The sequence below is a fragment of the Neoarius graeffei genome, chromosome 15, assembly GCF_027579695.1.
Source record: "Neoarius graeffei isolate fNeoGra1 chromosome 15, fNeoGra1.pri, whole genome shotgun sequence".
NCBI classification, from domain to species: Eukaryota; Metazoa; Chordata; class Actinopteri; order Siluriformes; family Ariidae; genus Neoarius; species Neoarius graeffei.
Window position 1 is genome coordinate 41,148,668 of NC_083583.1, and position 72,089 is coordinate 41,220,756.

At 40.4% G+C, this 72,089-nt stretch overlaps 2 protein-coding genes across 2 annotated transcripts; one reads left to right on the plus strand and one right to left on the minus strand.

Moving 5' to 3' along the window:
* Positions 1 to 2,530: 2,530 nt before the first annotated feature.
* stx6 (syntaxin 6) lies at positions 2,531 to 30,067 on the minus strand. The gene is made up of 8 exons (XM_060941331.1): positions 29,738 to 30,067; positions 22,958 to 23,127; positions 22,762 to 22,856; positions 22,090 to 22,152; positions 21,823 to 21,951; positions 20,790 to 20,896; positions 17,490 to 17,584; positions 2,531 to 4,913 (listed from the first exon to the last, which is right to left on the minus strand). The coding sequence occupies exons 1-8, from the start codon at positions 29,770 to 29,772 to the stop codon at positions 4,837 to 4,839; spliced, it is 771 nt and encodes a 256-aa protein (XP_060797314.1). The 5' UTR covers positions 29,773 to 30,067; the 3' UTR covers positions 2,531 to 4,836.
* Positions 30,068 to 35,168: 5,101 nt separating this feature from the next.
* ier5 (immediate early response 5) lies at positions 35,169 to 37,013 on the plus strand. Its single transcript, XM_060940525.1, has one exon. The coding sequence runs from the start codon at positions 35,535 to 35,537 to the stop codon at positions 36,306 to 36,308; it is 774 nt and encodes a 257-aa protein (XP_060796508.1). The 5' UTR covers positions 35,169 to 35,534; the 3' UTR covers positions 36,309 to 37,013.
* The last annotated feature ends 35,076 nt before the right edge of the window (positions 37,014 to 72,089 follow it).

Below are 72,089 nucleotides of genomic sequence, written 5' to 3' on the forward strand. Positions count from 1 at the left end.
TTTATTTTTAGTCAAAATTCTCCTTTAACAGTTTGACTGGATGCTTTAACTGGATTCTGCCTCAAGCCAGATCATTACACACTGTTACAAATCACAGCGCCAAAGACATTCAACAGCAATCTGCATTTAATAAGATTTATAGGGAACTCAATTGCACACAGGAATGAGGAGACAGAATTTCTTAAATGGAAGTTGAAAGAGAAACAACAGGATATCAATTCATTCTCACACAGTAAACAAACATCAAACTAACAAATTAAACAAACTATAAGGATTAATAAAAGCCCATTCACTACCATACTCTCTCCACCCTGTCACCAGTCCACAGTGACATGATTGTGCAATTTTTACTTTACAGTAGGTGCTTTTGTTTTAATGGTGCTTTGTACAACAGCATGATAATCACTCTTTATGGTCATTAGGAACATTGAACATTTTTTTTTTTTTGTCTTGTTTGGGACTACAGACTTTCTTACTTGACTCAAAATTCCATCATAATTTCCTTAAAATTGGAGTGATGAAGAAAATAGCAGTGTGAAAACATAATAAACAAAGTCAACAATTCAGTAAGAACATGCTAAAAGTATTATATATCACTGCTTACACAAATGACAAAATCTGAAAATGGTTTGCGGAGGCCTTTTTGTAACAACACTAAATCTAATGCACACTTATGCAGCAGCAGATGAACTTCCCTCCTATGCTCTTAGAAAAAGGATTAGAAAAGGTTCTTGTACAGTTAAGCGTTCAAAGCATCCCGAATGGGTTCTATTTGGAACCCTTTCTGACGAGTAAACACACTGTTGTAGGCTTCTACATAGAACCTTTAAGAGTTAACCCTCAACCATACCACCTTAGATTTGACCTTTTTCTCTAAGCTGCTTTCACATGTGCAGTGTTTCATGTTTGACTGGACCACTGGTGTGTTCTCCCTCTCAGTGTGGTTCTTAAAGCAGGTGAGAACACAGTCATCACACTTGGGTGAAGAGCAAAAGATCTGGTCCGAGAGTGACTGAGGGAGGTAATCTCGGTCCAGTTTCAAGTGAGATCTAGTGTGGTTCTAGTTCAGTAAGAAAGCAATCTGACTCAGAACCAATCTGATTGAATCTACAAACAGTTAAATAAATAGCTATTTATATCATTATCTAATCACTTATTTAGCATGAGCATGGTGTTCTCTATGCTCAGGTAAGTTTTGTGATTTGTATGCACACTTAGCAAAGTTTTATTGACCTTTATTTCATATTTCTGATAAATAATTAACTTTCAGATGTTCCCACCCCTCAGCTAAAGTTGTTTTTGGTTCATTTACTTATGTGCAGTGTCAAACTAGACTGAACCTAATAGGAAATTAACCAATTACTCTGATGCAGACTCAGCAAATGTGACAGAGAAGATAGAGACGAATTCCATCACATAGGAAAATCCTTCTGAAATGGCAGATAACCTTTTTTTTTTGCCCTTCCTCCTATATGAGATACTAAGGCACTAGCTATGTAGTGTTCTGAACTTCACAGCCGCTTTTGGTCGATACTTTGATATGGTATTGTGCAAGTTGAAATCTAGCAAATAAAACATGCAAAAAAAAAAAAAAAGTGTCACTATATTCGATTCAGGTCATACAAAGAAGTATACATATGTTTCCTTTAAGGAGCTATAAGAAGCTTTTCCTGTTTCATTAGACAGCTTCATGGTCATAGCAGGTTATAGCAGGCCAGTCATAGCATGGCGTCGTTCCATCACTGATCATCTCAAGAGAGGAAAAGGAATGAACCTTCACACTGAGCAAGCACTGGAGAAATTAACTTTCCAAAATATACAATAATGGGTATTTTTCCACTGCATATTTAGGGAAACAAGACCTGGCCCAATCAGGAGCTACTGAAACTTTGGGTTCTGCAGCCAGTTGTACCAGAAGAATGGAAGCTTGATTATAGCCTAATGTGAATGCAAATGGACACTACTACTAAAAGTTGCCCCAAGTAGCACAGTTTTAATGTAGGCTTATTTATAACTTTCTATAACATACATCCTTGCAGGTGCTACAGTACATCTGCTGTAAACAACACTACTCTTCGATTCTGTTCAAAGAGCACCTTGTGCAAAATAAAAAGTGAAATGTTTACTAGCTACGTACAAACGTGGCTTTACTTTTTTTTTTCTTGTGAGAAATATTTCTTTATGAGGGAAATAATCTTGGGGTCTATGATCACCATACATAACCCCTTCACTAAAATACACTGTATCGGCACATATAAACCGAAGCAAATGTAGGATTAACTATAAACAGGCTGTTTTTGTTTTGTTTTTTTAAATTGGGCAGCATAATGCGCATTTACTCAGCTAGTGCAAAATGTCATAGGTCGAGTTTTAATTATTGGCAAAATACATAAAATACTTCAAACAATTTAGAGTTAGAGATGTTACACTTAATTTATTAACATTTAGAGTATCTAAATGCAAATTGATTGACAGATTATTTGAGTCACCACTTTATTCTAAAGCACAGTCTCGCTGGCTTTTGTTAAAAAAAAAAAAAAAATTACTAGCTCAAGAAATAAACCTTATTTGAAAAATATTACACTGAGGTCTAATCCTGCATCTCAGTCATGGACGTAGTGATTTGTTTATGTCAGATTATGTTCCTGCTTGGTTTGTGATGGTAAAATACACCACTCTGTGTACCAATAGTTTACTCTATGATCAAAATACACACTTCTATTTACAAATGTACCTTAAAAATGTCAGTAGGGAAAGTGAAACTCTCTACCATGCTAAGTTTAGGATCGACTTTAAACGAGGACCTAAGAAAGAAATTACACCTGGTTGCCAGTTTAATTTCCACCGACTTAAGAAAGAACTGGAATTCTACCAGTGAAGGTAGTAAAAGGAATGACATCATAGTCCACAGTGTGTTTTAATGCTTTGAACATGAAGGGAAAAAACTTCATTAACTTTGATCAAGTGCTCAACATAAACTGACCAGGTTAGAAGACACATTGTTAAAAATGGCCAATCTGAGTTAGTGTGTGTAAACGGTGTTACATGCTCATCCTCAGCAGACATCCAAAATCTGGAACCTTTGTTACTGAACTGGAGGCCAATTAAAGAAAAAAAAAAAAAAAAAGGCACAGTTTCAGTTTTCAAAATGTTTGGTAGCTGCAGTGGAAAAAGGCGCAGTGTATTTATTTTGTCATTTATTTGTAGTAGGAATAGCTCCTTATTTCTCCTTAAAAAGTAATCCTATACATTTGAGGTGTTTATATCAGCTTTTTTTAAATACATTGTACAAAGTCAGAAAGACAGAACTGAAATGAGCACTCCGATGTGCTTTTTAAAAATTTAAGCTGAATAGTTTGAAGAATAAAAATGAATTTAATTCATCTTACCATGTAGAATAAACAGCTGAATTACGCCAGTTTTCAGTTTTACCCGCAAACGGTTTCTTTTTTCCTCACATTTGACTTTGTCAGAACTGCACTGCTGCGCTTGCTAAAATGAGGAACATAAAGTGATGAACATAAAGTAGTGTTTTAACCCATAAAGTTGTCATCGATGTGTGATTATAGTTCCTGAACTGTCTGAACCTCACTTAATGTTTTGTTTGTAATGTTCCTCCTGCTGTTCCACTATTAGGTCCAAGTGCTCTAGAAGGACAACGATCAGGGGAAGATGCCCAGCGGGTGTGTTTTTAAATCAAAAAGCTACATCTCTTCAGCATCGCTTGAAGCAAATTGATATTTATGCAGTAGGACCACTAATCTTCTGCTAACTGTTCGGTACTATATTCGTTACAACTGACCTCACAAGCAAAGATGCTCAAAGTATGTCATAAATAGTTTGCAGGCAAGATCGTTCAATCAATTTCATTCAGCCTGAACTAAATCATCTACTATAAACTGAGACAGGACCAAAAGAAATCATAAGCACTTGGAAAGTGATGATATAAGAAAATGGTTAACTTCATCATTAGTGCTGTTAATCAAACACCCGCTTCGAAAATAAATCTTATTCCAAATAAAGAAACCCCAGTGTTAAGTATGGTTAGTGTCATTAGTTATTAATAATAACCGTTAGAATCATAACGGAGCTGTTAGTTTATTAGGTACGTCTAAGCTGTACCTACGGTACACTTACTGGCCCTTTCATCAGGTAGATCCACCATACAGGTCACTCTGTAGGTACATAACTGCTAACTGTAATTCATCTGTTGATGTGTACACTGTCAGCCCCCTTTTCTCTGTCCATCATTAGAAAAGAATCAGTGCTGATATTTTGGTGATGGAAAATGGTCAGCACCTATATAGCAGGTGTACATGATAAACCAGTTAACAAACAGGACAGGAAGCAAAAGATTCTATATTATCCCTATCGAATTTTCATATGGAAAACTAAGCCCATTATTACTTCAATAAATCATTCTGAAGCATTAATGAGACAAAGTTAAAAGTAGCAAGATGAAGTTTTACCCTGACCCAGGACACTAATTTCAAGATTTCCTTTTTCCTCTTGTACTAACACACTTACAGAAAATGTAAGTGATGCAGACTGCACAACTAGAAGCCACTTGAGCTTTCACCAAAACACTTGGTTTAAAAAAGAAAAAAAAAAAAAAAAAGAGACCAAACAAAATCTACACATATTTACAGATAAACAAGCTAAAGTACCACACAGGTAGTATTTTGGAGTGGCAGAAGAAAATGCAATACTCAGCAGGTAAGAGTATGACTGAATGAGTGGAGACAAAGGTGATTTCCTTTCCATAAAACACCTTTGTTTTAGTCAATCCTTCGGTTGGAATGAGGAAAGCTGTAGTGGCTGGGAACGGAGTGCTGTTCACAGAACAATGAGGAGGAGGATCACAACGAACAGGATGGCCAACAAAACGCCAATAGCACACCACTGTCGCCGATCTGCGAGAGTAAAGAGGTCAGATGTGAGATAACACAGTCATAAGCATTCAGACCATGTTCCTATATGGGTATTTATATCATCTTAGGAATTATTTCTCAATATTCAACTTGAAAACACAAATTTCCCCATTTACCCCAAATGTAGTTAAATGATCAGGGGACAAATGATAGATTTATTAGCTAGCCCATCGGATAAATAAAAGCTCAAGTTCCAGGGGCCACCAGAGGCTCCCAGAAGCTCTGTAGTTTTTAAATGCCCAGAGATGCCTTCTGAGCTGTCAGAGACATGTTGTAAATTAAATCTCAAAGAAAATTACCATATCAAAAATGTTTTAAATGTAGGAACTTTCAAAACCATTTTATTAAATCACTGAAAATGATCTCATCTCATCATCTCTAGCTGCTTTATCCTGTTCTACAGGGTTGCAGGCAAGCTGGAGCCTATCCCAGCTGACTACGGGCGAAAGGCGGGGTACACCCTGGACAAGTCGCCAGGTCATCACAGGGCTGACACAGACACAGACAACCATTCACACTCACATTCACACCTACGCTCAATTTAGAGCCACCAGTTAACCTAACCTGCATGTCTTTGGACTGTGGGGGAAACCGGAGCACCCGGAGGAAACCCACGCGGACACGGGGAGAACATGCAAACTCCACACAGAAAGGCCCTCGCCAGCCACGGGGCTCGAACCCGGACCTTCTTGCTGTGAGGCGACAGCGCTAACCACTACACCACCATGCCGCCCCACTGAAAATGATACCATCAGAATTGCAGGTACAACCCCGAGTCCAAAAAAGTTGGGACAAAGTACAAATTGTAAATAAAAACGGAATGCAGTGATGTGGAAGTTTCAAAATTCCATATTTTATTCAGAATAGAACATAGATGACATATCAAATGTTTAAACTGAGAAAATGTATCATTTAAAGAGAAAAATTAGGTGATTTTAAATTTCATGACAACACATCTCAAAAAAGTTGGGACAAGGCCATGTTTACCACTGTGAGACATCCCCTTTTCTCTTTACAACAGTCTGTAAACGTCTGGGGACTGAGGAGACAAGTTGCTCAAGTTTAGGGATAGGAATGTTAACCCATTCTTGTCTAATGTAGGATTCTAGTTGCTCAACTGTCTTAGGTCTTTTTTGTCGTATCTTCCGTTTTATGATGCGCCAAATGTTTTTCTATGGGTGAAAGATCTGGACTGCAGGCCGGCCAGTTCAGTGCCCGGACCCTTCTTCTACGCAGCCATGATGTTGTAATTGATGCAGTATGTGGTTTGGCATTGTCATGTTGGAAAATGCAAGGTCTTCCCTGAAAGAGACGTCGTCTGGATGGGCGCATATGTTGCTCTAGAACAGGGGTATTCAATTAAAAGTCACTGAGGTCCAGTTATTAAATTTTGTCCAAGTAGAAGGTCCGACCCGAAGTCCAGCTTGTGTCTTATAGTCTTCCCCTATGTCCACATTTTCATATGGTTTCAACAATATTTATTGTTAATTTCCAATGCAGGAAATGAACTGAGTGCACAACTATCTCTTTTACCATAAATAAAAGTAGTCCCAGGAAAATAAATTCAAGGCCTTTATTTCAGATTAAAGAAAACAGGAACCTCAGAATAAAATAAATAAAAAAGTGCAAACAGAGTGGAATGACTCCTTTTTCTCTTAAATTAAAAAAAAAAGTCCACATTTTCAGAAAACAAGTGGCTTTTTGGGGGGGAAATGCAAACAGAACATTTTTCTTTGAACTTTTCTCTTTTAATTCTTCTTCTTTTACTTTTCTTAATGAGAAAAATGGGCATGTGGCTGACCTGCCAGTAATTTAAATCTTGGTTGGAATGGAGTTAGTGCCATTCTCATGCAGATATGTAGGTGTTCATTGTTGAGCCTAGAATGGTGCTTGGTTTTGACAATGTTCATAGTGGAAAAAGCTGACTCACAGCTGTAAGTCGATCCAAACATAGTCAAGGTGTGCAGTGCTCCTTTGGTTAGACCAGGGAACACACTCTCAGGCTACATCCACACGACAACGGCAACGAGATGTTATTTAAAAATATATCGCGTCCAAATGGGCAACAATCAGTAAAATATCAGGTCCATATGGCAACGCAACGCTTGCTGAAAACGATGCAATACACATGCCACACCTCTACGTGTGCTGTAAGACGGTCCCTTCAGAGACACCAGAACAATAGAAGAAGTAAGGACGCATGCGCATAAACTATTATGCGCGAGACTTCATATTAGCCACAAAGTCAGGAAAATCTTTTTGTAAAATTACATTATAATGACCAAATACAATGAAAAGTATTTTTCCAGTCTCACCTGTGAAAGGTAATCCCATATGATCTCGTTTGGACGGCAAACCTGTTGGTACAGTTAAACGCAGCACATGAATCTTTATTCTCCGCTTTGACCTATCCAATATGGCGACGAGGATGACGTATGATTCTACGTGGAAGGCGGCGTCTTTAATGGTCCGGAATAAATTGAATGATACACGTTGATGGATTAATTTCTTCGATGCCCTTTTTGAGGAATGTATTGTAGGACTTAAACCCACATCTGAAGAGGTGAGATCGCTCCTTTTTTCCCCTATTTTTGCTGGCAGGATCCCCTTAGGGCAGAGTCTCTCTCTCTCTCTCTCTCTCTCTCTCTCTCACTTTGCACCATTACACAATAAATATTCACAGTGAAAATATTTTGTAAGCGCGTTTCATGAACCAAGTTATAGGATTTGTTGACAACTCGCATCGCATCGCAATGAGAAGATCATTGGCACTACTGGTGTTAAGAATCAGACCATTTCATAAATGAATATTTTGCTGTAGAGCTGCAGTGTTTGTACAATTGCATGTTTTTGCTTCACTATTACTGTCACTATTCTGCTTCTTGCATTACTACTGTGAACTAACACTGAACATAATAATAATAATAATAATATCCAAGCTCGTGTTTCACTCTCACTAGTGCTCTGTAAGGCTTTATCCTGGTGATATTCGTTACACTTCTACCCGGCGTGAAGCACTCACAGTCATGTGGTTGTGACGTCATCGTAAACAAATCCGTTCTACTCATCCAGACGACTTCACAACGGCAACGTTGCCAGATCTTTCCACTCTGGAACCCGTTCTCAAAAAGATTGCGTTTTGGGCACCCAAAACGCCAGTGCCGTGTGGACGCCAGGCCTAGACGATAAGCAATTGTATCGGAGTCACCTGAATCCGTTGCCGTGTGGACAGGGCCTCAGTAACAGTCTGTAACCAGAAAGTAGCAGGGTCAGTTGTCTCAAAATGCTCTCTTAATGCAGCATTTCCTTGCAGATCAATGAGCAGATCAATGTCTCAGCAACGGCGTTTAAGCATTCCTTCACAACTGTCCCATCACTAAATGCTTTTTTTATGTTGCCCCAAAATCCACGCTACTTTTAAGGAACATTCGTTTGCACGTTGCTGGGCTGTAAATGTATGTGTGATGAGTCGGGTAGACCTGTCATACTGTGCTTGCAGTTGGGTTATTTTGCGGCCCTCAGCTCGGACTTCAGGGGATAACTTTGCTCAAAAGAGCTGTGCTTCGTTTTGTAGTGGCGCTTCACGTTGCCGCTTTTAATTAATGCCACGTTTTCGGAGCATATGAGGCACACTGGTTTTGAACTGCTTGCCGGAAGAATGAACATATATTTCTCTGTCCATTCATCTTCAAAACAACAATTTTCCTTGTCTACTTTCCGCCGCCTTTTGGAGCAAGCCATGTTGTCTCGGTCAGTTGTCTCTGAACTTAACTCTCTTCCTCTCTGCTTGTTGCTCTGTTGTGGTGCGCTGGGTAAACTAACGATTTTACTGGCTTAACTGAGTGAAGCTATTGTTGTATTAACTGGAGTAGCAGTGCCTGCTGTTAATAACCACGACCATCCAAAATAATGCTCCATGGAAATTACTTAATCTTGTGAATTTACCATTGGTCACGGGTCCAGACAGAACCATCACTGGGTCTGGATCCGGACCGAGGTCCGCCATTTGGTGATGCCTGCTCTAGAACCTGGATATACCTTTCAGCATTGATGGTGTCTTTCCAGATGTGTAAGCTGCCCATGCCACACGCACAAATGCAGCCCCATACCATCAGAGATGCAGGCTTCTGAACTGAGCGCTGATAACTTGGGTCGTCCTTCTCCTCTTTAGTCCGAATGACACGGCGTCCCTGATTTCCATAAAGAACTTCAAATTTTGATTCGTCTGACCACAGAACAGTTTTCCACTTTGCCACAGTCCATTTTAAATGAGCCTTGGCCCAGAGAAGACGTCTGCGCTTCTGGATCATGTTTAGATACGGCTTCTTCTTTGAACTATAACGTTTTAGCTGGCAACGGCGGATGGCACGGTGAATTGTGTTCACAGATAATGTTCTCTGGAAATATTCCTGAGCCCATTTTGTGATTTCCAATACAGATGCATGCCTGTATGTGATGCAGTGCTGTCTAAGGGCCCGAAGATCACGGGCACCCAGTATGGTTTTCCGGCCTTGACCCTTACGCACAGAGATTCTTCCAGATTCTCTGAATCTTTTGATGATATTATGCACTGTAGATGATGATATGTTCAAACTCTTTGCAATTTTACGCACTCCTTTCTGATATTGCTCCGCTTGTCAGTGCAGAATTAGGGGGATTGGTGATCCTCTTCCCATCTTTACTTCTGAGAGCTGCTGCCACTCCAAGATGCTCTTTTTATACCCAGTCATGTTAATGACCTATTGCCAATTGACCTAATGAGTTGCAATTTGGTCCTCCAGCTGTTCCTTTTTTTGTACCTTTAACTTTTCCAGCCTCTTATTGCCCCTGTCCCAACTTTTTTGAGATGTGTTGCTGTCATGAAATTTCAAATGAGCCAATATTTGGCATGAAATTTCAAAATGCCTCACTTTCGACATTTGATATGTTGTCGATGTTCTATTGTGAATACAATATCAGTTTTTGAGATTTGTAAATTATTGCATTCCGTTTTTATTTACAATTTGTACTTTGTCCCAACTTTTTTGGAATCGGGGTTGTACGTGTAGAACATAATTACAACTGATATATGGTAATGTTGATGAAAGTTGCACTGTCATATAATGCATTACCACATGACACACTACAGTGTAGTACGCTGACCATAAAACACCTTATATCAAATTATTACTATTTTAGCGACTGCAATCTGAGCTCCTGCTCAGGACATTCATTGTACATATAAGACAGTGAATATACCCAGGGAAACTGAGGGAATGTCAGTGGCCACTTAAGACAGAGCTTAATACCAAGATAACTAAACAAAGACTGCAAGAGTTACAGGTTGATAATACAAAGTCAGTAACTGAGCAATTCCAGTGTTATGGACGTGACACTTGAACTCAAAATGGCAACAAATGACCCAGTGCATGTTTTATTGTCTCCCAGTATTTAAACAGGTGTTGCATATTTTAAGGCTGTACCATACTGGAGAAGTGATAGAACAAGAACAGTTCCCATAGTACATCTAGGGCATGCCAGAAAATGCCAATAAAAGATGCGTTATGGATGTGACAGAAAAAGTATCACTTTTCTTGGGTGACTGTACATTTTTATCAAACTCTGTGAAATTGTAAACCTAATGTTGAAATGGAGATATCCGTTTGATAGAGGGGTCCAAGGTGAATATTAAAAAATCTTTGTTTAAAATATTTTGTATTTCATGCAGAGTTTCGGAAGGAAAAGTCAGCGTTATGGATGTGACGAAATTCCGTTATGGATGTGACGCGTCTGAAATAGACATGGTGTATGTTTAGAAAATCAGCAATTTAACCACCATAACCATTTGAAAAACTCTCTAAATATCAGCTAAAACTATCAAAGTTCTTAAATAATATTTAGGATGGCTATTGTTTTGCTGTTTTGTGGATTTTAGCATACATTTCTGTGGCTTGTGGCAATAATATAGAATTGTACATGATCAAAGTTGATTTTAGCTTGGGGTTTACATTATAAGAAAGAAAGACTGACAGTGACATATTAGGTTGGTTACAAATTGGTTCAACTTATTCACATCTGTAAAATACAGGCCTAGGTGATATCTCTGGGAGTGGTTTTGATGTATTACATGTTGCTTTATTTTTGCATGGTGAGGTTGACATTTACATGGAATTGCCCAACTGCAATCTGAGCTTCCGAGTCTAATAAACTGAGATAACTATACAATGGTTGTGTGAGTTGCATGTGAACAAGTCCTATAATGAGTCTTAGTTCCCAAGACTCAGGGGATTTCAAGCAGATTTTCTTCAGAGCCACTGCAAATATCAACATCTCTCACAGACCTGTCCAGCCACTGTCGTAAAAATCAAAGTGAGGTGCACCCCCAAAACGGCACGTGTACCAAGGTGTAGTGAGTACAGGGATACCCTATTAATGAACACGAGCAGTAGCAGGACAGCCGACACAGTGAGCCTGCTGCAGCATCTTATCATTTTGGCTTGTGAACATGCGCGTTAACAATATCATAAACATAAGAGGATGATGCACACCCTTTATATGTAGTCTACAGTGCAGTCTGGGAATATATATATGTTATTTACCAGCTGGGAGGTCCATATGGTGAAATATTGTGGCCGAGGTCTTGAAAGTACTGAGCGAGGCCCTCTGGGCCGAGGTCAGTATTCAAGGCTGAGGTCACGGTATTTCACGATACGGACCGACCTTAAGCTGGTAAATAATATATTTATTTTTTTCTTTACTAAATTCTAACAGAAAACGAGAGCGCCTGAAAGGGAAAACCGAGCTGAGCCGCCATTTTGAATCCTCATTCACGGCTATAATGCAAATTGCTTTCTCCTCAGTATACAAATGCACTTCCATAGCAGGAAAAAAAAAAACTACATTTTGTCGCCTATGTAGTCCCCTATGGAGCACTTGCATGTGACGTCACAGCCGATCCAAATTGTGACAGACGCCATCGTGTCGGTCAAACGCCATATTCCGCCTTCTACTTCTGCTTTTAATTCTACCTTTTCTTCTGGAAAACCCTACTATATACAATTCTACTACAACGGCTGCGGCTACAAGCTCTCCCTACCTGTGCACGTTTTTTATGTTTTTTGTGTGTATTTTTGCGTGTTGTTCGTCTGTACCGGACTTCAATATCTACTACAACCGTATGGACTTACTGGACATTGGTTTCCAGCAGAAAATGACGGTTTGTAGCGATTTCCATTGCATGCACAACATTCCGGACGAGAAAAAAAAAAAAAAAAAAAAAAACATTCCGGGCGAGACCAGCGGGGTCTCCATGGATTGTTATAGGAAGCAAAGCGAAGGAGGCGGTGCCGGGAGCAAAAGCGAGGCTACAGGCAGAGCCGGCCTGTTGACTAAGCTCAGAAAACAGCTACTCAAACCTCCACTGCTAAGCCTCTACCTCTCCAACACCAGATCCATGTAAACAAGACGGACGATTTGGAATTACCTTATTCTATTCTATAATCGGCTGGTCAGTGCTATACTCAATACTTAAGTGACTTACCCATCCAGTGAGGATTGTTATTTTCTTGTTTACAAGATGCCACATCTGAGTCGCTGACAAATCATGAATTTCTGTAAAGAAAACTGTCCAGAGATTTATAGGCACGCAGTGCTTCACCACTGAACAGCGAGGGAAAGTTGATGAGGTAATCATACACGTCCGGGTATTCCGCTGGCAGTTCAAAATCCGGTCGTGAAAACTCCGTCCGGAAAGCCATAAGGGTCACAAATCTGTAGATCGTTTATTTTAGACATGTATCTAGTTATCTGTTCATTAGAAAAATGAGCCGTGTAGTCCGTCGGTTGAAATTGATCCATTCTGTACACGAGTGCAGCAGTATTCAGCGGTGTTTTTGACCGACAAGATGGGGGTTGTGTACTTTCCGGTCACGTGACTGCAAGATCTCTATTTATACAAAATTCAATCATTCAGGATTCAGCCATGTTTTTGCTCGACCAAAGTTATACAGTATTATGACCTTTATATTGCATAAATAAAGCCATTTGGTGAAACTTTGAAGAAGAGATTGTACTGGTTTAAAGTTTTTACCTAATGTAATATTATGTATTAGGATAACATGGTCCAAAATGGGCCTCATTAACTAAGGAGATCAAACTGTTAGCAAGTTAGAGGTTTTTAGCTTTCTCCTGAAATGTTTTATTTTGTCTTCCTCAGGGTAGTAAAACTCACTTTCGCTGTGAACACTGTCGTTATCGCTATCCATGATGTAAAATTAATGTTATTTTGAATCCTCATTCACGGCTGTAATGCAAATTGCTTTCTCCTCGGTATACAACTGCACTTCCATGGCAGGAAAAAAACCACATTTTGCCGCCTATGTAGTCCCCTATTTATACAAAAAGGAGTCATTCAGGATTCAGCCATGTTTTTGCTCGGCATTAGCAAATTACAGGTTTTAGCTTTCTCCTTAAATGTTTTATTTTATTTCTTCTTCAGGGTAGTAAAACTCACTTTCACTGTGAAGACTGTCGTTATCACTATCCATGCTGTAAAATTAATGCTATTATGCTGAGAAATGCTGGCAAAAATTTATAAGATTTTTGATAAAAATCTTATAAATAAATCTTATTTAAAAAATGTTGACAAAAATTGCTACGTTTGTTGTTGTTGTGAACGAGCGAGTCACCAGAGGTCTGTAACTGGGGTCCGTACCATAGGATACGGACCCGCTCGCCAGCCAATCAGAGCGCAGGATTTGGACCATGAAAAAAAAAAATATATATATATGTTATTTACCAGCTGGGAGGTCCGTATCATGAAATACCGTGACCGAGGTCTTGAAAGTACTGAGCGAGGCCCTCTGGGCCGAGGTCAGTATTCAAGGCCAAGGTCACGATATTTCACCATATGGACCGACCTTAAGCTGGTAAATAATATATTTATTTTTCCTTTACCAAATTCTAACAGAAAACGAGAGCGCCCGAAAGGGAAAACCGAGGCGAGCCGAGCCACCATTTTGAATCCTCATTCACGGCTGTAATGCAAATGGCTTCCTCCTCGGTATACAAGTGCACTTCCATGGCAGGAAAAAAACTACATTTTGCCGCCTATGTAGTCCCCTATTTATACAAAATTGAGTCATTCAGGATTCAGCCATGTTTTTGCTCGGCATTAGCAACAGTTACAGGTTTTTAGCTTTCTCCTGAAATGTTTTATTTTATTTCTTCTTCCTCAGGGTAGTAAAACTCGCTTTCACTGTGAAGACTGTCGTTATCACGATCCATGCTGTAAAATTAATGCTATTATGCTGAGAAATGACGGCAAAAATTTATAAGCTTTTTGATAAAAATCTTATTAAAAAGATAAATGTTGACAAAAATTGCTACTATGTTTGTTGTTGTTGTAAACAAGCGAGTCGCCAGAGGTCCGTAACTGGGGTCCGTAACCGGGGTCCGTACTGTAGGATACAGACCCGCTCGCCAGCCAATCAAAGTGCAGGATTTGATGGAAACCATCTCATTCTCATTCTCATTACCTCAAGCCGCTTTATCCTTCTACAGGGTCGCAGGCAAGCTGGAGCCTATCCCAGCTGACTACGGGCGAAAGTCGGTAACACCCTGGACAAGTCGCCAGGTCATCACAGGGCTGACACATAGACACAGACAACCATTCACACTCACATTCACACCTACGGTCAATTTAGAGTCACCAGTTAACCTAACCTGCATGTCTTTGGACTGTGGGGGAAACCGGAGCACCCGGAGGAAACCCACGCGGACACGGGGAGAACATGCAAACTCCACACAGAAAGGCCCTCGCCGGCCCCGGGGCTCGAACCCAGGACCTTCTTGCTGTGAGGCGACAGCGCTAACCACTACACCACCGTGCCGCCCTGATGGAAACCAGATCACGAAAAAAATAAAGTATGTTATGTCGATGCACGGAGTTCTCGCACCCTGTTAAAATCCAACAGGACTCGCCCAGGTTGCTTTTCACTGCATTCATGTCACGAATGAAAAAAAACCTAAACTATAGGACCTATTATTAAATATAAATGTATATCATAACCTCTTCAGCTCAATCCCACATAACGATTTATTTTCTTAATTTTTTTTAACCTTATTAATTAAAAAAAAAAAAACAGGGCATACCTCAGTATCTGCAATACAAACAGGTCACAATTCCAAGTAGCCATGTACTAAAATTTTTTTGGGGGGACGACACACACAGCCCTACAGGATGCCTCTACAACCCATGTGACCTCAATGACTCTCCTTAGGGTTGCTCTTGGTCCACTAGAGGATAAATACCTGGAACTCCCCACTAGTCAGACAGAACTGAAGAAGCCTTTCGGATGAGAGGTGAAACGTCTTCAAGAATTTCAAGCAAGACCAGTTGCCTTCTTTAGCACCTACGGTTGCATATTCATCTTTTGATCTAAAACCCGAATATCTTTAGTGTACAGCAAAAACCAAAGAATTGGCCTTGCTTTAAAAATAATTTTGAAGACTGCATATTTTCACTTGATCTTTAATTTTATCCTTTGCATTCTATTGCATGATGTTCACAATTACATTTTACTATTTACAGTAATGCTTGAAAGTTTGTGAATCCTTTAGAATTTTCTATATTTCTGCATAAATATGACCTAAAACAACATCAGATTTTCACACAAGTTCTAAAAGTAGATACAGAGAACCCAGTTACACAAATGAGACAAAAATATTACACTTGGTCATTTATTTATTGAGGAAAATGATCCAATATTACGTATCTGTGAGTGGCAAAAGTATGTGAACCTCTAGGATTAGCAGTTAATTTGAAGGTGAAATTAGAGTCAGGTGTTTTCAATCAGTGGGATGACAATCAGGTGTGAGTGGGCACCCTGTTTTATTTAAAGAACAGGGATCTATCAAAGTCTGGTCTTCACAACACATCTTTGTGGAAGTGTATCATGGCACGAACAAAGGAGATTTCTGAGGACCTCAGAAAAAGCGTTGTTGATGCTCATCAGGCTGGAAAAGACCCTCCCCAGGAGTGGTTGACCAACAAAGATCACTCCAAGTGCAAGGTGTGTAATAGTTGGCAAGGTCACAAAGGACCCAAAGTAACTTCTAAACAACTGAAGGCCTCTCTCACATTGGCTAATGTTAATGTTCATGAGTCCACCATCAGGAGAACACTGAACAACAATGGTGTGCATGGCAGGGCTGCAAGGAGAAAGGCACTGCTCTCCAAAAAGAACATTGCTGCTCATCTGCAGTTTGTTAAAGATCACGCGGACAAGCCAGAAGGCTATTGGAAAAATGTTTTGTGGAAGGATGAGACCAAAATAGAACTTTTTGGTTTAAATGAGAAGCGTTATGTTTGGAGAAAGGAAAACACTGCATTCCAGCATAAGAACCTTATCCCATCTGTGAAACATTGTAGCAGTAGTATCATGGTTTGGGCCTGTTTTGCTGCATCTGGGCCAAGACGGCTTGCCATCATTGATGGAACAATAAATTCTGAATTATACCAGCGAATTCTAAAGGAAAATGTCAGGACATCTGTCCATGAACTGAATCTCAAGAGAAGGTGGGTCATGCAGCAAGACAACGACCCTAAGCACACAAGTCATTCTACCAAAGAATGGTTAAAGAAGAATAAAGTTAATGTTTTGGAATGCCCAAGTCAAAGTCCTGACCTTAATCCAATCGAAATGTTGTGGAAGGACCTGAAGCGAGCAGTTCATGTGAGGAAACCCACCAACATCCCAGAGTTGAAGCTGTTCTGTACGGAGGAATGGGCTAAAATTCCTCCAAGCCGGTGTGCAGGACTGATCAACAGTTACCGGAAACGTTTAGTTGCAGTTATTGCTGCACAAGGGGGTCACACCAGATACTGAAAGCAAAGGTTCACATACTTTTGCCACTTACAGATATGTAATATTGGGTCATTTTCCATAGTAAATAAATGACCAAGTATAATATTTTTGTCTCATTTGTGTAACTGGGTTCTCTTTATCTACTTTTAGGACTTGTGTGAAAACCTGATGTTTTAGGTCATATTTATACAGAAGTATAGAAAATTCTAAAGGGTTCACAAACTTTCAAGCATCACTGTAAATTCTGTATAAAATATACAGAATTTTATACTACTGCATAAAGGAAAAGTGCGCTATAATTTTTTTTAACTTCAACATTAAACAGCTTTTTTTTTGTTATTTTCTGATATTATGTGACAGGTCTCATGAATTGTGAAAATTTGTCACTTTTTATTCTTTAGTTTCCTTTGAGAGGCCCCAAGGTCAGGCTTCCTGTTCTCATTATGTAAACCCTTTTAAGAGGTGCCATCATAACCAAGCCCTCGGTTTCCTTCCGCTAAAGTTTGTAACCTTCTTGACCTCAGGAAGCATGGGGTGGTTTTGAACAGGAAGTGAATTCATGGCTGAGTTCTCTCAGACATTTTCTGTCAGTCAACCCATACATCATGGTCAGCTTAGTAAATCAAAGTCCATCTAATTTTTAAGCTTGATGATTTTCTTTTTGGGAGGTGCACATGGTGTGAAGAGGCCTAAAAGTTGTTCTGTTACTCACCACTAGTCATGTGTGAAACTTTAGCCAGCTTCTTCATCACATTATCCAACCTGGACTGGGTGTTGTCCATCTCATGGCCAAAATCATCCAGCATTCTGCAAATCAGCGAGAGAGACATTTATCGCAAAGTAAGCATACTGTACAGAGATTAAAACAGGATACCAACCTAATAAAACTCTATAATAATATTATAAAATTACATAAGAAATTGCTTTTAGTTTTTTAATTACATGAAGTTTTCTTTTCTATGGAGCCCTAAAAGGACATACATAAAAATAAACAAATAAATATATTTTTTAAAAAGGGTGTGAAAGTTTCTGGTGTGCACAAGAAAATATTTGATGCGCACATTGTCTGTTAGTTTATTTATGATATCTATTGATACAATTCATATTCTTAGATATATCCCTCAGTACAGCCACTGTCCTGTCAGAAACGCTTCATCACATGTATGGAGTTCAGGCTTCTCTCAGATGTATCAGTTTCTTGTGTTAGAGATGAAAGTGGAGCAAAGAAAAAAAAATCCTGAACTTTTGAAAGTCAAACTAAGATTGGGGGGCAACGTCCCCCGAAAAAATTTTAATAACATAACATGAAAAACCCTGCATTCTAGTGCATTTTAGTACTTATTTTCACTAAAACAAGTTATAACTTTTAAGCCTTTTTCTTTCATGTACATTCATGAATAAATTACTTTGAAAAAAATCAGACAGTTGAAGGTAAACTCAGCAAAATCCCAAAACAGTGCTGTTAAAAAGTAAAGGTCTGTTAGTTTCTAAAGCTTTCAGGGTTCAATGTTGGGGACATTGAGCCTCGTTTATCAATCTTGTAGAGTTGTGCGTTTGCATAAGCTAAAGTGAACTAAAAATTTCCAATTCATATTTATTCGAGTTGAAGCCAATTAGTTCGTATTGTCTGTAAATTTAAACACACCAATGAATACCAAATTTCTCATGTAAATCAGGGGCGTAGCTAGGATTTTTCGGGGGGGGGGGGGGTCGCACACTGACTGGCAGCATGAGTACATTATGTAACAAAAAATAATTACCATTGTTAGTTTTAGGTAGCTTAGAAACCGGCTCTTCCATTATTGCTGTTTCTTCCACGTTTTCTTGATGTTGTGTTCTAGAAACAGCACTAAAACTTAGCTTCAAAGCCACAAAATGCAACTTTGATGGAAAAAATATATAATAAATTGCTTACCTCTCTTCACGTCGAAAGGAGGAGGAAAGTTTTGCCTGTTTTGACATGGTGAATTATTAACACGAGAAAATACTTGTAATTCGCAACTAAAAAGACTGCAGCTACACTGGCAGCTTGAACATGCTTTGTAGTGCGATTGTGTTGCGCTTGCGCAGAACAGTGTCAGTCCTGCGCGCTTTAGCCCGTGCACCTGCAGGTGCACCTTGGGCGCGCGCGCCTAACAAGCTCCAGCACGCACGCCGTTAACAAAGAACACCTGTCTTTAAATCAATGAACTATGTTTGGGCTATTTAAGGACTGCGCCCATGCAAGGATGATGCGAAATATTACGCTGCGTCTAGGAACGTGAAAAATCCGAAAAATAAATTTCTCCATTCGGAAAACCGGAGATTTTCAAGAGTTTTGTCAAATATCCGGATTTCCGCGGTAAATCCGGAAGACTTTCATCTATACTTGTGTGCACCAGATACTTTCTAATAATTGTTTTTTTTTTAAACATGTCCCTGTAGTTTTTAAATGGATTTTGCCAAAAGGATACTTTTATAAAATACCTAATTTTTTTTTTAACTGATTATGACTTTATACCAGCAAGTAAATACAGTGACAGACTATTCGTTTCCTGTATAAACGGAAACATGGATCAGAAATTTCAACACCAAAAGCAAGCAACATGTCAATAGAGTAACGAATGATTACACATTTATGCAAATAATCATGACGCTGTAAAGAAACAAAGAAATCAAATGACTGGCTCTAGTACTTTCTTTGGACCAGTCTTTTGGCTTATCTGAGGTTAGCCAAAATCTTTACTCTCAGTTTCTAGCTGTCATGAACACCCATTACAAAATCCAAATTAATTTTGTTAAAATAAAAGTAAAACATAATGTCTTATTAGAAATGTTTAAAAATAAATAAATAAATAAATAAATAACCCTTTTATAGACCATGCCCACAAGAGATAACCCATGAGTAGGATCATTAAAACTAATTTAAGACTTAACTCTTGACCCCTTAAAGCAGTTGCTACAGCCACCCTTGTATATGTATATACTGTTCACCCTTAGAACATATTTACAAGAAATAAAAGTCGTCAAATGTCGTCATTATGGTGCATAGACGCCAGCGTCATATGTCGTTATTATGGGGTATACACGGGGTCGTCATATGTCATCATTAAGGGGTAAAGAGTTAAAGCTAGACTGCCTTTCAGATTTTTCAAGTGGAGGTCATAAAAAGAATTTTCCCTGACACCCAGTTATTTTTGTTTAGTGGACCGAAAGCTACTGAAATTGAATCACAGGCTTCCAATTTTATTAGGTTTTTTAAATAGAACAATTAATGAATTTAAGCCACGTGGCCCTAAATTCTCCACTATTTTTTCCTGCTTCACCATGACCCAATTCAAGATACTACATCATGCATCACATGGTGGGCTTTCCCCATTCGTGTAAGGCACTGTGGGATACAAATTTGAAACAGGAGAGGAAAATGGAGGATGCAAATGAAATATCAAAGACCGACTACAGTAACAGAAAGCGAGAAGAAAAGACGTTATGTTGCAAAGGAAAGGAAACGCAGGACCAAACTAATAAATATCGGCGGTTAGCGAGCGCCTCGGTGTGATCAGCTGTTTGTTTAGTGACGGAATGATGTAACTGTCAGTGCACGCTCAAAGTAAACCTGTAGATGGCAGTAATGCAACACTGTGGATGCCAGCTGCCATAAAACCCAAAAGAAGAAGAAAAAGAAGCAGGTAAACCGGCACATGCGCACACGGACTTCCTCTGTCTGCTTGACTGTGCAAAGTGAGCGATTTCATGCACATTATTTGCTAGGGAATCCCCTCAAATTAAATAACTTCCCAGCCACAGAATGGCCTGTTTTTTTTAGATACTACAGAAATAAACAGATATCACAATGACCAAATTTCAGAGGGAACTAAATTTCACCGATTTTATGAAACCAAAAGGACATCGAGCTTTAAGTATTTTAAGATTACTACTAGTTATACTGTAGCAGATGTCCCCCCCCACCACCAAAAAAAAAAAAAGTTAATACAACTTGTTAGTGTGAACAGGGATTAGTGCTATGGCTTACACGGCCTGTTCATCCAACTCCTGTCCAATACGTTCAGACATGTTCTTTAATACACCAATGGTCCCCGACACCAGTTCCAACTGCTCGTCCTGCTGCTCCGCTATGAGCTACACAAACAACATACACAAGGTCACAATGATATGAAGCAAACAGTTGTGCAACAAAGTGACAGTTACTTATGCGATACTTGATTTGTTTATACGAGGGGTATTCAAATAATATTTGTAAAATGTCCAGTCACACAAGTCCTCACTTTTAAAGGTACAGACAAGCAGCTAACATGACTGAACAGTGACAACAGCTTCCTTTTAAGGATTAACCATTTACAATTAGTTCAGGATTATAAATAACACCGTTTTAAGTGGTTGATTTATGTCTTAGTGGCACTTCACATTACCATTATTGACTAGTGCCACTGACTCTGAACTGAGGACACTCCTCTGTTTTCATTTTGACAGAGGAAGAATAAAGGCACTTCTCTGTCCGATCATCTTTAGTTCTCTGTCCATGTCATCAGTTCGCTTATCAGACCGGAGAGGGTAAATAAAACAAAAATTTTGAAAGCCTGTGATAACTGTCTCCTTCCTGAGCTAACGCATCTCGCCCTGTAGCTAGTCTCCCAATGAGCTGCCTTCCACTAAATAATTTATATAAATGCATGTGACTGGCTGCAACAGAGGACCTGCTACAGAAGTCAATCTGGTTCATTTTTGAAAACTGTACTCACTAAGGTTTCTTTCAGCTTCATTAAAAAGTACTTATTTCAAGTACTTTATTCTGTCAGCTGAAATACTAAGCTAGGTCCACATCTGGATGACGATCCAACTAGTGGACAACCTCTGGTTTGTTTCCATGCAGTTTAGGGTTTAATGCATACGCAAGCAATTAATAACTTGTATAGACTGCTCGTGTACCTACATTTTACAAAAATTCTTCATTCTCCAATAAAGAATTAGTGAGGTTAAACATTGATCAAGTACAAAGCAACAAACCATCACCTCTCAAACGGTCTCCAAACTATAGGCTTTATTACCTGTTGCTGAGTTTGTTGCTCCTCAATAAACTGCGAGTTGGCTGACTGCAGTTCTCGGTCCAGACGTGTGTATTTATCTCCTCCTGGTTGCCAGATTGGCCCACGAGACCCTCCATCTCCCATCAGAGTCTAACACAGAAAGCAGACCTTACAGCCATCTGATTTACACACAAAACCTTGTAATAATGAGGAAGAAATATTACGTCGACTATAATCCACAGAATCGGAGAACAATTTGATTATCTTGGAACTGAGATCAGTACGAACCTGTCTGTTTTTCTTGTCTGACAGGGACATAGCCATTGGACTTGCCATTTGATCTTTCATCTCCTGAAAAATAAAATCGATAATGACATTTAGCAGGCTGTAAATGGTTCCCAATTCAGACACTTTATACCCAACAGAGCTGGGTAAAAAAAAATCCTTTAAAAGATGCACAAATTTTTATTCTTTTAAATATTTAGTTTTCAATACATAATTACACAGAAATTTACACTGCAGGAAAAAAACATTATCACATACCTAACTATTTGTATCACAGACTACACAAACTTAAAAATTTATTTCTTTATTATAAACTACAATATTTCATATAAACTGTTGTATACTGTAATAAGATTTTCATCTATTTATTTACCAACATATTTAGGCGTATTTTGCATTTCTTAAGCCGCAACCCAATGCACAAATTCACCATCTTCAACTTGTCTTATGCCAATCTCTAGTTTCTATTTAAGCTCTTCCAATAAACACTGAGACTGAATCTCAAATGGAGTATACCCATTTGGAGCACATCATAACCTGATATACTTAACAGAACACCACTTGAGAGCTAACTACTTACATATAAAATCACTTAAGACATGCACTTTTATTTTTTTTGATATTCAGTTAAAATGCTGATGCAAACAAGGAAGTCTGAATAGATCTGAAGTACACCTTGACAGTCTGTCTTGTGCTGGTGATGAAAGCTTTCCGCTTGTTCAGCTCCACAGAATCAAGATTGAACTTCCGTGGATTTGCTTCCACAATACGTGAAAGTCACTGTTAAGGTACTGCATGAGCATAGCATGTAAAAGCAGCATGATCATTAACAACATGACAAACATTACATGGAAAAGAATTGTAAGGATATTAATGGTCTCATCCAAGTCCTCCAAATCCCACTCAATAGACCTTAAGCTGTTCCTCAGTTCATTGGTGGTCCAGTCGATCTCCTCCTTCGTGGCACTGCCAGGATCCTGCAGTAGCTCAGTCCATCTCTGATACAGACCCTGGGCAGTGTTCACAGCCTTCTGGACCTCCCTAAAGCATAATGAACATTATTCAGTACAAGGAAGAAGTGTTCAAAAAGCGGGGAAAAAAAGTACTCTAAAGAAAGCAGGAACTAGTATCCGTTTACATATTTTCAGTTCTGACCTAATGACATATTTTATCCTGTATATTGCATGAATGAACTTTCACAAGAACATAGGACTATACTTGTCAAAAATTGTGCTGCCATTAGGCCGCTGATGTTCTGCAGAGAAGCTACTTTACTGTGAGATGGCCCATGCAATTCACAGTGCCCTCCACAATCATTGCTCTCCCTAGTAAAGATTAGTAAAAAATGTTAGGCAAAAATCTTCTGCCATGACCATGTCAGTCCCCTGACCTGACCCCCACTGAAAACCTGTGCGGTGAGCTGAAGAGGAGAGAGAGCACAAGAGAAGGCCTCGGACCCTGGATGATCTGGAGAGATTGTGTAAAGAGGAAAAGTCTCAGGCTACGTTTACATTACGTCGAATCAGCGGATCATCAGATTAATGTTCTTAAAACGATTCGCGTTTACACTAAAACCATTAACCGTGCACACAGCAACACCAATACGCGGATACGCTCGGCTCCGCAGGCATCCTGCGCTCCAAATCACTCCGCCCTGAACAGTGAGTGCCCTCTGGAGGGTGCGCACTCCGGCCCTGCGCAGCTCACACAGCGCGCGAGTGAAGTGAACAAGCAGTGATTCGGGACTGAGCCGCTGTGTGTGTGATCCCAGCGCACATCACTTCCTACTTGCAAGTGGAAGGATGGCAAGCCTAAAGACAATCATAACTACACAATGGGCAGTATTTGCATCAGTATTTGCAGTATTTTCATACTTTTATACTCTTTAATGAAAGGTGATACAAGGCGGAAGTCCGCGCCGTTTTTCAGCAGTCGCGTCACATGACCAACGCCAGCGAATCAGGAAGGTGGATGTCACAGTGACGTTGTCCAATGAGACGCCAGCTAGAGCTCAGCACAGCGTATTCGCGTATTCTGAATGTTTACACAGCACCGGAGCTGACACGATCTGGATTGAATACGTGGACGCTGGCGGATTCCCGTTTCCTGGCTTTTCCAGGGGGTTTAATGTAAACGGACAGTGCGTCCGCGAAGAAAACGAGACAGATACGGTCTAATGTAAACGTAGCCTCAGAGACCCTGTTCTGTATCTCCAACCTTATAAAATGTTACAGGAGAGACTCGGTGCTGTTTTACTGGCAAAGGGAGGTTGAACAAAGTATTAAATGCAGGGGTGTCAATAATTGTGGCACATGTGTTTTTGTTGAAAATAATTATTTCTTGATGATGGATCTGTTTTTCTCTGAATAAACTTCTCAATTAAAGGTTGGGTTTTTCCTCACTGTTTCAGTGTGAAATGAAGCGACTTCACCAAAGGTGGATTTTTCTAACCCTTTTCACTAATCTTTACAAAGGGGGCCAATAATTATGGTGGGCATTCTAAACATCTACTGATCTGATACTTGCTTAATACACTGGTCTGGCATCAGCTTGTATGTGAAATATTTTCTAATCAGATCCACTGTATTTTGGCAAACTACACAACGCAAATCTTACATATAAATAAGGGACACAAAACCTGATGTTTGGTAGAACATGGGATTTCAGAGAGATTTTAAGGGGAGGCTTGGTTACTAGAAAGATTTTAGTGTCATTTCAATATCTTATACCATCATCTGAAGGTGGTGACTTATTTTCTATAACAGCTGCCATGACAGTAACACAGCTGCAAGGCAAATTGCAGGGTTTTATTAATTATCAACTTCAGAGTGGTAACGGTACCCTTAAAGCATTGCACTGGGCCATAGACAATCATTGATTATTTTCCTATAACCACATACCATCATATTTTATTCATTACATATTATGGTGTTTTGTTTTGTTTTTTACCTCTGCCAAGGAGGTTATGTTTTCAGTAGTGTTGGTTTGTTTGTTTGTTGGTTTGTCTGTTAGCAAGGCCACACCAATTCAATTAGTTGGTTCTCGGAATCACCACTTGAAGAAAATGCAAAATGAAAAAAAAAATCGAAATCAAACTCCCGCCAACAGAAAAGGTCACATGACGTGAGGTCACGTGACGTCGAAAACCAATCAAATCGCCCCTTTCACTTTCGATAAAGACTTGTGGAAGAAACATGCCTGTGGAGGGGAGTCCTGCAAAGCCTGTGTTTGTGATCGTTAGGATATTCAGCGAACAGAAGCGTAAAATCTTTGACAGGTGTGTTGAAATTCTGTTTACTGGTTTGCCTGTATTGTTTGGTCTATTTCCACTGCTAATTTTACCATCAGAGCATTTTTTTAATTTTATTTTTATTTCGCCCGCCGGCACGGTGGTGTAGTGGTTAGCGCTGTCGCCTCACAGCAAGAAGGTCCGGGTTCGAGCCCCGTGGCCGGCGAGGGCCTTTCTGTGTGGAGTTTGCATGTTCTCCCCGTGTCCGCGTGGGTTTCCTCCGTGTGCTCCGGTTTCCCCCACAGTCCAAAGACATGCAGGTTAGGTTAACTGGTGACTCTAAATTGACCGTAGGTGTGAATGTGAGTGTGAATGGTTGTCTGTGTCTATGTGTCAGCCCTGTGATGACCTGGCGACTTGTCCAGGGTGTACCCCGCCTTTCGCCCGTAGTCAGCTGGGATAGGCTCCAGCTTGCCTGCGACCTTGTAGAACAGGATAAAGCGGCTAAAGATAATGAGATGAGATTTCGCCCGCTCGCTTCATATTTTTCCTGAAAAAATCCGAGAACCAACTAATTAAATTGGTGTGGCCCAACATTACGGAAAAAGTTATGAACGGATTGCTCTGAAATTTTTTCCAGAGGTGTGACTGAGCACAAGTAACAATCCATTAAATTTTGGCGGTGATCCGGATCACTTTCTGGATCCCGGAATTTTTTAAAGGATTCTTTTTATTTTTTAAAGGAGTGCTTTTCTATTTTTTTACATGCAACCACATACAGAATCACACTGATTTATCATTCACATTAAACAAAACGATGTTGTTGATCGTACTGAAGTTGATGTTATTAAAGTAATAATAATTCAATGTATTAATGATTATACTTAGTATTATACTCTGTCCACTACCTACCCCCTGCCCCTGGTCTGTAACACATTCATTTACACAAGAAACTCTCTCTCATCTGTTTGCACATCACACTACAATTATTTACATTACTGTTGTATCTGCTGCTATTGCTCATTTGCACCACTGTTCATATACACCTCATAAGCTGCTCTTCTAAGCACCTTCTCCGTTATAGTTATTGTACTGTATTTGCACTACTGCTATTTTGTACATTGTTTTAGATTAGATAAAACTTTATTGATCCCTTTGGGAGGGTTCCCTCAGGGAAATTAAGATTCCAGCAGAATCATTACAGATAAACAGAGAACAGAAATAGAGGAAAACTCATCTCATCTCATTATCTCTAGCCGCTTTATCCTTCTACAGGGTCGCAGGCAAGCTGGAGCCTATCCCAGCTGACTACGGGCGAAAGGCGGGGTACACCCTGGACAAGTCGCCAGGTCATCACAGGGCTGACACATAGACACAGACAACCATTCACACTCACATTCACACCTACAGTCAATTTAGAGTCACCAGTTAACCTAACCTGCATGTCTTTGGACTATGGGGGAAACCGGAGCACCCGGAGGAAACCCACGCGGACACGGGGAGAACATGCAAACTCCGCACAGAAAGGCCCTCGCCGGCCACGGGGCTCGAACCCGGACCTTCTTGCTGTGAGGCGACAGCGCTAACCACTACACCACTGTGCCGCCCCTAGAGGAAAACTTCTAGATAAATTTAAATAAATTAAGTATTTACATATACAAATATAAAAAGAATAAGATATGGGGAAGAGAGGAAGGGGGACAGGGAGGGAGGGAGAAAAAAGAAGGGGGGAGGCAGGAGAGATATTGCACTTTATATTGCACATTGTCCGGTATTGCTTATTGTTAGGCTAGGCTACTGCTCCTTCCCATCCTCTGTCCTCCTGTTACCCCTCAGAATGTATTTTTACCCCTCCCTCTCTCTAATATATAATTTTATATTTTCTTTAATATAAATATTTTTATCTGATTTTACAAGTAAGGAGAGAGAGAAACAGCATTTCGATTCTCCTATATGTCCTGGATATATACTGAATTGACAATAAGAATCTTTGAATCTTAAAATAAACAAGTAAAGAAATTGAGATTGATTTAACTGAAAGGTTGTTATTGCCAAATATTATTTTTGCAAAGTCATTCTGAATCATGGTTTGTTTGTTTTTTAAAACACGTTGTTGAGGGTTTAGAAGTATTGATGGAAATATGATATGAATGGTATGAGATATATTGTTTAGGGAAAAATACTGGTGGAAACTGGTGAGAGATGTAGATGTCAGCCAATGAGCTTATTAGAAAGATAAAAAAAGTGTGAACTGTGATGTTTTAGAAGTGTATAAAATGAGAGGCACTGTGATCGATGAACTGGATTGCTCTGTAGACTGACTCGACTTTTATTAATTAGTTGAATAAAAGTCTTATTTTTTCTGGAAATCCTTGTCCTTTGCCTTTCTTTGGTGAGTGAGTTTTCACGACAATGTCAGTATCAGCTGATAGTCAGGGTCTAATATCCTTACTGAAAACAGGAAAAAGTGGCATCAGTAAAGAAAAACTGTTCATTTCACATTTGCCCAGACCAGGGGTCGCCAGATCCGGCCCGCCACCCCCCTTTGACCGGCCCCCCAGCCCCCTGCCCCCCATCACTTGAACCGCCCCTATGAGGCAATCCCCAAAAGTGGTCATGGCCTATTTTTTTAAATTGCTTTTTGGCAAATAATAACATGTCTGCATCTTGTATTTTGTTGATTTTATCAATTAAAATTGATATTTAGTTATAAAATGAACTATTCATATTTTCCGAATTTTCGTCATATGCTCGCGATCAAGCAGTGACAGGCAGCGCACGCGCAGAGAACTGTCAGTGTTCAGGACAGCAAAATGGCTAGCGGTAAGCGAAAAGCTGACAGAGAGTGTAGAGTTTTTAAAGAACAGTGGACCACCGATTATTTTTTCGTTCAGTGTAAGGACCGTGCAGTTTATCTTGTATGTAAAGAAAGTGTGCCGGTTTTCAAAGAATATAATCTGCGTCGTCACTACGAAACCCGCCACAAAGAGTATGCTAGTTTGCGAGGGAAAACAAGAGAAGACAGGATTCAGAGGATGAAATGCGGACTGGCTGCACAACAGAATGTATTCCTTCACCAAACCCAGATCAACCAGGCTGCTGTCTGAGCTCGCTATAAGGTAGCTCACCTACTAGCTACCCATGGAAAGCCGTTTACTGATGGGGACTTTGTTAAAGTATGCATGCTTGCTGTGGCCGAGGAGGTGTGTCCCGACAAGAAGGATGAGCTCAACGCGGCGAGTCTCTCCGCACCTACTATGACCAGGCGAACCGAAGATTTGGGGGACAACGTGTATGACCAGCTGAATGAGAAAGCGTCAGAATTTGAGTTTTTTTGCTTTGGCCATGGATGAGAGCAATGACGTGCAGGACACAGCACAACTGCTGTGATCTATTGCTCATATTATTATAATTTCACTGTTTTTTAAAATGTATTTATTTTATAGGCCTATTTATTTGACCTTTATTAAGTGCTGCATACAATTATTATTTATATTATTAATAATATCAACAGGCCTACCTACAATTTATAATTTTCCACTCACCTTTGCCAGTGTCAATCACCTCAAATAGGCAGATGTTTCTTACCTTGACAGCTTTGATATTATTTTTATTAGAAAATAAATAAATGGAATATCAGTGGTATTTCAAATTAAAACAAAGTGTGAAGACTTGATTACTACTTTTGCAAACCACTAGTAAAGATAAACAAATATGTGCCAGGAATCAAGTGTTGATATAGTAGTGGGGATATAGTAGTGGGGATGGCTGTGCCAGGCTAGTAATCTCTACTACACAATGAGGCCTGCTGGTGGTCATATTTGTCTGGGTCATACAATTCTATGTGATATAGCTGACCCGACCCCGGCCCCCATCACAGTCAGGAACGACAATGTGGCCCCCAGAGAAAAAAAGTTTGGTGACCCCTGGCCCAGACTATAAGTTGAACAGGTGCCAGGTGGTTTTAATGTGCAAACATGAACGTGTTTCTTATTTCCCTTCAGACAGAGTTCATCATGATCCTGGATTAATTAGTGATGTGCTAAACCTCTTTCTGTCAGCTTGCAATCAAACTTCACGACCAAATAAACAAAGACAGAGTTTGGACGTTAACATACAGCTGTACATAATACACTAATGACACAAGAAACATGATCACCTAGAATAGTTCAAGTGTTAGATCACTCTAAATTCAAGTGTTCCTCCGTTTGTTTTTATTTCATGTCTGTATAATTTTAGTCCACGGAGGAATAGTAGGTAGATCCATCTATACAGGCAGCACATGTAGTTAATGTTAGTATTTGATGGTTTTACGTTTCGGAAGCGAGCTAGCCACACCAAGACATTTAAGTCTTATTAGCGACTGCTACAGCTAGCCTGCTAACGCTATTGTTCTATGACACAGTCAGAGGAAATACTCACCCTTTCACAACAAAAAACGGGTCTTCCATCGACATGACGCTGTTCACACACAAAAAAACCCGTTTATATGAAAAAAAACATGCCCTGAAATTCAGCTGTTCTTCTCGTGTGTCCTGTCAAGATCATGAACAAGCGAGTGGATGTGTGTGTTATTTACATGAGAAACAGAAACCCACTCCACTACAACGCCATTACTCTCACACATTCTACATCCGGGTCAAAGGTTAGACCGTATTCTTTCCTTCTGTATGCGAAGGCTTAGAAAATGGAACATTAAAAAAAAAAAGGTTTTGTTGATGTTCTGTGGTCAAAGCAAGAAACTAATGTTCTAGAAAACCGAATTTATATCTTTGTCTCGCTATCTCTCAGTCTATGTGTCTGCCTGTATTTTTTTTGTTTTAGTTTTTCCTGCTTCGACAAGTCGTGACATGTCTTGCTCATTCACATTCTATATTCAGGTCTATTTCCACGACACATCCTACAATATATTCTATAACACACAATACACTATATTCCACACATTGTATAGGTCGACCAAGAAAAAAACCTGTCCTCTAATTAATGAGCTGACAGAAGTTTGTAGCTGCCACCTCACAGATCCAGTGTCCTGAATATACTAGCGAATATAACCAGTGAATACAGTATACAATGCATATGGAATATCTCATCTCATCTCATTATCTTTAGCCGCTTTATCCTGTTCTACAGGGTCGCAGGCAAGCTGGAGCCTATCCCAGCTGACTACGGGCGAAAGGCGGGGTACACCCTGGACAAGTCGCCAGGTCATCGCAGGGCTGACACATAGACACAGACAACCATTCACAATCACATTCACACCTACGGTCAATTTAGAGTCACCAGTTAACCTAACCTGCATGTCTTTGGACTGTGGGGGAAACCGGAGCACCCGGAGGAAACCCATGCGGACACGGGGAAAACATGCAAATTCCGCACAGAAAGGCCCTCGCCGGCCACGGGGCTCGAACCCGGACCTTCTTGCTGTGAGGCAACAGCGCTAACCATTACACCACCGTGCCGCCCCCATATGGAATATAGTGTAGAATATTTTACAAAATATAGTGTAGCGTGGGCGGCACGGTGGTGTAGTGGTTAGCACTGTCGCCTCACAGCAAGAAGGTCCTGGGTTCGAGCCCAGCGGCTCTGTGTGGAGTTTGCATGTTCTCCCCATGTCTGCGTGGGTTTCCTCTGGGTGCTCCAGTTTCCCCCACAGTCCAAAGACATGCAGGTTAGGCTAATTGGTGGCTCTAAATTGACCATTGGAGTGAATGTGAGTGTGAATGGTTGTTTGTCTCTGTGTCAGCAGAGACAAACAAGAATGCAGCCCTGTGCATTCTTGTGCAGCCCTGCGATAACCTGGCGACTTGTCCAGGGTGTACCCTGCCTCTCACCCATCCTGTGACCCTGTAGAACAGGATAAGCAACTACAGATAATGAATGGGTGTAGAGTGTGCTATAGAACAATGTTAAATGTGTTACAGAATATACTGTAGAATGTGTATGGAATATAGAGAAGGTGTTATAGAACATACTGTAGAACATGTATGGAATATAGTGTAGAATGTGTTACAGAACATTCTGTAGAATGCATATGGAATTAGGGCAGTGGGCATGTGCCCTCCTTGACCGCCATGTAATGGAAGTAGTAAGGCATCTCCTTCCCTCCACTAGCCTGGGGTGGTGCCTTGAGCAAGCACTAGCTCCCCTTGGTCAGGGTTATGATCAAAAACTGGACTCGGCAGACTACACGGAGGAGACCACCAACTGGTGGTTCAACGAGCAGGAAGGTGGACCTAGCAAAGCATTTGTGGAGCATGATCAGTTGATCAACAGTGATCAACACTGTTGGCCATCCACTGCATCCCGACCTAGCTCCAGCTGTCTTGATTCTGTCTTGACCCTGGACCCAGTTAGGTCGGGATGAGAGAGTGAGGCTGAGGGCTGCACAACTCTCCCTCACTCGAATCCTACTTTGTAGGTATTCTGTTGACAAAGGAGGATCCTCAACACCAATGTTTGATTGAATGAATAACCAACCAACCTATATCAAATTTGATGTCTGTCTGTCAGTCTGTCTTGCTAACTATAGGGTGTTTGGGGAGGCTTGAACAAATGGGAAATGGAATTAAATTTTAGAAATGCTATGTAAATATTATTATGTTAAATTAACAATCCACTGTACTGCATGGTGTTGAAGTGGTTAACACTGTTGTCTCCTCGAAAGAAGATTGTGTGTTCGAACCTCACAGCGGCCCAGGGCCTTTCTGTGGGGGTTTGCATGTTCTACTTGGGTTTCCCAATCTTTTCAAATAAGTCATGAAATGACACATTTAACTCCATTACTGAAAGTCACTGTCATCACGTATGTCCTAGTGCATTATTATCTGCAGTGCTTAAAATAATTTAATTATTCATATTTCTCACTGATACCACTAACCAGCAGCAGTTACTGACTACTGTGTCTTATTCACTTAATTGAAAAGCCAAATAAAGCATCCATCAGACATAAATAATTTATCCTTACGCAAAGTTTAGCGCTGAAGTATTCTGATACTGTATTTTATATGAGCTTAATATTACGCTTTGACAGTTGACATTCGTAATGAAAGCAGAAGGAAAGGATTACACAGAGGTTAGGCACAAAGAACATTCTAGACTGGATCATTTTCAAATGAATGATGCAACATCAAGTAATACTTACTTGGTGTTTCAGTTAGAAATCATTGGCATAAATACATGAACAAAGAACTTGCACTCATGTTCATGCTACTCCATATTGGCACCAGAATAACTGTTTCTTATAAATACCAATCATTAGCTTATAATGCAGCTACAGAAATGCTGACAGTCTAGTTTTTTTAATTGTATATACACACGAATAACAAATTAAAGAAACCCCCCCCCCCCCCCAACTTTGTGTCAATAAAAGCCACCAGGACAGCTTCCATGCATTGATTCTACAAGTCTCTGGAACTGTACTGGACTGATGAATCCTGTTCTTCCAAAAGACTTTCCCTTAGTTGGTGTTTTAATCATACTGGTGCAGAACACTGTTTCACATGTCACTCCAGAATCTCTCACAGGTGTTCGGTTTGATTGAGATCTGGTGACCATGAAGATTTGTGATGATTTACATCATTTTCAGGCTCATCAAAACATTCAGTAAGCTCTTGTGCCCTGTATATCAGTATGGAGTCATCCTGGGAGCAACCCCACCCATCAGAATAGAAATGCTTCATCATGGTGATCAGTCAGAAGAATTCTCGACTGATATGTACTGACTCTTCTGTGTAAGGGGAAAAGCAGAGCCAAACAATCAAAGCTGAATGAATAAATAAATAAATGCCCCCCAAAGCATAAGCCACTGGACTCCTTCATCCTAGGATTCATGCAACTAGTCCTGTAAAGACCAGTCAGAAGAACTTTTGATTGATTTGTAGTGACACATCCCATGAAGGGGAAAAGTGATCACAAGCCATGCCAGCTTCCCACATCATAACAGCACCACCAGTTTTTCCTTTGTCACCAGTCTATATTTTAACCATACACATCACTGATAAATATTATGTTCATGTAAATGACATCCATAGACCTATCCTTTGTATTGTAGGCCATAGTTATACACTGTATTTGGCAGCATGGTCACACAGAAGGGAGCGTTGCTTTCTCGCAGCTTGAGGGTCCTTAGTATGATCCTGAGCTGTGTGGTGTATCACATGCTCTCACTGTGTACACATAGGTTTCTTTTGAGTTTTCCAATTTTCTCCCACGGGGGCGGCACGGTGATGTAGTGGTTAGCACTGTCGCCTCACAGCAAGAAGGTTCTGGGTTCGAGCCCAGTGGCCAGCGAGGGCCTTTCTGTGTGGAGTTTGCATGTTCTCCCCGTGTCTGTGTGGGTTTCCTCCAGGTGCTCCGGTTTCCCCCACATGCAGGTTAGGTTAATTGGTGGCTCTAAATTGACCGTAGGTGTGAATGTGAGTGTGAATCGTTGTTTGTCTCTGTGTCAGTCCTGCGATGACCTGGCGACTTGTCCAGGGTGTACCCCGCCTTTCGCCCGTAGTCAGCTGGGATAGGCTCCAGCTTGCCTGCAACCCTGTAGAACAGGATAAGCGGCTACTGGACTATAATTACTCCAAGGTGCGAATATATATATATATATATATATATATATATATATATATATATATATATATGACAGAGAGAGAGAGATGTTCCAAAGACCTTGGATCCACTTACACCCTGACCAGGATAAAGCATTTTAGTGAACATGAATAAGTGGATCTATTTATATGTGTGAGCTGCTTATGTGCTATTTTGCTCCACATCCTTACTGAAGTTTACTTTAACGCATAGAAAAAAGGGAAACTTTGTACGCCATATACTTGGAGTAAAGGTGAAAAGTCTGACTATAATCCATGACGTATGTAAACAAACATTGCGCTTCAAAGCCTATTACGTCATTCAGTCTGTTTCTATTTATGAGCCTTGTCTGATCCGAGCTGAAATATCCTCTACTTATCAGTAATAACTTTGCCGCATGCTTTCATTTGGCCTAAACTCGTATCCGCGAATCTTGTTTCGCCTTTATTCGTTTAGTGATTGTGACATTGGGCTAACTGTCTCTGAAAAACAGAGCCCCATGTCTCCCCTCCCCCCTACACTACTAACGGCTCCATTCACATTTCCACCGTCGGGGTTTGCACAATAGCGGTCATGTGACTGTGCTCCAGCAGACACACAAACCATTACATCAGTCCAGGAAGTTAGAGGGGAAAATTTTAAAGGAGAAGAGAGAATTTTTAATCTCGACCCCTACCTAAATAAAACAAGATACAACTGACCACAAATAATGTATAACATCTTCAAGATGTCAACATGTCAAAAGCTACATAACGTTTGTTGGATATTTCTAAATGTATTAACTTCAAATACGACCTTATAAACTAAATATATTTGGCGTGAGTAATAACATAAATAAATAATACATTACAGTTTTATTATCATTGCTGTCCTGAAATCATCATAAACATATTGGTTAGTATTTTAAATGGATAAGATAGGTAATCTCCATAACGCTTCCCTAAAATCATTGTCTGAGATCGTGAGATGAGTAATAAAGCAGTATTAATCCATAGGTGGCGGTTTTTTAGTCTATCACTTTCGCTGTAGTTTTTATTTCATATTCGAATTATTTCAGTTCCACGTCCGAAAAACATTTCTGTCTCTTTAAATAATTTTCCACGCTCGTATTCAAATATTTTGCTTTGCATATCGCGTTCCTATTGGTTCGTGGCGATTTGGCGGGGCGGAAATCCGAACGTTTATTTCGTGATGCGATTGGCTGGCGGCCGCAGTTACGTCTGAGTATAAAGTGGGGCTAAAAATAGAAACGGTCTCATTTCTTTCTAGGCTGTTGTTGGGTGGTGAGGCAATACGTGCGGCAATCTCAAATTATCACCCAAAATAACAACATTAAAAGGTTTAGCGATGCGATCCTTCTGTTGTTGTATATTTATTGTCGCTACGGTCTGAAAATCGAATGCGACAACAATCGGAATCTAAATTTGCCGAATAGAAGAACGAGTAGTTCTGAAGCAGTTGGTTCTGTTGTAACGGTCTCTCGGGATTTGTGTGTCTTTCTGCGCTGTCAAGGTTTCTAAGTGTTTTTGAAGTTGGATTATATTCAGAGAAGACTTGGAGTCAGTCACGAATAAAGCGGATCGAGTCTGAGCCGAACTGTGAGACATTTTAACACCTTTTTTTGTTCTTCGAACCCATCATGGAGTACAAAGTGGAAGCGCACCGGATCATGAGCATCTCCTTGGGGAAGATTTACAACTCCCGAGTCCAGCGCGGAGGCATCAAGCTGCACAAAAACCTGCTGGTGTCTCTGGTCCTCCGAAGCGCCCGGCAGGTTTACCTGAGTGATTACTACGGCGGAGTGTGTCTGAGCGCCCAGCACGGAGAAAGCAGGGAGTGGGAGCTCCAGGAGACCGAGCGGGGGAAGGAGTCCGGCCCGACCTCCGCGGAGTGTGAGCGGCTCGAGCAGATGCAGAGAGGCGGATGTGCTGAAAGCCAGCCACAGGCCGATTCTCTCTCGGACCCTAATGGTAATATCACGCTCGATGCTTCTCCGTCATCGACAGAGTCTGCTGTGGTCAGTAGTGACACTCGGTGTGAATCTAAAGCGGCCCAGGTGGGCTCTGTGGAGCGTGAAATGGAGGTGTTACTGGGAGCGGAAGGACTTTCGGTGGAGTCTCAGAAACCCGCCGCCTGTTCAAACAGGAAACGGAGCGCCGAGCAGTCAGCAGGCACCGCGGACTCTCCCTGCAAACGGACTAAAACATCCTCAGATCAGGAGGAAAGCGACGAGATGGACACGAGCAACGTGTCGAACCTCATCACCATTTTCGGCTCTAGTTTTACCGGACTTTTGAGCAAAGACAGCGCGAAAGAGGACCCCCAGGAGGACACCGGGGACTCGGGCCAAATCTGCTGCGACCAAATGCTAAAGAATCTCAACCCATGGAACACAGCCATCGTTGCGTTTTAAGGGGGGAAAAAACCCGTTTGGAACTTTAAAGTGTTTGTGCTTTGTGCCGTATTTCTGCGCTGGGTTACTCTAAAACACGTGGTTACGGGACTTCCCCACCACACGCGCGGTGCTACCGGGTACAAGCCCAGCATGCAGCTCTTCACCACGGCCCAGTCCCAAATCACCTTCTGTCTAGTGCACTATATGTTCAATATGCCACCAATCTACGTATGTGGTGTGCTCATAAGGGGACTCGGGAGCCGTTTGGAACACAGCCCATGTTGTAAAACTGAGGAATGTTAACGTGTTGGTGCTACTACAGACACTTGCAACGTCAACGGAAATGACGTCATTGAACGGAACTGAAACTTTTTCCCCCCTCCCCCTGACACTTGTGCACTTGGTTGAGTTTCACCAGCAATCAGAAGATCACGATGGAGGGTGACTTTTATTAGTGTGAAGTGTTGTGCTAATGACATTTGTACAAATGAAAATTACACTGATTGATGTAAGAACTGCCTACAAACCAAGAGTCTACAAGACTGAGGCCACTGGTTTTTCTCCCCAGGTGTCTTTGTTTTATAAAGACTTGTACATTTTGTAGCATTTTTTTTTTTTTTTTTGTTCCTGTACATATTTTCAATGTTGCATTATGAATATGTATTTTGGTATTTACTATTCTGACTATTACGTGATGGTCACGTATTAAAAAATGTGAAATTATCTTGTTTCTTTCTCACTTTATTTTCAAATCACACACTTGCTGAACAACCCATTAATAAGGGTTATTAGGAAATTTGCTGGTGGTGAACTTTAATGACTTTCTAATGTCAAAGACTGCTAGTTTGGTTATTTGTTCATTAGGACTATACTATATGACTCATCAGACAGACATGAGCATTTCCCTTCTTATCTTCAGAAAAATCTGATGTTCCACATAAAGGGTACTAAACTGAAACCTCCAGCTATTAAATACGACCTTACATGTACTTTAGACTCCCACGCTTCCTTTAAAACAAGCAGAACTAACCATAAGAGGAAGACAGCGATGAGATAACAACCAGACTGTTTTAAGTGCTCAGTCTCTGTCTTACTGAAACATTTTCCGTCTTCAGTCCATTTTTACTAATCGTAAAATGAGCCATTGTGTCCTGAAGAATTCAGGGTATGCAGGACGGTATCAGTCTAGGCTCCAACGCACATATTTTACTCAGCCTGTTTAGTGTGAAAGAAAACACGAGACCATTCCTCAGAAGTCAGTGTGTAGGTCAAGTTTTAGGAATTTATATACAGCAGTAGTTAGATTTATGATCGTTTACTACTGTAATAACAATGGTGATGGCTCAAGTATAGTACCACTTCATGTCTTAAAGTAATGATGGATCTTGTTTCCCTTTACTCGAGTGGTTCTTGACATAATATGGATTACTGAAGTTGTGGAATTAGGGCTATTTACTGTTTGATCTCAAACACATTAAGAAGGCAAGAAATTCCACAAATTAACTTTTAACAAGGCAGAGCTGTTAACTGAAAAGCATTCCAGGTGACTACCTCATAATGCCAATCGTGTACAAAGCATCATCGATGCTACTTTGAAGACCTTAAAATATGAAACTTTAAACACTTTTTTGCTTGCCGTGTAATTTCCTCGGTGCTGGATATGTTGTTTCGTAGTTTTGATGTCTTCAGTATTATTGTACAATGTAGAAAATAGTCAAAATACAGAGAAACCTATGATTGAGTAGGGGTATACAAATTTTTGACTGGTATTGTAAATGTAGACATAACCTCTGGAATTATATATCACTCTTAATATATAATTCCCAATATAGTGGGTAAATACTTACAAACACTATTTTTCAAACACAGCCTTATGTTGTGTTGATCACATTCTTTCACATGGACATGGGCGTCTCCCTTTGGGAAAAACCCAGAATCATGATTAATTTGCTGTTGTTTTGCCTCTGTGCAAAATATGGGTCAGTCAAATCCCAAAGTCAGCTGACCACAACTCATCAGCACTGTACTTTCAGAGGCTGAGATCATGTAGGAATGACTGCGTCATTCTTCTTTGGGAACTTATAAACTAATCTGATACTAACCATCTATTTATTTATTTGCGGTGTCTTGTAGCACTTTAGGCCCAGAACGGCTAGCTTCCACCAGCCACAGTGTCAGTCAGGTTGGACAAGATTGCCCCTGCCCTTTAGGATGTATAATTTATGATGGATCTTGATGTAGTTGCAGCGGTTTGCTTGATGCACACACTGAAACACTGGAAAGAAGCAGCATGTGAGTACATGCCTGAGCCAGGCTAAACACATGCAGCTGTCCCTCTCCTTCATCAGACGTTCTCCCTCCTCCTCTTTCTACTCCTGCGTTCCTCATTCCTGGAAGGAAGAGAGGGAGAAAAAAAATGTGATTGCAAAAGTGTTTCCTGGCGATATCCACAGCAGGAGCACATGTGTGTCTGGAATGTTGGGTGGAAGTGGAGAAATGTTGGAGTAAGTTTCACATGATATAAACCACATTTGTACAACACTTTTCTGAAAACAACCCAAGATATGTAGCAAATGAGTCATTCAATTTTGGGTTACAATACGTATTAGGATGTATATACTACTTCAAATACATGAAGCTATTTCAGTTGCTATGAATTATTAATTACACACTAGGAACTTGTGTTTGTGTGTCTATTTTAATGTGGTCACTGGTTGCGCCCTCCTTCCACAAGAGGAACTGGGAGCAGTCCAAAGCAAACACCCGCCTGTAAACATGCAGAGACAAGATCTGCTCTAACAGAGCTTTTGTTCTGTGAAAAAAGAGAAGTAAAGGAACAACTCCATGCCTCTATTCTTATTCAACGAAATGGATGTCTTATTGCTGGTCTCTGAATTGAGCAAATTAATCATTTAGCTGATCAATGAGTAAACCACTTTAAACCAAATGATGTTTTCCAAGAAGCAGAGAGTAATTGTGATTTTCCTACACATCACACAAATACACACACACAAAAAAAAATCATTCTTATTTATTTGAAAGAAGGCCATCAGTCTACAATGAGATGTTTGGTTTTGATAAACAGCCTGAATATTAAAGTAAAACCATGTGACACCATCAGATAAAGCATTATGATTGTATAATGGGGTCAGTGTCTGCTGACATCAACTTTGGGTGGACAGCATGACCAGTTAAGACCCATTCCCTATACTGTATATACCCCAACTATACTCAAGAAATAAACTACTCTTTATTAATGTTTGTTAAAGAAAAGTTGTCATTTGGTTTGTAGCTTTTTTCATTTTCTTCCCCAATTTAGTCATCTCCCAATTCTCATCCAGTAGCTAGTCCTCCCCTAGCCCATGAGAGCCATCAACCCAGGGAGACTGAGGACATGTGAAGCCATTCTCTGCATATTTTTCAAACTGCTGCATCACAGTATAGTGTAACACTCGGAGGAAAGTACTATCTACACCCTTCTGCGTATATTAAGTCACAGATGCCCATGATTGGTTAGTGTTATTTTGATTGACAGGGTAGAGAGGGTAATGCCCTCCCATCTATAGTGCATGACCAGTTTTCCTCTCTAGGCTTCCAATAATAGATGCCTGGTACATTGTCATAATTCAAATTTACATCCTTCCCATAATAGGTGAATGCTTTCCTGTTGTGTCACTCAAGAGTTTTGTAGCTGTGTTTAAACATGCTCCCTGGTGGAGTGACGCACATTGATGATGTACATAGCACAAATACCTCAGTCCCAATCTCACCGTCTGTTTTACTACACACATCAACCGAGGTGTAATCTAGTTTATGATGGAACAATATTTACTAGGTGGAAACACTAACAAAACAAAGCAAGTCAAAGTCCCTCCTGCGCCATGCCCTGGTCTTCTCAGGCAATCTCCTGTCCCAGTACTAACCAGGCTCTTAAGGTGCATTGGATGGTGCCAAGCTCCGCTTCTATAGCCCTCAGCCTCTTGCCTATACAGCTAAGGTTACGGTGGGTGGCTAATACTCTGATAACCACAAGAGTTTGATTCCCCACTCACATCTGTATTACAGTGTGCCTTGCCAGACGGCAGTAGGTACCATTTGTATGATGGTCTTTGGTGTGACCCGACCACGAGTAGAACTCACAATCTCCCGATCGAGAGGTGGACATGCTAACTGCTAGGCCAGCTCATGGTAAAATGAAGTAAGATCAAGTCAATACAAAGCTACCACATAACTATGCTAACTGACCAACATGTGGTCAGTTGAACATATAGAGAGAAATTAGAGACACTAGCCAGACTGAAATAAAATCTTTTACATGCGATTGAAGCAGAAAACCACAACTTCTACTCTAAACATTCATCGATTTTTAAATTGATGGTGCAAACACATCTTGCCACATGATCATATACTTGTTTATTTTCCTTAGTCTGTATTAATGCACTTAACAAGCTCACCATATGTTCTTACATCAATTTAGTTACCACTTTTAGGCTCATCAGTTAGGTTTCAGGGTAACCAAAATCAAATATAACTTAAGGTGTAAATATATTAAACACACTGAAGGTGTACAACTTCACTTTGAAACATACAGGTAGTCACTGGGGCAATACACCCTGTACCTAACCACTCCATCCACCATCCAACACACACACACACACACACACACACACACACACACACACACACACACAAAATAACAAAGACAACAGTGCAGTGATTCTTTAAAGAAAAAGAGTAAGACTGGGAGAAAGAGAAGGAGAGCGAGCCCTTGCTTTGGCCCCTCCATTCATTTCATGTGACCTCCGCTGGAGCGCAGACAAACTGAACTCTTTGTTTGTCTTGGGAACTGGCAGAGGACAGGAGGAAGAGATGGGTGGGGGAGGGCAGAGGAATAGAGGAAGGTGGAGGGAGCCAGAGCAGCAAAGGGGATGGGTGTCAGGGTGGAGGGGTATCCTGGGAAAAATGCCAGCGTGGGATCCGTAGCAGGCTTCCTGAAACAGGAGTATGTGGAGGGGAAGGGGTGGGGGTGGGGGGTGTAACCAGCCACACGGCACAGCGGCTTGCTCGAAGAACAGATACGAAGACTCGCCCCAAACTCCCACACGTATTCACACACAGTCTCAACTGTGTGATGTGTCAAAATCTCCTTCAGGCTAAAAGGTGGGAGCAGATACCATGACTCAGATGTTCATACCATTAGAACCTGCCATTAGCAATCACAACGGTTTCATAGCTGATGAGTGAGTGTATGCGTGTATATCCTCTTACAAGCCCAGACATGCTTAGCGAGATTATGGCACAGAGCCAATGAACAAGACAGATGGTCCTTGAGGAACAAATAGCTGCTGCACTTTTCTCATATTCTGTTAAGACAAGGACTAAACGACACTCCACAAGGAACCAGCTACACATTGAGCTGCTGAGAGAAGTAGCATTACATTCCAGAGGAGGGTGTGTGTGTGTGGGGGGGGGGTCCAGCCAGTCTGCTCTCTCTCTCTCTCTCTCTCTCTCTCACACACACACACACACACACACACACACACACACACACACACACACACACACACCACTAATGCCATCCAGGTGGTCACAATATTCCAGAAATGGCCCAGGTTTTTGTAGTTAGGAGGAAGTTATAGTTTAATTCTTAATCAGCAAACTGACAAGTGCAAATGAAGACAAAGTTTCTTTAGAAAAGTCCTTTTGCCCCAATCCCTAAATAGCTTGATTGCATGTGAAATCACCTTATAGAGTAGCTTAGAAAACCTCAAACTCTTCTTAACTGGAAAATAAGGAAGTACCAGTGATCGTAACAGACAAAAGTACTCAGACCCTCACACTTGACCTCAGCTCTGTTACTTCTCCAAACTGGTTCAAAGTCCACTTTAAAGTCTGAAAGTACGACCACAAAAAGAATGTTTGAGCCAGTGGCTTCACCCTCTGTTATTGTGTGTGCACTCATGCTGTCTCACGCAAGCGAAAAATCCACCCCAATGACACATCCAACCTTTGGAGCATGAACTGCCGTCACTGTTTATCAAAGAGACTGAATTTCCAGCCACTGAGCTGGAAGTATTGTGGATTTATGTAATACGATATATTTAAGGAAACAGAACTAAGTCTAAAATGCCTATTCACTTTAAAATGTAACTCTGGTTTAGATGTTTTTAAGTGGCTAAAGGAGCCTCATATGGTAGGAATTGCCAGTTTGACACAGGAGAGCTGAGTGTTTTCATGCTGCCATGTTACTAGGAGACAAAACATGCCTCGCGCTGTGCTGCATAAATGGCCTAGTAACGTACAGCAGCTGCCACAACAATAAACATGACAGCACTCAGCACACCACTACAAGTCTTGTAACTGGAACCCACACTTTTCCATTCATATTTCCATGAAAAAGGAATTACGTCCTTCGTAAAGTCACATAATTTAATAAATGATTTGATATTAAGTGGCCTGGTTTATAAATTATGTGAAGGAATGATTTCAGTTAAGTCATTTAAACTTGCCACATTTACGATCCCACAACACAAAGGTAACTTTGCATCACCACAGTGACACCTTAAAATGAGTTTGTACAGCTTGACTGTATGGGACTAAAGGGCCGCGTGCCAAGTGGAAGTTAGAGAGATGAAAGAGTTAGATTTTATTGCTTGGTAATTGAAGGTCGCTTTCTGAATTGATCAATATTTGTGTATGACAAGACAGCATATGTAGTGGGTACTAGTGATAAAATTCAGAACTTCAAAGGATCCTTAAGGTAAACGAAAGCCCCCAAAAACCCTCCTTTATACTGACAGATACAGTAATAGACATACAAGATATGTTCGAGTGTTCATTTATTCATATTTGTACCTGTATACTGTGTACAAATGGTTTTTCTTTTAGAATAAAATGTTCCTAGGTGTTGATATCTTACTCTGAGGTTCAAATATCACACTCTGAGTACAAAGTACGCAAAAGGGTCCAAGATTGTGATGTAACTTACATGCCACATGACTTACTGAGGCTGAGATCTAGTGGATACATTGCTTGTAAATTGTTGAAAACAGCCCTAAAGATGCCCAAGTGTCAAGCGTTTGGGTGTAAAAATAAGCCCGGTCATTGAAGTAGTGAACACACACACACACACACGCATGTAAACAATGAGCGCACACATACACAGGCTTTTGGAGCCTTTGGCCACCTGTAAATGCTCCATTGCTAGCTGCTCGTGTTTTTTTTTCTTTCAAAAAATTAAATTGTATTTTTATGTGACATGCTTTTATTTGTTTATATTCACGGAGAAAAGCTATCTTTTTAGACAGCAAGAATCGTGTTGATATGACAACAAACATTGTTTACTAGTATCTATTGTCAGTACTGTGTATGCGTTATCTAGTTGAGTGAGATTTAAACTTCATAAAAGTGAAGTCTGTTGATTCGTGGATTTTGCTGCCATTAAATACCACATGGTTACAGAAAATTACGAGATTTTTAGAATTAGAAACCTTGTCACCTATACATTACAGTACAGTTAAGTTCTTTCTCTGCATTGAACACACACACACATATATACAGAAGCAGTGAGGAGATGTGTTTTTTTTTTTTTTTTTTAGAATTAGAAGCCTGTATTTGATGGCCCTGTTACACTAAGGTAAACAGTGTACTAGTGAACCGGTTATGTCAAAAGCAGATATCCAGTTTCAGTGCAAATAGCTGTACCCAGGTAAGCCTATTTTTAGCAAGATCATAACTTTTAAAATGGGTAAATTGTTATGAAGTTGTTGTTTTTTATTTAAACATTGGGGGCACATCAGGGCACTTGCCATGATCGGCAAAGTTACAAAAACAGCAATAGCAGTGTTGAAAATTAACTTTTGCAATGTCCAATTATGTTACAGTGTAATATAAAAAGAATCCTACCTCCTTCTTGTCAACTACATTTGACAATAAATCAATAAAACGCTCATTGTGAATGTGATTAATCATACTCACTGCAAAAAATGAACTCTCACTTAACAAGAAATATAGCGAGCTAAGGTTCTGGGTTCAAGCCCAGTGGCTGACGGGGGCCTTTCTGTGTGGAGTTTGCATGTTCTCCCCGTGTCCGCGTGGGTTTCCTCCGGGTGCTCCGGTTTCCCCCACAGTCCAAAGACATACAGGTTAGGTTAACTGGTGACTCTAAATTGACCGTAGGTGTGAATGTGAGTGTGAATGGTTGTCTGTGTCTATGTGTCAGCCCTGTGATGACCTGGCGACTTGTCCAGGGTGTACCCCGCCTTTCGCCCATAGTCAGCTGGGATAGGCTCCAGCTTGCCTGTGACCCTGTAGAAGGATAAAGCGGCTAGAGATAATGAGATGGGATGAGATATTTTGACAGATGATTTGAGGTGAAAAATATTTTTATTGAGATAATGAAAAATGTTTCTGTGCTAAACAACTGGCTGGAAGGCTTATAATAAGGAAATCATTTTACCCTGTGTCTACATACTTCCATTTTTGTGTGGAAAGGGCCCATAAATGTAAATAAATGGTAAATGTGTGATATAAACTTCTCATGCAGATGTCTTTGTTTGTCGGTATGTCTTCCTCTCTTGTAGCAGAAACATGTGTCCTAATCTCATACCACACATTTTCATATTGATTGCCAGAGAGAACCCAGAACTGCACCACCCTGTTAACTGCTCAGGCCAAACTGTCACTGGGAAACACACAGATACTGTCAGTTTGTGTTTACGTGTCTGTCTGTGTTCAACTGTACTTTCTGAAAGTTCTGTACAAAGCTTATTCTAATGCTAACAAAGGCCTTGGCTGAAGCCACACAGTTGGGTTTCCCACAGAGTTTCTCAATGTGTCAAAGGAAGTGGAGTCACTTGATGATGTCTGTCCACCTTCCTGATGGTAACACCACCCATTTGACCCATACACCAGTTCTCAACAGCTGCCCATTTTTCTTTAGCTTGTTAACCAATTTTCTCCCAAATCAGTCATAAGCCCTTTTTACACAGATATTCCCTAATAGTGGCGTAGAGAACAGACCTCAATATTACGACTTTAGTGATTTACACAGAACCAAATAAAGCTGACATGAAGCCATGCCAGTGTGTGCTTTTACATTGCGAGCTGTCACTCCACAACCAGAGGTGTGACGTGTCACCATGGAGCATCGGCATCTAGTGTGATGTATCTATACATTGGAAATATGAATGCTCCGGGCATACCGGTGTTGCTTTTAAAGACAACGATGGGTGAATTGAGTGTTTAAGTGCTTTTGTTAGTCGTGTACATTTATACTGCTCTTCAAATACAAGGAAAGTTGCTGAGCATCATATGCAACATGTCATCACTTCCATTAAATAATTCATGTTTAAGGGAAGTAACAGCCTCACTATATATAACGTTTGCAGCCTTTAGCCAGGTTTTTTGGGGAAAAAAGCCTGTCACAGAAAACCGTGCTCAGAGAGAGAGAGAGAGAGAGAGAGAGAGAGAGAGAGACTCGTTTATTCCCACCCTCTAGCTGAATGGACCCTATCTCACAACAAATCGTTAAGGGTGAATGCCAACACATGCTTCTGTATACTGTATGAGTTAACAGATACCCATGACTGGCTACCAATTATGGTCTCTTGGAATCCTGGCCATGGATGGCTTGGGAGTGGTTTGGATTCTAACTCACCTGATGATATGCCAAGTCAACAGATGCTTAAGGTGACTTGTGGATTTCAGTGTGAAAGATAGAATCATAGCCAGGCAAGAAGCTGTGAATGAAAGAATACTTCAAGATTGAGCTCAGGAGTAAAGAGATTCACTTCTAGTACCAACTCATTTTTCATCCACTTCCTCCTGTGCATCGATTTAATCTACATTAACTTTAACCCTGCAGATGAGCCAATAGAAAATAAGAGCACAGGCCAGGGTTACATTTATTTTTTTCCCAAACAACTGCTTATCATGACCATTTCAGGACACCCTGTTATACAACAACGCCTTAAGAACCGCAAACGCAGCAGTAAAAGGAACACTTTCTAGCATGCAGTGGGCCTCTCTACAGGATTATCTGTATGTATTTTTAGCAGTTTATTAGCAGGAGCTAACAGTGTATCACAAATGATACAATATATGACAAATAAGTGCACTAATAATATTTACTTTATCATGTTCACAGAACTTCCCAGTTTGGAAAGCTTATGTTGACAGTTTCACAAAAAACAAGCTAACCAGTTGAATAAGTTAGCTGTTCAACGAAGCAGTACTTTTCCTCTGGAGATAGGTCACAACAGAACTGCCCATAATCACCTGATTTTGCTCCACCCTATCGAAGAGATTCACAAGGCAAAAATCCAGTATGACTGCTGCTTAAACCTGCTCACAATTAGCAGCTATCTGGACCACCCACTGCATCTTCTAAAGGAGATGGCCAAGAAAACTGATCTCAGATCAGTGCCACGTGACCTAAAATATACAAGAGCTTGTTGAATAATCAACAACCTCTGATGTAGCCATCAAACACAGCAAATGGACAGCATCCAGAACTGGCTAGACTGTACATGTGTGACAAATTGACAAAGGAAGGAACTACGCAGTAAATTAGGCAGCTTTTTTTTTTGGGGTGTGTGTGCGCGCGCTTAGCCAAGAGAGTAAACAAAGGCCAGAGTAGAGGAGAGGGGGAGATCAGAGGGACACAGGAGCTTGCGTAGGGGTGGAGGGGTGGTGGAGGGTGACAGATGCTCTCCCAGTGTGACTTCAGTGAATGTGTGGCAGCCATGTGGGGGAAGGGGAGTGCAGCCTCGTTTGATATCAGCAGCAAATCTCACTGAAGCACTTATGTGATTGTTTGTGTTGGCATCCATGCCCCAGTAGACAGATGAAGCGATGGGAATGAGGGTGGCTGAAGTGTGTTCATTCATGGTTGTGTGTGAGATAGCAGAGAGGAAAGGGTGGGACTGTTCTGCTCCTGTATGTCCTCAGACAGCTGAGTACGGATAGTATTATAGGTGTCATAATTTTTCCCACAAAGAGATGGGGGCAATCACAAAATCCCACATCACACAGAATACCCACAAACATGTTAACAGCTTCAAAGTGAAAGTTTAATACTAACACATGACACATACAAACGGGGCAGCATGGTGGTGCAGTGGTTAGCACTGTCAACTCACAGCAAGAAGGTTCTGGGTTCAAGCCCAGTGACCAGTGGGGCCTTTCTGTGTGAAGTTTGCATGTTCTCCCCGTGTCTGCATGGGTTTCCTCCAGGTTCTCCGTTTTCCCCCACAGTCCAAAGGCATGTGATTAGGTTAACTGGCTACTCTAAATTGCCCATAGTAAACCTCTATAAACAACCCAGTAGAATGCAACAAGAAACCACTACTGTAATTCTGCCATTAGGCAGAACACTAAAGAAGAAGACACATACAAACCTGTGGCCCTAGGATCCTTTCACACATGGACCTTTGTACAAGAATTCTGCATTAATTTAGAAGTGAACTCAAGTCAAGTGCATACAGACGGGAGGTTGAACAGCTGGTCTGTTGGTGCAGTCAGAATAATTTGGAGCTGAACACGCTCAAAACTGTGGAGATGACAGTGGACTTTAGGAGGAGCCCCCCCCACTCTGCTGCCCATCACCATCACCAACAACATTGTGACTGCTGTTGAAAGCTTCAGGTTTCTGGGTTCCACAATCTCTCGGGACTTGAAGTGGGAGACCAACACAGTCACTGTCATCAAAAAGACTCAGCAGAGGTTGTATTTTCTGCGCCAGCTCAGGAAGCTCAACCTGCCTAAGGAGCTGCTGACACAATTCTACTCTGCCATCATTCAGTCTGTTCTTTGCTCTTCCATCACTGTTTGGTTTGGATCAGTCACCAAACAGGAGAACAACAGACTGCAATGGACAATAAGGTCTGCAGAGAAAATTATTGGTGTCAACCTGCCCTCCATCCAAGACCTGTACCTGTCCAGAGTCAGGAAACGGGCAGGTAACATCTTTGCGGACCCATCACACCCTGGTCACAAACTGTTTAAACTTGTCCCCTCAGGGAGGCGATATAGATCACTGTATGCAAAAACAACCAGACACAAGAATAGTTTCTCCCCTCAGGCTGTCTCTGTGATGAACAGCTAAAATCTGGATTCATATATCAGTAATATCACTTGCAAAATATCTGCATACTCATACTGTCATTCTGTGCTCACTGTTACTTATATTTATACTTATTTATATTTACTATTTCATCTTTGCATTATGCACCATATTGCACCAAAAGGGAAAATCCTTTCTGTGATGAACAGCTAAAATCACATTCATATATCAGTAATATCACTTGTAAAATATCTGCACACTCATACCGTCATTCTGTGCACACTGTATACTTTATATTTATTTATCTATTTCATACTTGACTTACCTGGATTAGTTTGCACAATGCACTTATTGCACCTTTTTTTGTTTTTTTGTTTGTTTGTTTTGTGTATATGCCTTTTATCTGTTTTTGTACTATGAGAGCTAAGTGAAACCGGAGTCAAATTCCTCGTGTGTGTCCACATACCTGGCAATAAAAGTGTTTCTGATTCTGAAAGGTAATAAGGTTAGAACATCATGTCAGTCTATGAATTGCAGACTGCCATTTTGATTTATCTCAAAATATGAGAATATTTAATTTCAAGTTTGAGTAAGTTTGAATAAGACAGTAGAAATACTGTGTATCTCTCGGTCTAGTTCAGTACACGCGACCACAGTCATGGGGAAGACTGCTGATTTGACAGTTGTCCAGAAGATGATCATCGACACCCTCCACAAGGAGGGTAAGCCACAGAAGGTCATTGCTGAAAAGGCTGGCTGGAAAAGGTGCACAAGCAACAGGGATGACTGCAGCCTTGAGACGATTGTCAAGAAAAGTCAATTCAAGACCTTGGGAGAGCTTCACAAGGAGTGGACTGAGGCTGGTGTCAGTGCATCAAGAGCCACTACACACAGACATCTTCAGGAAAGGGGCTGCAACTGTCACATTCCTAATATCAAGCCACTCCTGAACATGTCAGGAGACAATGAGACAATGTCAGAGACAATGTCAGAAGGGTCTTACCTGGGCTAAGGAGAGAAAGAACTGGACTGTTGCTCAGTGGTCCAAAGTCCTCTTTTCAGATGAAAGTAAATTTTGCATTTTATTTGGAAATCACGGTCCTCAAGTCTGGAGGAAGACTGGATAGGCACAGAATCCAAGGTGTTTGAAGTCCAGCATGAAGTTTCTGCAGTCTGTTATGATTTGGTGCCATGTCATCTGCTGGTGTTAGTCCACTGTGTTTTATCAAATCCAGTCAACGCAGCTGTCTACCAGGAGATTTTGGAGCATTTCATGCTTCCATCTGCTGACAAGCCTTATGGAGATGCTGATTTCCTTTTCCAGCAGGACTTAGCACCTACCCACAGTGCCAAAACTACTACCAAATGGTTTGCTGACCATGATATTACAGTGCTTGATTGGCCAGCCATCTTGCCTGACCTGAAGCCTATAGAGAATTCATGGGGTATTGTTAAGAGGAAGATGAGAAATGCCCGACCCAAAAATACAGATGAGCTGAAGGCCGCCATCAAAGCAACCTAGGCTTCAGTAACACCTCAGCAGTGCCACAGGCTGATCGCCTCCATGCTACACCACATCAATGCAGTAATTCATGGTAAAGGAGACCTGACCAAGTATTGAGTGTATAAATTAACATACTTTTCAGAAGTTGAACATTTCTGTATTCTCAATACTTTTTTGATTGATCTTAGGAAATATTCTAATAATTTGAGATACTGGATTTCTGATTTTCATGAGCTATAAGCCATAGTCATCAAAATTAAAACAAAAAAAGGCTTGAAATATTTTCACTTTACATGTAATGAATATAGAATATATGAAAGTTTAACTTTTTGAATTAAGTTCTGTTAGATTCTTCTTCTTCTATTCTTCTTCTAAAAAACCCAAACTTTTTCATGATATCCTAATTGTTTGTAATGGTGTCAAAATATTAATTACCAGGAAAATATCAGGGTATTGTGTTTTAACAAAAGCTGGTACATTACTGGGGAAGAAGAAGATGTCTTTATAATGTCTCATCTCATCTCATTATCTCTAGCCGCTTTATCCTTCTACAGGGTCGCAGGCAAGCTGGAGCCTATCCCAGCTGACTACGGGCGAAAGGCGGGGTACACCCTGGACAAGTCGCCAGTTCATCACAGGGCTGACACACAGACACAGACAACCATTCACACTCACACCTACGGTCAATTTAGAGTCACCAGTTAACCTAACCTGCATGTCTTTGGACTGGGGGGGAAACCGGAGCACCCGGAGGAAACCCACGCGGACACGGGGAGAACATGCAAACTCCACACAGAAAGGCCCTCGCCGGCCCCGGGGCTCGAACCCAGGACCTTCTTGCTGTGAGGCGACAGCGCTAACCACTACACCACCGTGCCGCCCCGTCTTTATAATGTGCTGACAATATTTAAGGGAGCTGAATAAAAACATTACCAGAGTGATGTGATACAAGGAAAAGTCTAACGTTAACTAAGAACAGGAGAAATTTTGGAAACTGGATTCAGAAATGGAGATGAAATTCTTCATCAAATGATTTGTACTCACCTCTCCGCAAGCTTCCACATACAGTGGGTTTTGTTAGCTCCCACTATCTGGGATTTTATATATTTGATATACAGTTGATGTGTGTGACATTCTGTGCATCAGGACTTAATAAACAGTAAATTGGAATGGTGATTTAAGTCTTGCAAGTTTGATGAGTGCAAAGCACAGACATTATTAGTAGAGGTAATGTCAACAAAAATGTCCCTTTGAGTGTGAAAGTGCGACAGTAGTACTGTGACAGGACCTGATGTAGTGACAGTAGCCCTCCTCCTTGTTAATCTCTGGACACTAAGTAGCTAAACATTACCTTGGTCATTAATTAGCTGTTTAGGTAATGTTTAGCTACTGCAGTGATAGTCACTCAGTGTTAATACCAGCTTATTTAGTACCTTGTTTCATTTAATGCTTATTTTATAATGTTATAGAAGCTCCCTAGCTATTTTGTCACTTAGGTTTGTTTACAAGTGACAACCCCTCTGTGTATAATGTTCGCCAGCTAACTATACTTTAGGTATTTTATGGTGCTGTAGGTACCTAGCTATTCATACTACTAGCTGACCAACTGGAGTTGATGTTCTCCAACTGCAATGCTTCTCAAAATAACACCTGTTTAGTCAATTCCTGCGTTAATAACACCAAGCTATATTCCATCCATCCATTATCCATAACCGCTTATCCTGTGCAGGGTCACGGGCAAGCTGGAGCCTATCCCAGCTGACTATGGGCAAGAGGCGGGGTACACCTTGAACAAGTCAGCAGATCATCGCAGGGCTGACACAGAGACAAACAACCATTCACAGTTATGGTCAATTTAGAGCCACCAGTTAGCCTAACCTGCATGTCTTTGGACTGTGGGGGAAAACCGGAGCACCCGGAGGAAACCCATGCAGACACGGGGAGAACATGCAAACTCCACACAGAAAGGCCCTTGCCAGCCGCTGGGCTTGAACCCAGAGCCTTCTTGCTGTGAGGCAACAGTGCTAACCACTACACCACCATGCCGCCCTTCCAAGCTATATTTAGCTAGCTAATTATGTTTAGCTACTCCACTCACATCCCCTTTGTGAAACACTAGCTAACTATGTTTAATACTATTTTGAGCCACTAAGTACAATCAAAAAATAAAAACAAAAGTGGAAGACCTTAGAGGTTCCCTAGTGGATACTTGAGGTTTTTTTTTTTAAGGTTGCAGCTAGCTGTATATGTTTACTTAATAACACATTTAATAATCAGTTAATTCAATGTGCAGTGAATGTTTTTGAATGATTTATGAAAATTTTTAATTGATCATATTCAGGCACAGTAGTGACACCATGTAACCTCTGTGTAACTATGGCGTCATCATTCAGAAAAAAACAGAGAAGGGAAGAGATGGAAGGAGACAGAAATACAAGCAAACTTTTCCCCTTTTCTCTCTGCCTTTGTATTGCTGCTATAACTGTAATCCTTCACTTCCTGAGAACATTACTTACCATTCATAACATCACCCCCTCTCTCTCTCACTCACACACACCACTTTTTAACCCACATGCTCTGTTCTCTTTCTCTTCCTGATAGCACTGTCATGTTTCCTATCCCCTCTTCATCTTCATCCCTCTTCTTTATCCTTCTCTGTCTTGGCCTCTGCTGTCATCTTTTTCCCCCTTTGATGCTCCTGCTTTAACTCTATCTTTCTCTGTAATTATCGTTCATTCTCTCACTTGCCCTTCCGCCTCTGTCTCCATCTGAGTGCATGGAGATCAAAAGTGAGCTGCTGGGGCACCAAGTCCTACTTTACTTACAACTGAAATTATATAACCAAGCACATCGTGTGTGTGTGTGTGTGTGTGTGTGTGTGTGTCAGAGGTATTGTAATTCTAAATGTCATGAACAGCTGAGTATGTTTATCCTGTTCTCATCTACGTGTGTGTCTACGTACTCGGCTGCTAGTCCTGTATGACTGCTACTATTTATGTACACAGCAAATTAGCAATACAAACCAAGCGGTATGAGGAAAAACAAGGACATTCTAATGTCAGAACTGTACGTCACACGTGTGTGTGTGTGTGTGTGTGTGTGTGTGTGTGTGTGTGTGTGTGTGTGTGGACCAGGGAGTAAAAATAAAAATGGTGAATCTCTTTTTGTAAATTCAAACATCTGAAGCACAATCAAAACAAAATAAAAGAAAAAGTATGAAAACCAGCCAAATGACCTGACAAGGTCAAAACTCTCATGTATTTCTGTGATTGTAAGCAAAGTCCGGTTTTCTCAACAGGCTAAAAATCAGGCTCACATACAACCAAAGAGCTGATATACTATATCATTGCAGGAGTGTTATAAACAGTAATCATGAATCACTCCGTCAATGGCACAATCTTATCAATCCTATCATTTGCACTAAAGTCAACAGGCAGTGTGCAATGATGAATTGGTGATGTAATAGGTCAAACTCTGTTTACTATGATGTAAAGCTCTGTACAATGCGTTTTTCCTCTCCACTGTTAACACTAATGAAGCAGTGCGATAAGGAAGTGCCTGTTTGCATAAAATATTCTGATAAGGAAGTGCTGGGTTTATTGTCAAGGCAAAAAATCCTAATAGTTTTGCTCAGGAGATTGAGGTGTTTAACAGGTTCAACGAGAGTGACTCATCCTGAGCTGAGCCACAAATCTCTCACTCATGTGTTCAACTTGTCTAGCAAGAGTCAGGCATCCACACCCACAATCACATTTCAACACAACACAGGTTTCACTTAGAAAACCGTAGTGAAACTACTTATTTCTCTTCCTCTTTCACCGTAAAGGCATAAATACCCAGAGAGCTGGCTGTCATTATATGTCATGAGGGAGAAAAATCCTAATGCTTAACTTTGTTTGGACTGATTTAGGTCATGTTTGTTCAGTTATTATACTTGTGATATGTATTTAGAATAATAATCATCATATTTATGATAACGGGGGTCCAATGAACAACCTTCACTTGAGTTGTTAGGTTAAGGTTAACATGGGGTGGCTTTGGACCGGGGTGCCCTTGAGCAAGGCACCTAACCCCCAACTGCTCCCCGGGCGCTGTAGCATAGCTGCCCACTGCTCTCTCTCTCTGTGTGTGTGTGTGTGTGTGTGTGTGTGTGTGTTCATTCACTGCTTCAGATGGGTTAAATGCAGAGGATGAATTTCACTGTGCTTGAGTGTGCATGTGACAAATAAAGGCTTCTTTTCTTCTATCATGAAGGAGAAAATTATCAAATTGAGTGAAAAATACTATACACACAATCTAGATGATACAATCTAGAGAGTGTATTACATAGTACCAGTCAAGATAAGTATGTCCAAATTTTTGACTGGTACTGTAGATTAAAGCTGAGGAATTTTATTCTCATCCAAATGAGTATTTCTCATGCTCTATCAGTGAGATAATTGATATTAGAAGTAATAATTCAGGTGAAAGGGGAAAAAACCCAGCTTTGTTGTTAAAGGATGGATAATGCCATGGGGTAAACAGTAACAAACAAGACGGATGAGATTACTTGCTGCATTTGTTTGTGAGAAAAGTGGCATTAACAACCCAAACAGCATAATTCCAGAGAGAGAGAGAGAGAGTGAGAGTGTGTGTATTATTTCAGTGACCTCAAAGGACCCATCATACCCCTAAGGCATACGAGATATTATCCTCCTCACAGTGCTCTCTCTCTCTGAGAGAAGACTCAATGGGTTAATTTCACCCAGGAGGCTGCAGAGAAGTTGCAGGAAAAAAATGATTGAAAACTAATGGCATGCCCGTGAGGGTGTCAAAGCATAAAATAAGAACTAATTAAACACACATGAACATTGTTGGAAGCTTCCAATTGGGAGTGATGAATGGCAGATGAAAATGGGCAAGAAGTGAGGATGAGTTGCTGAGAGCCACCAAACTAGCACTCCACTGCTTGAAACTTATCGAGGAGTCAAGTGTTTATGAAAGCAACAAAAGGCTTAAGACAAGGGGGCCATTTTGGAAAAGCCAACCCCTAAACCAGGAATCATCCTGGGAACTGTGATGAGGGTCAGTGAAGGGGAGGGGTGTGTGTGTATATATATATATATATATATATATATATATATATATATATATATATATACACACACTCCTCAAGCAGGAATGTGTTTACCTCACACACACACACACACACACACACACACACCCCTTCCCCTTCACATTTATATATATATATATATATATATATGTATATGTATGTGTGTGTGTGTGCGCGCGCGTGTATGTGAGGTAAACACATTCCTGCTTGAGGAGCTGTGGCAACCTCCCATCCCCCCATTACAATACACAAACAGCATGGTCTCCCCTCCTCCAGCGCCCTCCTCCTCCTCCTCCTTTTCATGCCCCCAACTGCTCACCCCAACCCCCCCACTCACAGCCCGAGGGCAAAGGGGGCCGACCTCCTGCCAGCAAGCTGCCCCATTGTTCAAAGCCAGTCAGCGATTAAGAGGACAGGATAAAACACATACGGTACATAATCTGTTTTCACCTATGGCTGGCTTGCACTCTCACTGAGGACAGCTACTTCCATACTGGGAATGACTTACGGTAACATCCTGCGCAAAATAGCTTACATTTATTGAGAGGATATTCTCTAAAATGCTCACATGATGCTAATAAAATGGGTAACATAGGTTAAGTCATGCTGTTTGAGGAAATGTAACTTTAAAGTATCCATGATGTTTGAGGAAATCTCAAATCTGTACTTCTTTTGGTACATCTAGTTATACAGACTGGTGTCTGGGTGAAATTTAACATTTTTACCACTTCTGTGGGGAAATAAATGATACAGGAAGCATAATGTAAACTGAGTTCATGATGTCATAAAGTAAGCTCAGTAGTTTTGAACCAATCACATCCTTTATGCCAATTATAAGAGGCTGACGTGTTAACCAGTAACTCTGACTAGCTAACTAATTTATCTAATATTAGTGACAAAGAAAATCTTACATTATCATATGCTTTGATAGGATGATGAAAATCACACTCGTGCTGAAATGTGTGTGTGTGAGAGAGAGAACTTTATCCCTGAGGGAAATTGTTTTATTACAGAAACAGACAATTACACACATCACAGACACCAAGAATACTATCAAGACATGTTAGTTTACTAGCAGTTAGCTAGTTACTTGGGATGGCAGGAAGTTCTGAAGTCGTTTCTGACTTGCATATTCATGTAGGTTTATAGATCCTGATATTTTAACGGTGAGGATGTAGAGATCTTTAGTTTCTAGATTGTTCAAATAAATCCATATTTAAAAATGCATTGTTGTACATGAATTACATTTAATGATTTACAATCCCACATGAAAAAAAGCAAATGACGCTAGTTCATTTGTGCTGTTCTTTCATGCCTATTTTGTTCCCAACATGCTTATAATGGCATCTAACATGGACTGCATTAGCATGTCTGGCAGGTAAAAACACATCTCCCTATTATGTCTGTGGACATGGGGGAGAGGGAGTGCGTGTACAGAAACGTGCCCTGAGGCGGGGTAACTACACGCTTGTCAAAACAGCATCTCCTTCAGTCCCATCTCACCTCAGACAGTTTTGTCTGACATAGTCGCCCCTCCCCAACAGTCAAAGACCTCTACGTGACACATCCAAGAGACAATGGGTCAAAGTTCAACACCTGAGGTGCATGAGAACACATTTGCACACCCATATTCACTTACACAGATAGACCACACACACACACACACACACACACACACACACACACACACACACACAATTTCATCATGCCTCCAAGAAGTGTGTTAGGTTAGGGTTAGGATGCTAATATGAAAGATGATTCATGAATATAAAGCGATGTGATAGAAACACTCCACCCCTGCACATGGAGTTGGATCCAGCCTTTGCTTTCTGAATCCATCACATTCCTCAGTGATCTCTTCCCACAAGACACAGCAGAGGCTGTGAATAAGCTGCTGTGACCTGGCTGATGACTCAGACAGCAACACACAGAGGCGAGAGGTTTGTACGCACCCATAGAGAGGTAACACTGAGCTGCAGCGCCCCCTCCACACCAAATATAGCGTGGGCTGTGTATTTATAGAGGTGAAGAGGAGGCGACTTAGCTGCCTGCCGAGATGAGGATGACTCACTCATCTAACCTGGAGAGATGAAAGAGAGATATGAGAGAGAGAGAGACGGGGGGGCACATCTGCAGCATGCCGCACACTCCTCCACAGCTTTTTATTTCATCCCTCATTCTGGAAAATGCAGTGGCCGCGTCAGCATACAGACAGTCATTGACATTCCCACCTACTGGAACCAACTCACACATCCCAGAATAGCCTGTTGATGGAACTGGCAGTGAATATGTTGTGAATCATATAATTCTTACTGTCATGATAATAATCATCACTTAAACACTGTTTGAACTGAAGGCATGTACATCAGAGCTATACGTCGTATTCCACTACATATAACCCACAGGGCGAAGTGGCAAGGAAGTCTGATAACATGATCTGATTCAGTAATGCCTGCCATGTAATTCACTAAGCATTAATACCTTTCATATTGCTGTTGGTCAGAATTGTTTTTCCCCACTTAATTGAGTGAATACGGCACCACTGTAGCTATAATTTTTCAATTCAAACGGCTAGCTAAATAGTAACAAACAGGCTTGTGAATATGTTTATTTATGTGTTGGTAATACATCCTAGATGAAATCCCAGACCATTGCAGGGCTCCATGCACACACCGAGTCATGCATACATTCACACCTAGGGGAAATTTAGTGTAACCAGACTGGCTTTTTTTTTTTGTAAGGTAGGAGGAAACTCACATGGACACACGCAGACTCCAGAAGACGCCACCCAGACAGCAACCTGGGGTTCCTCTGAGCTGTAAGACGGCAACACTCCCCAATACATCACCATGCTCTCCTTACAGAGTTCACTCCAGTACACAACTGTTCACTTTTTACAGGTTGACCTTTTCAATCATATCCACTTAATGTCCAGTGACAGCTGTGCAGTGTTCCGTGTTCAGTCAGACATCATGTTGTGTGTGTTCTGGGCTGGAAAAAGTAACTCATAAATATACAGAGATTCAGACCAGTTGTCTAAATCCACATGAGTAATGATTTTTCCCCTCTATCAATTTCATGGGTTGCGGCAGATCACACTAACATTCTGTGTCATATTATAGGAGCTGGAGGAGTTGTGGCAATTGTGGAAAATGTCACCCTGTTGATCCACCCCTGGAGGGCAGGCCTTGAAACCTGTCCTGGATTGGTCACAACACTTCCACGAGGCACATGCTGAAACACTCCAAAAATGAGAAGCTTTATCTTTAAAATAACAGCTTTACATTGACCCCATTTACCACTGTTTATGTAGGACACATGACCTCATTCTGTTTCTCCTCTCATAGCTGCTCTGAAAACAAGTTCACTCTCTATGGCTTCTGTCTGTGCATTGTGCCCACATGTTGTAGTTTGTTTATAGTTAATTTAAGCAAAAACACTGCCAGCATAGACAGACTTCACCATACAACACCATGCAATTTATTCCAATCAACTTTTTGTTGGAGTAGCTCAGTTACAGGCTTAGATCAAACATAAAAGAATGCCTACACACTCCTTCTGAATCTTGTTCTGGTTTTGATTTTTCTGCACTCACTCCACACAGGGAGAAATACAGTGAGTGTAATGAGCAGGCTGACATATGGACTTAGTTGCTCTTGATCGAATAGTTGGAGAGCGAGTGTAATGAACAGGGAGTGAGTGGGTGGGTGAGTGAGTGAGTGGAGGGGTTGGCTGACCTGGTTTGAGTGGAAAGAATTTCTTCCCTATGAAAATGACTTTCCAGAAACTCTCCACGTCCCCCACCTCTCTCCCTCGTCCCACTAAAGAAAAACAGCATGACCGTATACGGACAGAGACTGTGGGGAAGACCAAGAGTCATGCTGGTGACATCTCAGAGCTTAGGAACTGTTCTTGGGTCAGTTCTGCCATTGTGACTGGGATCAGGACAGAGATTCCTGAACCTGGGAAGGTATTTTTGCGCCGAGATGTAGAAATGCATTTGTAAATGTAAGCTTAGGCAGAGAACAACAAATTGGTGCATGTTACACCAATTGTGGACACTTTAGTGTGCTTTACAAATCTATCCTGACAATTAACTGGTTATTAATGAGACATTTTTTTAGGCCTGTTTGGTTGGATAGATGGATATTAACTGAACATATCATACATAAACTTAATTTAACCCCTCAGGGGTTCTTCATTTTACCTTTCTTGAGGAACCCTTAAAGGTTCTACAGCAGAGTCGTATCCCTTAAGAAGTGATACTACTATTTTATAGTGTTTCATAATAATTAATTGGCTACTAACCTAGACTATTGTTCTGATTTATTCTGACCCAGATTTGTGTTACCTCAAACATAAACCTGTCTACTGTACTTTATAATGTACATTTCCATACAAGTATTTGCAGCTAATATTTATTTTACAATTCTATATAAAAGTCATGCTGAATATGGATAAATAACAGTTTATGTATTCGAACGAATTATTAGCCATGTCAGTAAGCAGCATCGGCAGTAGAAATCAATTTCTCACTCTTTCACTGAAAGGCCAACACTTTCACGTAATTGTCTAAATGTAAGACTTTACTGCCATCTTCTGACCAAATCACTTCTTCATCCCACTATACACACAATGTACAGTGTATTACAGTGTACACTACAAGCACACAGCAGTGTTAAAATAGCATGTTCCTTTGTTTTGTAAATTTTCAATGAAGCATTTTAATTCATTATGGTGCATTTCTGTAGAAGAGCACATCCATTTTGGACCAAATACTGGTTTGTAGGTCCATGTTTTGGACTCTCAGGAGCGCCATCTAGCGGCATTAAAAGCCGAAGAATGCAGAGTGGGAATTTTCCATAATGTAAACATTGTGTAGGATTAGATTAGATTGAACTTTATTGATCCCTTTGGGAGGGTTCCCTCAGGGAAATTAAAATTCCAGCAGCAGCATTACAGAATAAACAGAGAATAGAAAATAGAGAAAACTTCTAGATTAATTAAGTATTAACATATACAAATGTAAAAAATAAAATATGAAAGAGAAAAAAAAAATCTAGCAGGAGAGGTATTGCACATGTCCAGTATTGCTTTTTGTCAGGCTAGGCTACTGCTCCTTCCCGTTCTCTGTCCTCCTGTTACCCCTCCTCCCCCCCAGAGAGGAGTTGTACAGTCTGATGGCGTGAAGGACAAAGGAGTTTTTAAGTCTGTTAGTCCTGCACTTGGGAAGGAGCATTCTGTCACTGAACAGGCTCCTCTGGTTGCTGATGACGGTGTGCAGAGGGTGACTGGCATCGTCCATGATGTTCAGTAGTTTATCCATAGTCCTCTTCTCTGCCACCGTCACCAGAGAGTCTAGCTCCATGTCGACCACAAAGCCGGCCCGCCTGATCAGTTTGTCCAGCCTGGATGTGTCCTTCTTGGATGTGCTGCTCCCCCAGCACACCACGGTGTAAAACAGGACATTGGCGACCACAGGCTGATAGAACATCCACAGGAGTTTCCTGCAGATGTTAAAGGACCGCAGCCTCCTCAGGAAGTATAGCCTGCTCTGTATTTTCCTGTACAGGTGGTTGGTGTTGCAAGTCCAGTCCAGCTTGCTGTCCAGCCACAGCCCGAGGTACTTGTAGGAATCCACAGCCTCTACCTCGACTCCCTCAATCAGAACTGGTCGTGACCTTGGTCTGGACCTCCAAAAGTCAATGACCAGCTCCTTGGTCTTCGACGTGTTGAGCAACAGATGATTCCTATTGCACCAAACGGCAAAGTCCCTCACCAGGCTCATATACTCCTCCTCTCCGTGGTCCCTGATACACCCCACTATGGCTGTCTCATCGGCAAACTTCTGAATGTGACACATCTCCGAGTTGAAGCAGAAGTCCACAGTGTACAGGGTGAAGAGAAGAGGGGCCAGCACCGTGCCCTGGGGTGTTCCGGTGCTGCTAATCACAGTGTCAGACGTGATGTCCTTCAGCCTGATGTACTACGGCCTGTCGGTAAAGTAGCTGGAGATCCAGGTAACCAGGCAGGGGTCCACTTGCATCCTGTTCGCATCTGATATGTTACAGAGATTCAATTATTTATCAAATCATGATACATTTATAAATACATTCTAAGCAACACACTGATATTATAACAAAAATAAAATCAATGTTGTCAAAAGCTAATTTGTGCATTTGTCATCAATATTATGTTCATGTGATGAACGCCTACCAGTGTCATGGAAATGGATCATTCCATTGCACAATGCAATAGGGGTGAAATCCATGTTGCATTTCAGCTTCCAGTGGAATGACCCGTTTCCATGGGATCAGAGCGTGACTGTTCATCACTTCCACATTCGACAGCCATTACCTCATCAACTGGTTTTACTGGTTTCACCTCTGACTGCTTCAGAAGCGCGTCACTTAGACATTTCCTCAAGACCTACCTATTGTTTCTCTTGAAACATTAACATTTTTGTGTACTATGCTTTACTTTTACAGCATCTACAAACATAACTGCAGCTGACTGATATAGGATCCAGAAATCAATCACATACATGTCAACCTTTACCGTAGTTACCCATGCCCTTACAAAATCTGTACTTTTCCTTTACATACACCCATGAGCCCTTATACACGAGAAAAAATTCCAATATATAATCCAAAGCACCGATTGTTTTATTCCACATTATACACTCCTATTGTAATAGGCATATTTATCACACTGCATCAAGTTAAAGGGATCAAATAAGCATGTACTGAATAAAAAGAAATTTTAGATCCCAGAGAAAACAACTGAATTAAAAAAGACTATATGTACAGTCAAGTAAACAATTATCTACTAAAGAGAATGACTGAACTATAAACTTAATTATTTAATATACATTGTATCAGTAATACCAGAATTATTGAAATAAATTTTGCAAATAAAATGTATTAATATTAAATAGTTCATAAAAATTACACAAAGTTCTATTTGACAAGTGTTGACATCACCTACAATATTACATTCCACCAAAGAAAATGACTTGAAATATAACAGCAGTACTAAGTAGGTATGTTAATTAAAATAGTAGGTTACATGTAATAAATTATATATAATCATGTCAAACAGTAAATGAAGGTTAGTTAAAGTTCCATTTGAGAAAAAAGTGTCGACACCGCAAGCAGTGTTCGATCCAACTAAAGACGACTGAACCACATCAAGTATATTATGTAAACAAGGATAAGTGAAAATATTAATAAATTATGAAGTTAAATTGAAAATCTTCCCTGTAATTTATAACAAGAATTTAAATCCTATTCCTTTTTGGAGTGTTCTTTATTGTACAAAGATGTTGCAGATTTGGCACTACTGCTTGGGCTGCAGTTGTAGCTCCTCATCACAGTTCATTTTAATTTGCAGATATGCAGTTCATGTGTCTGCAGCCAGATTTTTTCTGTACTCAGTATGAATTTCCCTAACCAATGAAAAAGCCCTCTCACTATCTGCATTGCTATGTGGGAGGCACAGCAAAGCAGTAAACAATTGTTTCAGCATTGGAAACCTGGCAACACCCAGAGCAGTTTTTACATCAAAGACCTTTCCCAAATATACATCTATTATTTTCCTGGCCAATAAAAGAAAATCAGAGCACAGCAAACATGGAGATGGTCAGTGGCGTGCACAGACATTTTGGGGGGCAAGTGCTCTGGGGGGAAAAAGGGCACTTTTTTGCGCATGTGGAACACCTTATTATAAAAGTCTGAGATTTAACCCTCCTCTTGTGTTCGGGTCGCCACTGACCCGTTTTAGTTTTTAAAGGTGTAAAACAACCACTTAATGTTAATTTATTACATCAAGGCTTTTTGACTTTGCCAGGAATCTCTAGTTGAACAAAATAGAAAAAGAAATTTTTGTTTTCCTAAATCTGAAAATGGTCTAGCAAAAAATATAATACTTATGTGCAGTTGTTTCTGTATGCGACGGGCTACTTCACGACAAAATAATTACAGCTTGGGCTTAGAGGGCAAACAATACATTTTCACTCGATTCATGCGTTACCTGGCTGGTGGGGCAGGGGAAGAGCTGACTGACTGCCCGATGTGTTGTCTGCGCTACGACAAGGCCGTGGCTTCCAGGACGCTATGCTGCTGCAACCTCACATTGAATGCACTGCACGCTTGTTCACGTGACAGAGCAAGAGAGACAGAGGTCCGGTGTGTGCGCGGAGGGGGCACACATCGGGACATTATTTTCACACACGCTTGCCGCGGCTTTTCTAAAAGATCATGTCGACATTGGCCTCAGTAAACTGTAAAAAAAAAAATTCAAAAGGGCACTTTTTTGGACAGAGGGCAGAGGGGCAGGTGCTTGAGCACCACCTCGTGTCTATCTGTGCATGCCACTGGAGATGGTGTTAAATTGCTTCCATCCCCTACTGCACATTTTAGAGACAGGTTACCAACGATCGTTACCACCATTACTCTTCATTCAATACTTTTCCAGTTTACTGACAGCTGATGGTAGTAACGGGTGTTGGTCATCTGTGTCTACATGTAATGTCTGTCAGCAATTAAAATGTTTAGGGAAGCGAAACCAGAAATCGCTGGGTAACTACAGTTGCCATTGTATAAACGGCAACTCACAGTATCGCCTCCTAAATTATCATCATAATGGAGGAAGTTTTCCTACATGCAAACAGTAAAAACTTTATATTAAAAAAAAACCCCACAAATGCTTACCTGTGCAGTCTTTGAATCAGGAAACTTTTTTTTTTTGCTAGCTGTGAAAAATGGTCTGCCACAGGTGGGGGGAGATGTTGTGTTCCATGAGAAATTGGCAGAACATAAACTTCTGCAGCCATCACAGAAGTCTGGGCAGTCTGAGCTGATGTACTTAAATGACCAAGAAAACCACGTGCAACTATAAAACCACATACATCGAAAATAGTTCCGTTTCATTGTGCATGTGTGTTTGAAAAAATAAATGGTGGATGCTAAGAAAATTTTCTCAGAGTAATGGAAAAAAATCTCTGATACAAAACGTACAACCCCGATTCCAAAAAAGTTGGGACAAAGTACAAATTGTAAATAAAAACGGAATGCAATAATTTACAAATCTCAAAAACTGATATTGTATTCACAATAGAACATCGACAACATATCAAATGTCGAAAGTGAGACATTTTGAAATTTCATGCCAAATATTGGCTCATTTGAAATTTCATGACAGCAACACATCTCAAAAAAGTTGGGACGGGGCAATAAGAGGCTGGAAAAGTTAAAGGTACAAAAAAGGAACAGCTGGAGGACCAAATTGCAACTCATTAGGTCAATTGGCAATAGGCCATTAACGTGACTGGGTATAAAAAGAGCATCTTGGAGTGGCAGCGGCTCTCAGAAGTAAAGATGGGAAGAGGATCACCAATCCCCCTAATTCTGCGCCGACAAATAGTGGAGCAATATCAGAAAGGAGTTCGACAGTGTAAAATTGCAAAGAGTTTGAACATATTATCTACAGTGCATAATATCATCAAAAGATTCAGAGAATCTGGAAGAATCTCTGTGCGTAAGGGTCAAGGCCAGAAAACTATACTGGGTGCCCGTGATCTTCGGGCCCTTAGACGGCACTGCATCACATACAAGCATGCTTCTGTATTGGAAATCACAAAATGGGCTCAGGAATATTTCCAGAGAACATTATCTGTGAACACAATTCACCATGCCATCCGCTGTTGCCAGCTAAAACTCTATAGTTCAAAGAAGAAGCCATATCTAAACATGATCCAGAAGTGCAGACGTCTTCTCTGGGCCAAGGCTCATTTAAAATGGACTGTGGCAAAGTGGAAAACTGTTCTGTGGTCAGACAAATCAAAATTTGAAGTTCTTTATGGAAATCAGGGACGCCGTGTCATTCGGACTAAAGAGGAGAAGGATGACCCAAGTTGTTATCAGCGCTCAGTTCAGAAGCCTGCATCTCTGATGGTATGGGGTTGCATTAGTGCGTGTGGCATGGGCAGCTTACACATCTGGAAAGACACCATCAATGCTGAAAGGTATATCCAGGTTCTAGAGCAACATATGCTCCCATCCAGACGACATCTCTTTCAGGGAAGACCTTGCATTTTCCAACATGACAATGCCAAACCACATACTGCATCAATTACAGCATCATGGCTGCGTAGAAGAAGGGTCCGGGTACTGAACTGGCCAGCCTGCAGTCCAGATCTTTCACCCATAGAAAACATTTGGCGCATCATAAAACGGAAGATACGACAAAAAAGACCTAAGACAGTTAAGCAACTAGAATCCTACATTAGACAAAAATGGGTTAACATTCCTATCCCTAAACTTGAGCAACTTGTCTCCTCAGTCCCCAGACGTTTACAGACTGTTGTAAAGAGAAAAGGGGATGTCTCACAGTGGTAAACATGGCCTTGTCCCAACTTTTTTGAGATGTGTTGTCATGAAATTTAAAATCACCTAATTTTTCTCTTTAAATGATACATTTTCTCAGTTTAAACATTTGATATGTCATCTATATTCTATTCTGAATAAAATATGGAATTTTGAAACTTCCACATCACTGCATTCCGTTTTTATTTACAATTTGTACTTTGTCCCAACTTTTTTGGAATCGGGGCTGTAATTTTCCCGTATGAAAATCAGTGTACGCCGTATTAGCCAAAAAATTGCATTTTCCCGTACAAAATACAGGAAAACCGTATAACTTGACATGTATGCTATCAATCAATCAATCAATGAAGGCTACAAACCTACAATTAAATTCTTATTTCATAAACTTGCATAAATACAATTTTATATATGGGCAGCATGGTGTTACAGCGGTGATCAGTCACCTCACAACAAGAAGGTTCTGGGTTCTAACCTGCTGGTAAACGGGGGCCTTTCTGCATGGAGTTTGCATGTTCTCTTCGTGCCTGTGTGGGTTTCCTCCAAGTGCTCTGGTTTCCTTCCACAGTCCAAAGACATGCAGACTGGGTCAACTGGCTAATCCAAATTGCCCACAGGCCTCCAAAGAGGTTTAAGCTGGGCTGAATAAACTGATTTGTTCAGGCTAAAATAATAGCTCATTATTTACCAAACAACATCGTTTATAAGAACACAAAAAGTTAAGAAAGTCTTAGCTCTGAATCAAATGCGCAATTTTTGTCATGATTTTTAAATAATTTATGATTTTGTTCTTTTGTTATGATTTTGTTGTTATTGTGCACCAAGAGGAATTTAAATTTATGGCATTTGGTAGATGTTCTTACCCAGAGTGACTTACAGAAGTGTTTTGACATATCTAACAATAAATACATCCTGACAGGTCATGGACTAAGAATATCATCAGTCTAAAAATCTCTGCTGGGAGGTAAGATAGTAAGAAAAGTGCACAGACAACAGATTTTTATGAACTAACATGCTAGTTTAAGTAGGCCTACTTCAGGAAAATGTAAGACTTTAGTCTGCATTTGAAGGCAGTCAGCAGAGGTGGACAAAGTACCCAACTTCATTACTTAAGTCAAAGTACAGATCCCACTGGTCAAATGTTACTCCGATACAAGTGAAAGTTGTACAGTCAATTTTTACTTAAGTACTGGAGTACTTGCTTTTACAACCCCGATTCCAAAAAAGTTGGGACAAAGTACAAATTGTAAATAAAAACGGAATGCAATGATGTGGAAGTTTCAAAATTCCATATTTTATTCAGAATAGAACATGGATGACATATCAAATGTTTAAACTGAGAAAATGTATCATTTAAAGAGAAAAATTAGGTGATTTTAAATTTCATGACAACAACACATCTCAAAAAAGCTGGGACAAGGCCATGTTTACCACTGTGAGACATCCCCTTTTCTCTTTACAACAGTCTGTAAACGTCTGGGGACTGAGGAGACAAGTTGCTCAAGTTTAGGGATAGGAATGTTAACCCATTCTTGTCTAATGTAGGATTCTAGTTGCTCAACTGTCTTAGGTCTTTTTTGTCGTATCTTCCGTTTTATGATGCGCCAAATGTTTTCTATGGGTGAAAGATCTGGACTGCAGGCTGGCCAGTTCAGTACCCGGACCCTTCTTCTACGCAGCCATGATGCTGTAATTGATGCAGTATGTGGTTTGGCATTGTCATGTTGGAAAATGCAAGGTCTTCCCTGAAAGAGACGTCGTCTGGATGAGAGCATATGTTGCTCTAGAACCTGGATATACCTTTCAGCATTGATGGTGTCTTTCCAGATGTGTAAGCTGCCCATGCCACACGCACTAATGCAACCCCATACCATCAGAGATGCAGGCTTCTGAACTGAGCGCTGATAACAACTTGGGTCATCCTTCTCCTCTTTAGTCCGAATGACACGGCGTCCCTGATTTCCATAAAGAACTTCAAATTTTGATTTGTCTGACCACAGAACAGTTTTCCACTTTGCCACAGTCCATTTTAAATGAGCCTTGGCCCAGAGAAGATGTCTGCGCTTCTGGATCATGTTTAGATATGGCTTCTTCTTTGAACTATAGAGTTTTAGCTGGCAACGGCGGATGGCACGGTGAATTTTGTTCACAGATAATGTTCTCTGGAAATATTCCTGAGTCCATTTTGTGATTTCCAATACAGAAGCATGCCTGTATGTGATGCAGTGCCGTCTAAGGGCCCGAAGATCACGGGCACCCAGTATGGTTTTCTGGCTTTGACCCTTACGCACAGAGATTCTTCCAGATTCTCTGAATCTTTTGATGATATTATGCACTGTAGATGATGATGTGTTCAAACTCTTTGCAATTTTACACTGTTGAACTCCTTTCTGATATTGCTCCACTATTTGTCAGTGCAGAATTAGGGGGATTGGTGATCCTCTTCCCATCTTTACTTCTGAGAGCCGCTGCCACTCCAAGATGCTCTTTTTATACCCAGTCATGTTAATGACCTATTGCCAATTGACCTAATGAGTTGCAATTTGGTCCTCCAGCTGTTCCTTTTTTGTACCTTTAACTTTTCCAGCCTCTTATTGCCCCTGTCCCAACTTTTTTGAGATGTGTTGCGTTCATGAAATTTCAAATGAGCCAATATTTGGCATGAAATTTCAAAATGTCTCACTTTCTACATTTGATATGTTGTCGATGTTCTATTGTGAATACAATATCAGTTTTTGAGATTTGTAAATTATTGCATTCCGTTTTTATTTACAATTTGTACTTTGTCCCAACTTTTTTGGAATCGGGGTTGTAAAAATACTTAAGTATTAAAAATACATTTTCTGTCAACGCATCGTTGTATTATTGCCACAATGCTTACAAAACCTAATGCCGTTACCAAAGACAGAAATGTGAATTCACAAAATGAACGCATGCTGTGCCATCATGGTGGTTTAATGTTAAGCTAGCTAGTCAGTGAAACTCCACCTGACATGCTAGCAAACTCTTTTCAAACTTGAAATCATATTGGGTAGCTAACGTTACTAGAAAAAAAAGATTTCTACATTCTGTTTATTTGGCAAAATTATGCTAAAACATATTTCTGAAAGGACTTCAGATAAGTTAATGTTATTCATGTTCGTGCAACTCTGTTTTTATATGCTAACTAACAGTATCCAAGTTAACTAGCTATGTGTAAACGTTAGCCGTGGACAAGGCAATGGCAACTTGGCGGGCAAATCCATAGAAAGTCATTTGACGAACCAGACTGCATAGCTATTGCAACGTTATCACTAGCTCTAAAAGCACAGACAACTTTGTTGCAAGCTTTCTCTTGGAATAAAACATTTATATACCTCAATATGCTTCCGCAGACTGGATGGCGAGTTTTTGTAGGCCGTGATGTGGCTCATTTTCAGCAAACAAGGCAAACATTTAAAATGAAATGAATCTTTAATCCTTTCAGAAAACTGAAACATGGGTTCCAGGTAAAGCCATGGATGCGTGCATTCTCCAGAACAACCGCCTCCTTCCATTCTGCCATCATCTGATCGTGTTCAAATAATGCTGCTGAGAAATAACTGAACTTGAGTTTATCCAGTCTATGGATGTGACCCTAGTGATTAGTGACAGGCTGTCTCAGTGTCACCTGCATAAAAACCAATCATGTTTTAGAAAAGAAAAAAAACATCCACTTTCAAAGCTGCTTCATAATAACGAGTAACGAGGACCTTGACAGAAATGTAGTGGAGTGAAAAGTATGATATTTGCCTTTTAAATGTAGTAAAGTCATACGTTTCCAAAATTAATAATACTCAAGTAAAGTACAGATACTCAAAAACTGTACTTAAGTACAGTACTCAAGTAAATGTACTTCGTTACTGTCCTCCTCTGGCAGTCAGTGACTCAGCTGTTCAGACATCTATGGGAAGTTCATTCCACCACCAGGGTGCCAGAACAGAGAAGAGTCCTGATGTATGCCTTCCTTCAAAGTCGAGATAGGAGTCAATGGGCCATTTAGTAATAATAGTAAGTAGTAGTTGTTGTTTCATCTAATATTGAGAAGTAATTCCAAAAGAAATCTATTAAAATACAACTAGGCAAATAAGAGAAATGTCAGGATTTTAGTCTCTGTAAAAGGTGAGCAGTGTAAACCACTAAACATACTTGGACGTGTTAGTGAGAGTTTTTGCGGGATTTCACCAGTAGGGGGAGACATAGCAATATACTTCATTTGTATCCTGTAATTTTTCCACCCATGTTTGTATTTCATAATTAGTTTCACCACAATTGATCCAGTCTTTGCAGAAACAGATGCCACTGACTAACACACTGTTTTCCGTCATAAAAAGAACTGACTTTTTATGATTTTGTCAATAGTAGGCTGTTAACACACTTATGCAGTTACACACCGAGATGGCCAACCCCCCCCCGCCCCCCCCGGTCAGGAAGTGAGTCGTGACCACTAACCCCCTGTAAGACTCCTGCAGGCAGAGAGTCGTGACCTGTAGACGGTATGAAGATGATCTGTCTCAAATCACTATTGGACTCTTTAGCCCATTTTTATTTCTGGTGATCAGTAAAATTAAAACGTAGAAAAATAAACAGCCTATAACACCTAAATGATAGACATACTTAACATGTACACTGCTATGAAATACAACGTTATACTCATCAAAATGGCTCTGTAATATCCTTTACACGTTTGGTTGTAAAAAATAAATTGCTTGGTACTGAATTCTTCAGTGATAAACTGTAGACATTAATTTCCATTGTAAATCATTCAGCACTGTAATAGTTATTTGACAGGCTTATTTTTGAAAGATTTACACGACCTGATTCCCAAAGTAAAGGTTAGGTTTGGGTTCAACACTCGGAACATTCCCCAAGGCTTCATTTGCGTGGATACGAAACCTTCGTCATTCGTCACATCCCCTGCTTGCAGCCCATTAAAGACGGCATGGTGTTAATTCATCACTGAGCATTGTGCTCGAGTATCAAGTGTCTTGATGGTCATTAAAAAGATCCTTCTGCAGGACTGGCATGAATGTGGTCAGTAAAAGGATGGAGGAATCTCAGATGCAGTTTTAAAGGCTTTTCAACATTTCCCACCATTTGGATGAAAACAGCATGTTTAAATGTTCACATCATTGCTCTGTGGGTTTGATTAGCCTATCTTGACTTCCTGGAAGGGAAAGGTGTCCTATAAAGCAAATGATGATTTTGAAATATGGAAAATTCACATGCAGCAAATATTAAATGTTTTTACTTTAATGACTTAAATGAACAATGTAGGTGTTAAATTAACACTGGAGATTGTCGAGATGTTTTGAAAGATGTGATGACAATGTTTGCCTATAATTGTAGTATTATATATATAAAGTGTGTGTGTGTATATAGTATATATGATTGTAATGTACATATTCTGTGGGTGTACCTGCATGTTGAGCTTATACACACACACACACATTTTATATATATATATATATATATATATATATATATATATATATATATATATATATATATACACACACACGCATATATGCACACACTATATATATATATATATATATATATATATATATATATATATATATATATATATATATATACACACACACACACACGCATATATGCACACACATTATATATATATATATATATATATATATATATATATATATATATATATATATATATATATAGTAATGTACACATTCTGTGAGTGTACTTTACTGTAGCTGGTGGGTGTACCTGCATGTTGAGCTCATGCAGTTCTGTTAAGCATAGCTCTGTTGGTGTGTGTGTCTCATCCTCAGTGTGATGAGCTCGGGGTCTCGGTAGCTCTGATACGGTCTTATCACAGCGTGCAAGCTGCAGCTCCGGGATTCACACCACATCAGCGCATCTCCCCTGGGCATCCTTCCCAAATTACTCAGATCTGCAGCAATGAACTAACAAAAGACAAGAGATCAAAGGCTCTCCGATAACTGAGCTGATTTCACCTCTTATTTAAGCCTATTTTATGCTTATTTTATTCATGAAGAAATGTTCTTTATGCTGGGTTATAACACTACAGTTTGCTGAAAACCTCTTTTCTAACATACATGAACCTGAGTTTATCACGATGATGATTATAATGAGGATTGTTAATATTGCTATTGTTTCTGTTAACGTGTGTAGTTGTAGAATTAATATAATGGTAATAGTGTATTATGGTAATAAATGATAAAGTGAGAAATTTCGTTTCATATCTTCTTATATCAAACTAAATTCAGCAGTCAAACAGTCAATAATTATTTTTACTGTGTTTTATTCGCTATAAAGGTCAAGATCATCATCATCATCATCATGTTTAGGAGCACAAAACCCACATGAACAGGCAATTCATTAGGGTTTGCATTATAGCTTACAGAAACAAACTCCGCATCAGAATGAGACCAAAGCCCAATGGGAAGGGGAAAGGAGAGCAGAACCGTGGCCCTGGTTACATTTGAATAGCTGGTTATTTTCTACAAATGCTGAATTTACAAGATTTTTTTGTTTGTTTGTTTTGGAAGTTGTATTGCGCTTTATATATTTTGAGTGTTAAACATATATTGGATTATGCAGAGGCTAATTTAGATAATATATGGCTCGACAAAAATCCTTAACAGGTGTAATACTACATTAAAAAAAAATAACCATAAATAAATCGTTTAGGTGAATTAACAACGGGCTCTGATCTATACCAACACACGGGTTAGGTTGT

Excerpts from the sequence above, each read along its gene's own strand:
- ier5 (XM_060940525.1), top strand. The coding sequence starts at position 35,535 with ATGGAGTACAAAGTGGAAGCGCACCGGATCATGAGCATCTCCTTGGGG.
- stx6 (XM_060941331.1), bottom strand. The coding sequence starts at position 29,772 with ATGTCGATGGAAGACCCGTTTTTTGTTGTGAAAGG. Across the intron at positions 22,857-22,957 it reads GGACTTGGATGAGACCATTA|GTATTGTGGAAGCAAATCCA; the intron begins ATATCCTTACAA and ends AGTGACTTTCAC. Across the intron at positions 17,585-20,789 it reads GAGTTGGATGAACAGGCCGT|AATGCTGGATGATTTTGGCC; the intron begins GTAAGCCATAGC and ends GCTGATTTGCAG.